Below are 72,089 nucleotides of genomic sequence, written 5' to 3'. Positions count from 1 at the left end.
AAGTTCTTGAGTTCAGCCTTATTGGGTATGCATAAACGTTTCCCAAACCACACAACTCCTTGTACATCCACTGAGAATCTTGGGGCCATATCTTCCTTGATCTTCTTCTTGATGCCTCCCATGCTCTCGTGTCCCTTGTGGGCCTCTATAATGTCGTCTACGAGAGTGGGTTTGACTTCGAGGTTAGCCAGGAATCCTGGTTCAACCAGCTCTAAGCGGAAGCTCTCGAGCTCTTCATACAGGGCGGGTAGCCTTTCCTTGATCATAGCATTCAAGGTGCAAGCCTTCCGGCTGAAGGCATCTGCCACCACATTGGACTTACCGGGGTGGTATTGAATGCTAAGGTCGTAGTCCTTAATCAATTCCAACCACCTTCGCTGCCTCATATTCAACTCCCTTTGGGTAAAAATATACTTCAGATTCTTGTGGTCGATGTATATTTTACATCGGTTCCCCAGAAGGTAATGTCGCCATGTCTTCAAGGCATGCACTACAGCTGCCAACTCGAGATCATGAGTGGCGTAGTTCTTTCCATGCGGGCGCAGTTATCGTGACAGATAAGCCACGACTCTGCCATATTGCATCAGAACGCCACCGAGCCCGATTCTTGCGGCATCACAGTATATCACAAACTCCTTGTTGATATCTTGAGTGGCCAATACCGGGGCGGTGGTGAGCCTCTTCTTCAGCTCCTGGAAGCTTTCTTCGCACTCCAGCTTCCATTCGAACTTCTTTCCCTTCTTCAAGATTTGATTCATTGGTCGGGTGATGCGGGAAAATCCTTCCACGAACTTGTGGTAGTATCCCACGAGTCCGAGGAAGCTTCTAACTATCTTCACATCGATTGGCGACTCCCAGTTGGTTACCGTAGTAATCTTGGTGGATCGACTGCCAATCCATCTGCTATCATAGTATGACCCAAGAATCCAACTTCATGCAGCCAAAATTTGCATTTTCTAAACTTGGCATAAAGTTGATGCTCTCGAAGTTTTTCGAACACCAGCCTCAAGTGTTGCTCATTCTCTTCTTCGGATTTGGAGAAGATTAATTTGTCATCGATGAAGACGACAACAAACTTATCCAGGTATTCCATGAGGCCTTTGTTCATGAGGTACATGAAGTACGATGGGGCATTGGTTAACTCAAACGACATGATCGTGCACTCGTATAGACCATACCGGGTCACGAATGCCGTCTTAGGTATGTCCTCGGGCTGAATCTTCAGTTGGTACTACCCCGATCTGAGATCGATCTTGGAGAACACCTTGGCACCATTTAACTGGTCGAATAGGTCTTCAATCTTGGGGAGTGTTCTTTATCGTGGTCTCAGTGAGAGAACGGTAATCAACGCGGAGCCTGATTAATCCGTCCTTCTTGGACACGAATAAAACAGGTGATCCCCAAGGTGAGGCACTTGGATGGATGAATCCCTTTGTGAGTTGCTCGGCCAACTGCTTCTTTAACTCTGCCAGCTCTTCGGATCCCATCCTATAAGGCTTCTTATAGATAGGACTTGACCCAGGCATGAGCCCAATAATGAACTCGATGTCTCCATCAGGAGGCATCCCACGCACCTCATAAGGAAAGACGTCCAGCTACTCACATACCACTGGAACTTGGTCCAATCTTTCTTCCAAAATGCAATTGACCAGAGGGGATTGAGTGGAGATAGGCTCAGGGACATATTTGACTTTGACCCCTTAGTCGCTTGTCATGGTAATAGACCTCTTGGCATAGTCCAGTATGCTTTGGTGTGTGGCCAACCAATCCATACCAAGGATCACGTCCAAGCCTTGCGACTTAAGGACGATGAGATCTGCTGTGAAGTCTATCCCATTAATACTGATCCCAACTCCTCTACATCTTAGATTGGACCTTAGCACTTCTCCCGGGGTTTGTAGTGTCATTTTCCCATTAAGGAGGGTAGGCTTTAAACCACACTTTGCCGCAAACTTTTGGGTGACAAAAGAATGCAAAGCACCACAATCAAACAATACTGTTGCTCGGGTGGAGTTGACGAGGAACATACCCAGAATGCAGTCCGGATCCTCGTGGGCTTCCTCAGCGGAGATATGATTCACACATCCCCTATTGTGGTACTGCTGGTTGTGTGGAGCCTGATTCCTGTTTGGTGCTCCATGGCCTTGTCCTTGATTTGGTGCATTGGGCTTCTTGTTGGGTTATTGCCTGAAATAGTGTCCAGGCTGACCACATCCAAAGCAGGTGACCTTCCGTGGGATGTTGGGCTTGGCCCCACTGTTGTTGGGTGGATTGATTGCCGTCTTGGGGTTGGCATGCTACTGAGGCTGATAGTTTGGGAGAAATGCAGGAGTCTTGTACTACTGATGCTAATAGTTAGGCCTTGCCAGGGCGGATTGCCACGGACGAGCCTTCTGGTTGCTCGAACCACCATTGCCCATCATCTTACGCTTCCGAGTATCATCCATAGCACGATGCTTGTCTTCCAGCATGAGAGCCTTGTTTACTAGATCGTAGAAGGTCCGACAGTCACACAGAACAAGCTGATATTGCAGCGACTGCTGAAGTCCTTTGATGAAGCATTCCACCTTAGCGGCTTTAGTGTTGACATCTTCTCGCGCATATCTTGACAAGAGGTTGAACTTCTGCAGGTATTCGTTGATTGTGTTGCTGCCTTGCTTTAGAGCATGAAACTCCCGCTTCTTGATATTCATCATTCCAGGGGGGATGTGAGAAGCACAGAGCCCATCTTTGAAGACAGTCCAAGTGATAGCCTACGCGTCTTGCATAATCTGGAACCCATCCCACCAAGCCCTGGCTGTGCCTCCGACACAGCGAGAAGCATAAAGGACTTTCTCACGATCGTCGGTGCACTTAACCAGCGCGAGTAGATCTGCAATAGTGCGGATCGAGTCATCGACATCTAGGGGCTCAGTTGTCTCAGTGAAAATTGGGGGCGTAGTCCTCATGAACTCCGACAGAGTGGAGCGACCATTGCCATTTCCAACCTATGGTGGGTTGTTCACTAGGGCTTGAGCTATCTGCTGGATGGCGGCGTTGTTGGCTTGGCATTCCTCTCGGAGAGCCTGGAGGAACTGGGCCACAGTCATGATCTCCGGAGGAGGTGGTGGCGGGGGAATGTTGCCTTGCTGCTACCCCGGGTGATCTCCAGCTTAGGCAGACCCACTCGCTCCTGTCTATTGGCTACAATCGCCAGTGCTAGAGATGCCGAAGATACTGGTGCGAGTTGCAGTTACCATCCTATTTGGAGCAGACAGGCCAATACTCCGAAGTGGTCGAGACGAAAGCATAAAGGTTTGACGTGCCTCTAAGGGGGCTTTGATATAGTGCATGTGTGTCAAACAAGAAGGGTCGAAGAACACTATGCAAATGCATTAATTAAGATAGGTGATGAAGTCGCTTACAAGTGGCCTAAGGCAAAAGCGCGGTTTGCATCGAGGCACAAACAGAAAGCACACACACTAAAAGCACTCATGGTTTCATATGAACCATTAAACGGACTCGACTTCGCATGGGGACTCCTAACTTGTCCTAAGACATCCATCTAGGCCGCAGATTGTTCGGTCTCTTACACCGTATCATCAGGGTCTTCCTCTTCATCCTCATCTGTGCGGGCATCTTCTTCCTTCAGGGGTTTGGGGGAAGGAAGAGGTCCATCACGACGACATTTCGTTGGTGAAGTGGTTAGCAGTTTAGTGTATTCCTCGGCGGTCAGACGATGACTCTGTATAGGAGTGGCCTTAAGTCGTAGTATTCGTCCTCAAAATGTGATGGCGGACTGCCCTTCGGGTGCTCCTTCATTCTTAACTTTGCGTGTCTTCATCTTCTCTAGGAGGAGTACATCCTTGACTTGAAGTTCTTGGCGGAGCGTCACGGATTCCTTGATCAGAAGGTGAGCTAGAGTGTCAGCAGAGAGGTTGTAGTGGGTCTAAAACCTGAGTGGCATTCCATACTCCAGGGATGGGTTGAGTGTCCATCTCCCGTCAAGTCCATCCTTAACAGAAGGCAGGTGATGATTAGCCTGCTCGTTGGCCATCTCGGGAAGGAGGTCACGGAGATGCACTAGCGCCTCTCATGCTGCTCTTCTCCACTACCAATACTAAAGTCTGCATCTATGGTCCTTCAAAGAACCAACGAGCTGGGGAGTCATTTGCCTTCACGATCACATCCACGTGATATTCCTTTGTGTTGGCATTGACCGAGTGCTCGTGGTAGAGGAAAATCGACGTGCGACGTACTTGACACTTCTGCAAGCTGTCTCCCAAGAGTAGGGGAAAGCCAGTTTCCAGAAGCGTGTCACGTACGACGGCCATCTACAAGGTTTAAAGGAGAGAGTTAGAATTTTGTGGGTGGTATGAAAAGGTAGTAGTGCGTAGGAAATCTCAAGTATAAACATGAGAGGTTATTCGCCTCGGCTATCGTCCATGCTACCTAAGGCTTCCTACAGTCAGGATGGCTCTCATACCACCTCTATGGGGACCTCGACTTATGTGTCGAGATCGCCGATTGCACGTCTACAATCATCCCAGAGATCAATGCTCACTCAACACACAAATACTGAATAACAAGAGTCTTACATCCGAAATTAACGTCTGATACAATAAAGGACCATCATGGTCAAGTCTTACATAGATAGGGCCAAGAAGGCCAAACACACCAACACAACTACTAGAGGACTACTGGGTAGTAAACAGGAACCCATGCCATCATCCTTAACCAAGAGGCATTATGACTTTGAAGCGTCCCAGTTCGCGTGTCCGTCTCCGACAACGAATTCTTCTCCATAATCTGGATCCTCCATGTCTGGCCAGTAAAATAACCTGTGGCAAGCCAATGAGTATATTGAATGTACTCACAAACAGCTCATGACATGGATGATGCAGTTGGTACTATAATAAGTAATATGCAGCCTTTGCAGACAACAAGTTTTAAATGAAACATGTGCATGGTCAATTTCTTGTATGGATATGCATCATATGCTAGATGGTAATCATGATTACGAGTCACAGATATCACCATATCCGAGGAGGGTTGAACATTACAGGTTCACCGAATATGCCAAGTCTCTAGACTTGTCATATCATCTTACTCAGGTATCAACTTAATACACACACACACTTGGTTTATGCGGAAATGACTGGACGTAGTTTAAGCAGCACCACCCAATAGTCCTTGACCGTGGACATGGCTATTCGAATAGTTTTACACTCTGTAGAGGTTGTACGCTGTACCCACAAGATACGGGAAATTTTCGTGTCATCCACGACTCGTGGTATATAACATACCCGAGGTAAGTACCCGATCAATGCCTTCCCCTGACGACACTAGACAAAGAGTCCACTCGATTGGTACCCATCCCACATGATCTACGTCTTATGAGCACCAACTCTAGACCGTATCATCCATGCGGGGACCAACGGTGAGCCTGGAACACATAAAAACGACATAGTCGACCTACCTAGTACGACCCCGTAACGAGAGTGACCACATATCACTCCCGCCACTAGTAATGCGGGCTCTTTGCTAGCACCGACCAAACTAATCAACAAAGCCCCGTCCCAAAAAGGGGTATCATGGTTGCACATGTAAGGTTGGGACGGTGGACACATCATAAATCTAATCCCATTTCCGAAAACACTCACACAAAACGTTCCTTGTGCACCACTTCTTTCTCAAGAGGTCATCCAGCTCAACACCATCACCCTCGGGTATTAGTGGCACCCGATGGGGTTTTCGTAAAACCTTTGTTATCACCTTTGGTTTACCATCATCATGCATATGCTCATCCTACGCGTAGCACTACTACTACTTGTCAACTTTCATCAGCGTGACCCTCATAGGTGGTAGGGTCATATTTAATGCAAGTGCTCCGGAGGAGCCATCGGAAACACCATGCTGGGGTGCACCGATTAATCTTAACTATATGCATAAGAATAAAGTAATCAATATGTCATGCATAAAACATTTTTCTCAAACATGGTCAAAGGGCTGCTTGCCTTGATCAGCTAGGTATCCGTGGTCTTCGAGGTCTTCGGGTCCAAGTCCTTCGTCAAACGCGTGATTTGTCGACATAATAATAATAATAAGAAGCACACTCAAAAATAGAGCACAAAATCATATGAAAAATGTTACCCTATTCTGAAAAATTATATCTTCAATTTTCAAATTGTTCGTTTCTGTTTTTGAGGTAAAATGAATATTCAAGGCTTCATTAACATAAGCTAAAAATACCTAATTAAGCTTTTTAATTAATGTTGTGCATAAAATCCATTGCAAAAATTCATACAACGGAACTAATAAATTCTACATATTTTTAGGGAAATTATGGTGGAAAAATATTTCAATTTAACTAAATATTTAATCCAGTGAAAATTATTTAAAAACCCAGTTTAAATAAAAATAGGAAAGGGCTGCAGCCCCTGGCCTGGCTCGGCCAGCAGTTGTGCCGGCCCAACTAGCCAACCGACCAGCTAGCCAACCACCAGCCCAGACACACGCATGCTGTCAGGTTTAAACCTAACGCGCAGGCCCCTAGGGTCAGCAGCATAGAGGGGAGACAAGACGCCAATATGTGGGGCCTGCCTATCGGGGTCGTCTTCCACCTCTGGGAAGAGGGGAGGGGAGGCACGCGAGTGGCAGCTCCGATGGCCTCGTTGCCAGGTGAATGCAGAACGACACCACGACATCACCACCTACCTGCTGGGGGTCGAAGGACCTGAGTCACCAGCGACGACGTGACTGCGGCGGAGACGTTTCGGGTGGTGGTGGAGATGGGTGCTATGGGTAGGGAAAAGCTTGGGGGAGAGGTGGAGAAGCTTCCTGAGAACACTACGGTCACGGAGGAGGTGAGAGCAGCGCGAGAGGTGGCTTGTAGCCCGAGATCGACGGAGCTCCGGAGCGGCGGCGCCTCGATCGATCTCGAGCACCGGGGCTCTCCGTGCTCAAGTGAAGTGGCTAGGGGCTCGAATAAGGGTCTGGAGGAGAGGGGTGAGGTGTTGGAGTGAAGGGGGAGGGTCTATTTATAGGCCAGCAACGGTGCACCGAGCGGGGGAGCTCCGGTGGTTTCACCACGGCTGCAGGAGAGGGAGAGAGAGCTCGGGGCTGAAACCACGGTTTCTCGGACGTGGTTTGAGACTCTAGAGACTCAACGGGAGGAGTGAGGCCTCTGTGCGCGCATGCTGTGGGGCCACGCCCTACTGACCCAATCTGGCGCATGCGGGCACGCGTCGCCTGGGTCAGAAGAGAGGGGGAGAAGGCGGCCCTGAAGCTGCCCTGAGTCGGAGGGTTGTCAGGGACGTGGTGAGACATCTAGGGGAGGTGAAAACCGGTTTGGGTTAGCCTCCCTTGCCTCGGGTGCGCCCAGTAGCGCGTTCAGAGCATAGTGTTGGCATGCCACGGCATGCTGGCGCGCTCTGGCGTGCTTTGTCCCCGTCTGGTGTGTCAGGGGGGTGGTTTAGATGCCCTTCGGTTACTACGAACCGAGAAGAGCAAGGCTGGTCAAAGGAGGGTGCTTTAAGAGATGTTGTCAGCTTTGAACCAGAAACTAAATTGGTGACTTTGGCTTACTCACATCGAACTAAGGAGGGGCCACTCGTCTGCAGTTGAGGAGTGGTGCTGGCCACTTGTGCTGGGAGTTTGGAGTGAAGAGAGTGGGTGTAGTGAGTGCTAGATGCCGTTTGACCAATTTGGCTGAACGTGTTTGATCTATGTTGGGGTAGCTAAACCTTCCCAATGAGACTGACGGTTAACAAGATTGGATTTTAGGCAATATTAGGATGCTCTACCAAATTTGAGCTCCATTGGACAAGTTTAGCAATGTAAACTTGAAAACACCCCCAAATGGACAGATTTCCCTTCTTAAATGAAATGTGAGCAATTGAATCCCCACAAATCCAATTCTTTGCATGAACTCGTTATTTTGGGTAGTGAACATTCCTGCAAAGTTTTAGGCCATTTGGACAAACTTTGCAATGTAGAGTTGCTCCAACTTGGATTTGGCCATGGAGGGTTTTAGGATTTCTTGGTGAACCAAACCACCTTCGAATGAGGTGAAACTTTGTATGTTCCCCAAATATAGTTTGGGAAACATGCTAGAATTTTCTCAGAATTTATTGATAATGTTTTCTTTGGAAATATTTCAAAAGGTCAAAACAGATAGAATAGGTTTTCAAAGGTTTCCTTAAATATTTTGAACATAAATAGGGTTTGAAAATCTTATGTTCGGAAAATATATGTCCTCCGAGTATTTCCATATTTTCTCCGATTTTTCTAATGTAGAAAAATAATTTTCCACCTAGAAATATCATTTCTGGCCTCAGAAAAGGACATGCAATTAAAATAGAAAAATATTTTATAAAACAATTATTTCATGATTTTGAAAAGTTATAATAATGCTAAAATCAGAATACAATCTTTGGATGAAGGTACTCCCTTGATATCAGGGACTTGCAGTGCAAACCCCAAAGCAAGGTTTTGAATTAACAAAATGAGAAAAGGATTTTTATGAAAATATTATGTTATAAAAATTATTTTTATATCCACACACTCAAAGATACATACAATCAATGATAATCATTGCGCTCGTAGCATCTGCTTAAAAGTTTTTATTAAATTCCAAATTTGAAAAGACTTCATTTGAGGCAAAGTGAAAACATGGTGTGACAGTGTAGCGGCAACCGACTTGCGAGAGAACCGTGCCGCGGAAGAAGAATGAGGATCTACCAAGGAGAAGGAGGTCGAGGAGCTCCCATCTCCTTTTGCTCTGAGGAAGATGTCGCACGGCCTCCAAAGGGCGTCCATGAGAGAGTTAGTTTGCCCCTCGCCGCCAACCGGCGAAGAGGAGGAGGAGGATCCTGCCGCAGAAGTCTTCTGCCCACAGTGGACGCGGCGTACTATAGCGAAGCATCCAACAATGGCATGTGCCAAGGCGATAGGGTCTTCTAGAACTGCCACGTCTTCGACACGTGCTAGAACACCTACTCCACCACCCACTCTTACTACCGTCTGGGAGGGCTTCTGGGACCTGTCGGGTCACAACAACTCGCAGGACAAGGAAGAGTAAGTGTTCGCACCTGTTTGTCAATTATTCTTGAATTCTTGAACTGTATTTTTGTTGACCTTGCTGTTGATACCTTACAGGAATGAGGAAATATTGGCGCAATATGTGTCCAAGATGTTATATTTGTGTCGAATATTATGTACGTAAGGGGTTACGTGGACTTGGAGTTGTAATTGGTGTGGATAGGTACGAGTCATGTAGGAGTCGGACACGTTGTATCCTAGGCCTCTTATATATCGAGGGGCACCACACGTTGTAACCTATGACGATCGGATGGCAATAGGTACGCGGGGAAGCCGGCGACTTGTGCCTGCGCCCGGGCGGCCGGTGTTGCGGTATCTTGGGGAGGAGCGCCCGTAGTCATGCCCCGGGGATGTAGCCATATCGGTGAACCTCGTTAACAAATATCGTGCCTCGGTGTGTCGTCTATGATCTTGCATTAGCGTTTTATTCTAACAAGTGGTATCAGAGCAAGGTTGTGAGAAGGCTATGCAGAAGATCATCTGGAGGTACGAGGATCATGCTTGACGGGTGCCAGGGAACGTCCGATTGGTGCAAGGTGGAGCATGGCGGCGAACGCGGATGCGGTCGGTGGTGTCGGACACTTCGGGCAGGAGGCCTGGACCGTTCGATGGGCTGCGGTCGGTAACGATTAGCTAGACGTGGCGATCGGACCGGCGTAGTGGCTGGTGAAGACGTTGCGGAGGCGACGGATTCTGCTCGCGATCAGACCGGCGACCAGACGTGGGGGACCGGCGATAGATCGGAGTGTGAGAGCATCAAGATGATGCACTCGGTGTTGTACAAAGGCGGCGGTGCGGCACTGCGGACGGATTATGTCGGCAATGTGGGTGGCCTGGGTACGACACGGTTCGTGCACGGATGTTGCGCGAGGTGGCGACTGTTGCGGCAGGTTGACGTGCGGCGAGTACGTGAAACAGTGTTGTTACAGATGGCTCGCGAAAACCCAAGATGAGAGACGAAAGTTGTCGTCGGATACATCGGTTATTTTTCGAAGGCGATCAGAATCGAGAAAAGGAAAGTCAGGATTCTGTTGCTGGCGTATGCAAGACGGCCGCGGAGGCGTGTCGCAATCGGTCTCGGCAGCAGCACTATGCAAAGGAAGGTCAAGGCAGCAGGTTTCTTTAGACAGGGTGCAGCGCAAGGAACAAAATCATAGTGACGAAGGAGTCCAATGGATTATCATACACGCGGCCAGCCAATACAAGATGCTAGTGCATGCGTGTTCATGTTGGATGGGACAGCCTACCGCTGGTTATGATTGAAAAAGGAAAAGACGTGTGCATATGTCCATGGGAGACTTGGCTTGGCAAAGGCCTGGCAACCATGACAAAGTCTAATCAGACTTGAGTCAGGAGACTGCAGGCCATGTCCGTGAGGTTTTGGGTCTCGTTTCCGTGTCAGTCAAGGGAAGGAAAGAGCCGATTATATCCAGCGTAATAAAAGGCAGGGGACGACGAGGTTAACAAGCACAACGAAACATTGTCGACAAGTTCAGATTCAGAAGAAAAAAAGGGTGGAGCGATTCGGCTACGGCAACAGGCTTCACACAATTTTTTTGAAGGACTATTTCTTGGTAGATTGTGTATTGCAGCATGGCTTCAGACGAAGAATTTAGAATCGGAGATCTTTTTCGTGAGGAAGTCGCAGAGGCAAGTAAGGACGGTCAAACCGGCGGCAACAGGTCGGTTAGATCGCGGCTCGGCATGGCGCCGGGGTTCACCAGATTTGAGGTGGAGAAATTCGGTGGCACGGGTAACTTCGGTCTATGGCAGACAAGAGTCAAGGACCTTCTGGCGCAGCAGGGAATCTTGAAGGGTTTGCAGGAGACGAAGCCGACCAAGGTTGACGACGATACGTGGGAGGATATGCAAGTGCGGGCAGCCGCCAACATACGGTTGTGCCTTGCAGACCAGGTCATGTATCATGTCATGGATGAAGATTCTCCTAAGGGAATTTGGGACAAGTTGGCAAGTCGTTATATGTCCAAGTCAGCGACCAATAACCTGTATTTGAAGCAAAAATTCTATGGGCTGAAGATGCAGGAGGGGTCGGATCTTGTGGAGCATGTGAACGCCTTTAATCAGTTGGTCATGGATCTAGCACGGCTGGATGAGAAGATTGAGGACGAGGATAAGGCACTACTTCTTCTTGTTGTGTTGCCACCGTCCTATGAACATTTGGTTATTACTTTGACACATGGAAAGACAACCGTCAATAATGAGGAAATCACGGCAGCATTGCTTGGACATGAGTTGAGGAAGCAAAAGAATGCTGCTGAAAGGGATAGTACTCAAGGTTTGGGGTTGGCAGTTAAAGCTAATCATCTCAGAAAGGGACAAGAGGCGGAGAAGAGAAAGAAGAAAAAAGTGCAGTGCTACAAGTGCAAGGAATGGGGACATATAAAGAGGGAATGCCCAGAACTGAAGGGTGAGGCTAGTGCTAACCTGTCTACTAATGGTGGTGACTCAGACAACAGTAGAGATGCTCTCGTAGTATCAGACAGACGGTCAACTAAAACTTAAGCGTGGATGTTGGATTCAGCTTGCTCTTTTCATGCGACGCCCAACAGGGAGTGGTTCTCTTCGTACAAGTCTGGTGAGTTTGGTTTCGCCTATGTGGGCGATAACGCTGGTTATCGTGTTGCTGGAATAGGTGACATCAAAATCAAGATGTTTGACGGAGTTGAGCGGATGCTTCGGCGAGTAAGGTATGTGCCAGGGCTAAGGAGGAATCTAGTTTCGCTTGGTGTTCTTCATGATGGTGGTATGGAATTCCGTTGTGATCGGGAGAAGAAGACCATGGAAATCATAGAAGATGGGATGACCGTGATGATAGGAGAGAGGACGGCTTCGCATCTTTACAAGTTGCAAGGGAGCACTATTGCAGGTGGAGTCATGAAGAGTGGAGCTGCAGGAGTAGCAGCGGAGTCTCAGTGTGGCGGCGGGTTAGACCCGTCGGGTAGCTCTAAGTAAGCTACAAAGAAGACAACTCAAGTCCGGAGTACATGGAGGCTCGATGCATGGACGACTTCTAGGTGGTGGAGAATATTCGCCAAGGTGGAGTTTGTTATATTTGTGTCGAATATTATGTACGCAAGGGGTTACGTGGACTTGGAGTTGTAATTGGTGTGGATAGGTACGAGTCGTGTAGGAGTCGGACACGTTGTATCCTAGGCCTCTTATATATCGAGGGGCACCACACGTTGTAACCTATGACGATCGGATAGCAATAGGTACGCGGGGAAGCCGGCGACTTGTGCCTGCGCCCGGGCGGCCGGTGTTGCGGTATCTTGGGGAGGAGCGCCCGTAGTCATGCCCCGGGGATGTAGCCATATCGGTGAACCTCGTTAACAAATATCGTGCCTCGGTGTGTCGTCTATGATCTTGCATTAGCGTTTTATTCTAACACAAGAAGGCAAGCCTATGCCTATCGTGGATGGGATGACGAACTCTGCACCGGAGGTGGAGGATTTCGTTGATAACCCCGAGCTGAGCGTGCACTGCAGTCTCGAGTAGGAAACTATTTTCGAGTAACCGATGGAGAGCGTTGGAGGAGCTGCCACTACTTGTGTTCCTATGTATCCGGAGGTGGAGCGCCAAGAGGTGGAGCTCCTTATGGTGAAACTCCCCAAATCAACTCACACGCACTTCACTCTGGCGTGGAGCTCTCCGACAAGAACCTCCGTCAGTGAGCCGGTGCGCATGGAGGTCACACTGAAAAGAGACGTTGTCGGTAGCCATGCAATTGCAACAGATGTGGCTAGCGGAGAGGTCCCCTGTACTCAACGAGTGCCCACAGTTGAGTCTTTTTTCCATTGAGATTTTTCTTCATGTTTGATCTGGTGGCCAGCATCGGGGATATTGCCAAGGAAACGGTTACTGAAGCTAGTCGGACTACACCCAACGAGGAAGCCATCAATAAGGTCGTGGAATAGGGCGGAAAGAAGGCTGCCGAGGAGATGGTTCCGGCAGCGGCCAAAGATACTTAAGACACCTATGTCTCAACAGGACCCAGCAAGGGAATGCTCATCAAGGCGGGGACAACCGGCAAGGCTGCCGCCAATCTATCGACATCCAAGGGCTCTCCACCCAGCAGGTACTTCAAAGTTAGCAACTTGTAGTTTGTCAGTGACCTTGGTAAGGCGGTTTTTGAGGCCTTCATCCAGGGGTAACATCTTGAAGGTGTTGTTGCCACGACCGAATGTGAGGTCACTGGTGATTCCTTCAGCGGCGGCGATGAAGCCAAAGATAAAAACATCCTCCTTTCCATGAAGAAGAACTTCAAGCACCTCCAAACTCACTACGACAATCACTCTGAGAGACTGGATCGCCGGGAGGCCTCTCTTGGTGAAATGGAGGCTGATTTTCGAAGACACCTTGGCAAGATGTGGACCTGGTTCATAGAGTGCCGCCAAGATCTCAGCATGAGGCAAGCTCAGCTCACCAAAGTTGTGGAAGGATTCGTCATGGAGAGAGATGAGGCGGTGGTAGTGTGGGAGGAGGCCGACCGAAGTATCGCTGCCGCTGATGCACACCACATCAAGCGCAAGGACGAGCTCAACTCGCATGAAGACGATCTTTCCGCTAGAGAGGCAGTTATTGCCTCTGAGCTTGAACCTCAGTTGGCACGGTAGATCTAGGAGTTGGAGAAGAAGCACAAAGACATCATCGAGTCGCAAGCCACGTCACATGACATCAAGCTCTAGGAGGTTGTCAAGGCTTCTAAAACTGCTGACGCCGCCAAGCCCGAGCTTGATAGTAAGATGCGAGAACTGGATTTGGACCTTGACACTTCTGGCAAGGAAATCTTGGAATTGAAGAACACATATAAGGCTTCTCGTACCTTAGGGGATCTACATGTGATGATATCTTACAAGACCAAAGAGCTCTCCATTGCAAACAAAATCGTTGTCACACTGAAGCCGAAGTTGACCACCTTGGAGGAGCATCTTGAGGTCCCTAATACCAATGAGAGGGCCCTACTTGAAGAGTTTCGGAAGGAGAAATAATTTCTTGCCTCTGCCGCCCACGCTTCCAACGAGCTGCAGAAGAACTTGGGGTTCTGGATAGTGCAGCTTGTGGACATTGATGGAAGGCTCCCTACTCATCTGGTTGCCATGGGCTTGGAGAAATGGAGGTTCCCGAGTGACGGCAGAGAAGTAGAGAGTGGTAGTTTGTGAGTCTTCTTTAATGAGAACATCGGGGTGCTGGAGAAGTACAAGGAGGACCGAGCCGACAAATTAGTCAAGCGATCCCATGAGCTTTGCTATGACGTTGTCCACATGATACTGCTGAAGATCGTCTTCCACAACCCCGAAATCGACTTGTCCAAGGCCCTGCCCAAGCTGTTTAAGCACGCCGACACCAGTGATGCCGAAGCTCTTGTCTCTCCTATCTCCGAGAGGGTTGGTTCTATGAAATTGAAGAAGTGAACCCCTCTCGCTTCATACTTGCCGCTAGTGTCATGCATGTATTAAGGAAAAATACTTTAAATTGGCACCACACTTTTGTTTACGGATTTAGTATATTATGTTTGATTGAACGAATGGTTGGTTTTCCTTATACTTGATTCCGCACTTGTATACTTCTGAACCATACGCTTCCCAAAAAAAAAATTTGTCGGCGCGCGCATTCTTGTCGTCAATGCTTTAGGAACATGTCCTTAGCTGCCTGCCAGAAATGTGGCTACCGGTAAGATCACCTTGTCTATCTCAGTGCAACTACCTTAGTTGTTGCGCGGACTCGAAGCAAATTAGGAGCGCAACAGATTCTCCCAATGGTCCTTCGCATGCAGGTTTTCTCATACAAATATTGAAATCGTTCAAGGAAAGTAGCTTCAACAAAGAACATAAAGTTTTACAACTTAGCTTTTCTTTGTTATACTTGTTGTCGTAAAATGGTTGACTTTACCATCATTTGGGAATCCAGACCATCACTCCCTCCCTCCCAAGAAAACTTGCACGTGAGGGCCTCTTCTATTCTTTGAGAAAAATAAAGAAGAGAAAAGAGGAGGCTTGTAACTTTGTTGTTTCGTCAACCATCTCACACAAGTTAATATGAACACAACATTTCATACGACATACATAATTTAAATATGTACTTTGTCAAAAAGTTGTTAAACACTTAGCTTTATTGATTATGCACATGGTCTTCGCTTGGCTTTGTACATAGGTTTACATGTGTTGTCGGCAGACTCGTACAAAAGTCGTTGCCGTGGGGCCCGACAACCCCGCTTTATGGGTAGAACTTGCGAAGATCCTTGATATTCCACGAGTTTTGGAGTGAACTGCCATCATGGATCACCAGATGGACTGCACTAGTCCCGGTGACACGTACCACCCGGTAAGGTCCTTCCACTTTAGTGTCAACTATTTTTATCCCTTCACGGACTGGATTCGTCAAACAACGAGGTTGCCTTCCTCAACACTCCTAGCATGCACCATGTGTCTATGATAGCGGCACAACGCTTGTTGGTACCAGGTGGTACACAGAGCATCCCACATACGATATTCCTCGACGAGCATGACATCATCTTGTCGTAGTTGCTCTTTACCATCTTCACCAAAGGCTTGGACTCGAGGTGACCCGTATTTGAGTTCTGTGCGAGCATCACTTTTGCACCGTAAAGTAGGGAGAAGAGTGTCTCGCCGGTAGCTTGATTTGGTGTCATCCCGAGTGACCAAAGAACTGCCGTTAAATCATCAATCCAGCATCCTCTGCACTTGTGAAGCTTGTCAAAAGTCCTTGACTTCAGACTACACAACACTTCAACATTCCCCCTCTCTAATTGGCCATTGCTTATTGGGTGCGCAACAGAAGCAATACAAATCTTATCACCAAGATCTTGGCAATAGTCTATAAAGGTGCGACTCATGAACTATGTGGAGTTGTCGGTGATGATCCTATTGGGGACACCAAAATGACAAACTATTCCTTTGAAGAACATGACGGCTGATTGAGCCCTCACTTTCTTCAATGGCTCCACCTCAGTTCACTTCATGAACTTGTCGATTGCAATGAAAAAGAACTCGTAGTCGTCGGTATCATGAGGGAGAGGGTCGAAAATGTCGATCCCCCAGACCGAGCAGTGTCGGGAGAGCGATATGGTTGGAAGGGCTTGTGTCGCGTGATGAATTTGTTTGGCATGGAATTGGCATGCTTCAGACGTGGTTACCACCGCATCTTGAAGGGATGTAGACGAGTAGAATCCTTGTTAGAACGCCTTGCCGACATGCGCGCAGGACCCGATGTGGGATCCACACATCCCTTTGTGTATTTCCGCCAACAACTTTTGTCCGTCTTCCCGATAGATGCACTTAAATTTCACCCCATTTGGCATACTCTTATATAGAATGTTGTCCATGAATTGGTGCATGCTTGATTGCTAGGCTACTCTTTCGGCTTCTTCGTCCTCTTCTGAAAGTTCTCATGTCTAGAGATATTAGACTATCTGCTGCGACCATGCTGGAGCTTGTGGCTCGACGACAAGGACTAAATGCATCTCCTCCATTGTGGGAGCGCTAGCTTCGACGGATAACTTGAGATCCTACCAGAGCTTAGTACTCATCGACGAGCGATGTGTTCTTTTTGGCAACTTGGTGGTGGCCAGTAGATCTGTCGAAAAGTAGTGTTAGAACTAATCTTTCTCTTCTTTTATTGCCGTATTGATGGTGTGATAGATTGATGAGTCAGATAGAGTATAAAAGTCCCTAGTTCCACAGGTAGCTTTTGAGCAACACATTTTGACAGGTCATCAGCTCAGCCGTTTTCCACACGAGGAACATACTCTCTTTGCATATCGTCAAAGTCCTCTTCCAACTTCCTTACTTCATCAACATATGTTTCCATAAAAGGGCTATGATAATCCTTGTTCACTTGATGCCCAACAAGCTGAGTCTCCTTGGATGATTAGGCTCCTGATGCCGTGATCTACAACAATCTACGTGCCGACAAGTAGTCCTTAATATTCAGCAGTGTTTTTGTCGATACCTCCTTGGCAAAATGCATCTATATCACATATCTCAGGTGCTCTCCGGTGGGTCCGATAAGAAGCATGAAGGCACCGACACCTTGTAGTCGAATGGCCCATCAAAGCATATCATCCATTTTGTCTTGCGTTGGGATCCATCCTACATGGAACTCCACCAATGAACTACTTTGAATGGCTGATGTGATTTCAAAACTCAAATCAAAACTGGCCAGCTCCAACACCCACTCCACTATCCTGCCGGTGGCTTTTGGATTTCTCAAGATGCGTTGCAAAGGAAAGTAAGTGACTACAATGATGTGGTGTCCTTGGAAGTAGTGGCGCAATTTTAGCGAGGCCATGAGAAGGCCAACGAGCATTTTTTGCACCCCAGAATATCTTGACCTAGCCCACTGCAAAAAAGAGCTAACAAAATATACTGGGTGTTGCACCATTTTCTTCTTCTACACAACTTGCTAGTTTGCTTCTTGCGTTGTATTTATGTATGAGACACCTTGACTTGCCGAATGAATCTGGATTTCTGGCTACGAGCTCTAGGGTTGCTGCCTCTTCATTGTAATCTTCCCTCTCTGCACTAATGGAAAACTAACCACTTCATTCGTTGCCGCCAAATATAGCAACAACAGCTCTTACATCTTAGGTGCAACTAGTATTGCCATTGAGAACATCTACGTTTTCAAATCTTGCAGTGGTGCCTCCTCTTTTGGAGTCCGTTTGATTGAACATTCCTTTTTAAAAATGTTGAAGAATGATAGGGCACACTCATCACACTTAGAAATAAACCTTCTTAGAGTGGCAAAACAACTCGCCAAGCGACGCACAACCTTGATGCGCTTCGGTGCATCCAACTCCTCAATTGCTTCAAAATTGGCGGGATAGGCTTCGATTCCACATTGTGACATGAAGAATCCAAGAAGCTTTTCGTATGGAATGCCAAACACACACTTCTTAGAATTGAGCTTCAAGTTAATCTTGTGCAAGTTTAAAAATGTCTCTTCTAAATCTTGAATTAATGTTATCTTGTCCTTGGTCTTGACCACTAATCATACATATATGCTTCCACATTTCTTTGCAACTGGGGCTCAAAACCAACTTGGACGGATCTTGCAAATGCTGAACCAACACTTTATAATCCAATAGGCATACACTTGAAGCAGTATGTGCCATATGGAGTAATAAAGGATGTATTCTCTTCAGTTTCCTTGGCCATAAATATCTAATTAACATCAAGGAAGGAGACAAGGTCGCAGCCGGCTGTGGAGTCCACTGTTTCATCAACGCACAAAAAGGAAAAGGGATCTTTTGGACAGGAATTATTTATATCAATAAATCAATACAAAGCCTCCACTTTCCATTTGCCTTCTGCACTAAAACTGGATTTGCTAACCAAGTTGGATGGATTACACTCTCATCAGGCCTGTTGCTTCCAGATTATTGATTTCCTCGGCAATGAACTTTTACTACTCCTGAGATTGTTTCCTGGCCTTTTGCTTGATGGGGTGTGCATGGGGACAGACGACAAGGTGGTGCTCAATCACCTCCCTTGGAACACTGGGGATGTCAGATGGTTGCTAGTAAAACATGTCCACATTCGCCCGTAAGAAGGAGACGAGCATGCTTTCCTATTTGTCCTTAAGGGTGGCACTTATGGTAAAAGTGCCGCGAGAGCCATCTTCCTTCATATAAACTTTTCTTGTCTTGGAGGTCACCACCTTGGATTTCTTGATCCTGGCGGTAGAGCTCTCCCACACATCCCCAATGAGTGTTCTATAGTCTATGTGCGCTTCTAGGAGTCCATGCTAGAGGCCTTGCTGGTACTCTTGTCTTTCTTCCCCGGGAACTTTGTAGGTAGGAGCAAGTACCTTGTCTACAGATGCTGCAACTGCTACCTGGTAGAGCTGGTTTGCGCATAGGCCTACTCTTTTCTTGTAAGAGTGGACGTTGATGACGCTCATTGGTCGTGGCATGTTCAGGGTGTTGTAGGCATATTGAGAGGCCGACATGATTTTTTGTTGAGATGGGCCACCGAGGATTCCATTGTATGGCAGCGGTATCTTGGCAACACCAAAGACGATCTTCTCTATCCTGAAGTTGAGATCGCTGCCAAACTTGACCAGCAAGGTGATTTTTCCCTTTGGCTGGCTCCTTCCTGGGTTAACCTATTAGAATGTCCCCATCAACTTGATGTCCATTTGAGGGATCTGTAATCACTTGATCGCGTGAGGTGACTTGGACCACTGGAGGGGCTTTTGTGCCTCTGCTACCGGTTTGGCTGGATGGATCTCACGGCCCATTTGATTGAGTTCCAAGTGAGAGGAGTGCACGGATGCACCTCCGTCCATGCACATGCCATTTGTTGCCTTCTAAAATTCCCCGTCATCAGACTCATCCTCGTCCTCATCATCGTCCTCTTCTCCTTCTTTCTTCTGACGACCTCTAGCAGGTTCCCTTTTTAATGCTTGGCCTTAACGCGACGCCCTCCACTACCGCCACGGTTCTTCTTGCTGGATCCATAGGCACCATCGTGGCCCTTCTCCTTGTCGTGCTTCTCATATTCTTGCAACTACTTCTCAACAAACTTCTCAGCTTGTCAGCACTCCTAGGGATCATGGCCCTTAGTGGGGTGGATCTTGTAGTACGGTGTGTTAGTCTTGTCTTCTTCTCGTCAGTCCTGGCCTCATCATCACATGAGCACGTGACACCTTCCTTGCCGGAGCCTTCCTACTTGGCTTTCTTGCCGGTGTTGGAGTAGCCGGAGCCCTCGACGACCGTCACTGCCTTGCCATTGCGCTTGTGATTATGCTTCCCGCCCTTCTGCTTCGAGATGGATGCATCTTCATCGTCGGAGTCGACCTCCACGCCGGAATCTTCCCCGGGAAGTATTCTCCCTATTCTTTGCGTGCGCACTTGTCAGCCAGAGTGTAGTGCTCGACGATGTTGCGCACCTTGTTGATTCTCATCTCCTCGTGCATCTTACTTATGTGCACGTTCATGTGGAACACGAGAATGACTACAGAAGGATGGATTTTGTGGATGTTGTGTTGCACGTGGGAGAAGCGATGTATAAACTTGCGGAGAGACTCATCGTCCCTCTAGGGAAGCACATGGAGGTCGCCGAACTAACTAGGGAGCTTGTGCCCGCCATTGTACGTGCCAACGAACTGGTAGCATAAGTCCATGAAGAAGAGATAGAGTTTTGTGGCAAGTTCATGAGACAAACCCTCAGATGGGGCTTGAGCGCCAACTAGAAGTAGTTGGTGAATACATTCTTGTCGCATCCCTTGGCAGCTTGCACCGCAGCGGTGTAGATACCAAGGTACTGTGATGGGATAATCTTATCATTGTATTTGTCTGACAGATCAGGCTTGAACGTTTTCGTGGAGAGCCAATAGACTTACAGGAGCTCACGAGTAAATATCTGGGGATCCCAACTAATAAGGCAGGCTGTCGGGCAACACTAGCGCAAGCTCCTCAACGTCTAGCCCGACACAGTTGTTGGATTGACGACATGCCTCCCAACACAGCTCGATCGTCCGGCGGCATCCTCCTTTTGCCGGTCCTGAAGGACTTGGTGTTGATCTTGTTCCTGTCGTGGACCTAACGACACCATGGACATCTCATCTTGCGTGTCGGCCCGACGAGTTTGCACCTACTACTCTGGAGGCGATTACATCGTGGGTACTCTGCCATCATTGCGCGTGCAGACAAGATTTTTGGTGTCATGTGGCGCGCTGGTGAGGGCACCACCTCGCCCGGGAAGTCGTGGCTTGTAAAGATTAGGGGGCTTTGGATAGTGGCTCTCTAGTCCTCCATCTTATCCGGTGCAAGTGGGACGTCCAACAACAGTTGTGCTTGCTCTAAGGTTTCCTATGATGTTTTTTCATGGCATGGCGCGAAGTGTGAGTGTCACTCTTACTACTAACTAAGTCATAAGGTGCCCAATCACGCTCGTACGTCTGTAGCCTGTTTTCACCGCCAGGTTGGTGGTGATATTTGCCGAGATCATTCTGGCAATGATGCACAGGGTTCTTGTTTGCACGCTCTAGGGGTCGTTGATGTACCACAGATGCTTGTCGTGGCCGTCCTACGATGGACGCGACATGTGCTTCTCCACAATCATCATCGCCACTGGTCCGAAATTTTCCTTGGACTTTCTCTGGGCGTACTTGGATGTCATGGCAGCGGGCTCGGGGTCGAGCTCGTGGAGCTCCGGACGGTGTTGGTGTGGTGGCTGCACTCCCCAAGAAATTGGGAGTGGTGTTCGCCTCCACCTCTGTCGATCGTAGCCGCAGGTGCGGGTAGCTTGGTCAAGGACAGGGAGGTAATCGATGTACCCTTGGCCTTCTTGGGTGCAATTAGTGACAATCAAGATTATGATGCAGACGTGCAGAAAGATGGTATAGGTTCATGCACGCTATCCCGCTACCTGGCGCGCCAACGATGTCGAGGTACGACAATGTATGGGACAGGCAACAGGCCCCTTTGCGGTTCAACTGCGGAGATCAACGTGCAAACAGACCAGAACAATCTTACAACACACAAGGGATTTAAATAGGTTCGGTCCACCACAAGGTGTAAAACCCTACGTCGTTTGTTTTTCTGGACTATTTGTGTTGTCAAGATTATAGAGAGCGCAGCTTTCCCACAAGAGTGCACGGGAGCGCAGATACTGCATATAAAAGGACACAAAGTGGATCCTTGTAAAGGTTCCCATGGGCCTCCTTTTATGGGGGGAGGGGTTACCAAAGTGGCGAAATAGTAAACCCTAATGACTTAGGACAAACACATTGAATGTGATGTGAGGTGTCACACGGGCACCATCTCTAGACAAGGATGGCCACTCCTTCTGTGTTGTTCTCCCCTCTACCTCTAATTGTCTCGCCACGCTCTCAAGACGGGTGTCATTAAAGGTGGAATAATCCTCCGGAGCTTCCACTTGCCCCGACATGCCCTACCTAACTGCCTGCCCGCTCGACACCTTAATGACAAGCAATAATTAGCCTACTGAGGTGGAGAGGTGGCTCCGTTGTGGGGGCCTACCGACATGGATCTTGCTGAGACTTCACTTGTCAGCAAGGTGGCTTGTCGGTGGCTTGATCTTGTATCTTGAGTGTAGTAGTCCTCCGGCAAGGCTTGTCGATAAAGATGTTGTTCTCGTGTGTGCACAAGTCAGGCTACTAAAGGACCCTCCAACCAGACGTAGTCCTTTTGTAGAAGGGTGAACTGGTCTACCAAATCCCATGTCATCAACGAGCATGTCTGGTTACATATATCCCTCCTATTTACATTCAGTTATGTTATCCCATTCGATGCCCAACTTACTACTTGCTCGTTAGCTATTATTCCCTCAATGTATTAAATTTACATTCAATCAACATCTGGGATTCGAGAGATTAGAAGTTTTCAAAAGAAATTTTAAGTCTCACATTCACCCCCCTGGTCGAACTGTAGACATACTTCTTTCCTACACAATGAACTCTTTAGAGACTTATTTGATGTAATCTTTGCGGTGTGTTTGTTTGGATCCAACAAATTGTGGGTTTATGATTAGATTATTCATTTAAAATAATTGGATCCTCTCTGATATTTATTATGTGTGATTACTATAGCGATGTATGTTTTCCGATTTATGAGTTTTCTTTGGCCAAGTTGATGACTAGATCTTCAGAAGAAGTGGTGCATAGTAGTAGTTTGAATCTTACGGTGTCCTCACTCCGTAAAACGAGGAGTAACGGGTCACACATTTGTATTGTGGTAACTAACTATCAATGGGGTTCGAACATACTATTTGGTCTTACTTTGTCTACATTATGTCATCATGCTACAAGAATTACTTTGCATGTTATAAACTTAGTACCATAGATATACGGGATGAGGGTCAATTGGTGGAGTAATAGTACTGGATGCAGAATCATTTCCATCTACTTGTCATGGATGTAATGCCTATATATATGATCATGAAATAAATAAAATCATAATTATTTTATTTTCTAACAATTGCCCAACAGTAATTTTGTCACCCAGCGTTGCTATGTTCATGAGACAGATGCCTCTAGTGAAACCTATCACCGCGGGTCCATTCACTATATATATTTACTATAACCCTAAAAATATCCTTGCCGCAATTTATTTACATTTATTTAGTTTTTCAATATATATTTATCCATCCTTCACTATCAGAATTAATCCTCGCAACTAACGAGTACAAGGGGATTAACAACCCTCTTGCCCGTGTTGGCTGCAAGTATTTATTTGTGTGCATGTAGGTATTATCAACCGTTCGTTTGTGTGATGACCTATTGCTTTGATAGACCTTGGTTCTTTACTGAGGGAAATACTTTTCTTGCTATAATACATCACCCTTCCTCTTTATTGAAAAAGCCAACGCTATCATAATCAGCATGATCCCGCACAAATGAGCATCCCGCACTGCCGGAGCTCACATGCTAGAAGGAAGTGTGCCACCACCGCCGATACAAAGGGAGGAGCTGCACTGGAGGTGGCTAGGCTTTGCCCCTTGGCTTCCTACGGGAGCAACGTGAGGAGCTCCTATTTAGAGGGAAGTCCACCTCTTCGATTTCAATGTGCGAAGATGTTTAAAAAATCATATTAAATTATATTAATCATATTTTCCCGCAGAGACACACAAATGTTTCTTATGTATCGGATTTTATTAGCATTGTACCCACTTTATTCATGGAATTTGTGATATATATGTCATAGACCGAGTAATGGGCCACACTCAAAGACCAGCAAAATAACTAGTAACATATGCGGTTACTTGATACTATCTATCTATTATCATCAACAAATGTTGTCACTTTGAACACCTTCCTACTACCAAAATCTCTCGAAATAGGCTTTGGACCTACTTTACAAATAAAGCAAACATCCATTAACCCGATTCACAGTGAAAGTGAAGTTAATACAGCTGGGCATCATCATAATCACGCCCAAATAAAACACAAAATAAATAAGAAAAAGCCACCTAGTGGTAGTAGGCACAAGGCACTGATCACCCATAAGTGTAGGGGATCACAACAGACTTTCAGGTTAATATTTCACCAAAATTTATCGATTCGACACAAGGGGAGTGAGATTTCTAACCTTAGCAATTGACTTTTTAATTCAACCACACATGAGAATCACTTCCTTACAATAATTTATTAGAAGGACCATAATATGATAGGGCAATAGTAACGATAACAGTAGTATCAGCTTTGATAACAACAAGAGAAAAAATAGGAATAGTAACTTGAGCAAAGATAATAGTAATAAAGCGTAGGAAATGGATAAGAGATGGATATTTATATGAGATTCAGTATGCAATAGTCACAAACTAGAGTGATCGACGATAGCTCCAATTCATGAATAATATGTAGACATGTATTTCGTATATAGTCATATGTGCTTGTGATAAGAACTTACATAACATCTTTTATCCTAACCTCCCTTGGTAGTGGAGTCCATAGGGAAACTAAGGCTATTTAAGGTGCTCCTTTTAAAAGACAACTGGAATAAGACATTGATGCACAGTGAATACATGAACTCCTCAAATCGAGGTCATCCCCATGGATATCCTAATTATTATCACATTGCCGGTCTATGGTTTAGAGCAATGATATGTACATACAACCTGTAGGTAAGATTAATGTCTGAAAATATAAATCACGAAAAACATAAGTGTTGAATTCTTAAATCATGGCACTCCGGACCTAGTGACAAGCATTAAGCATAAAAAAGTCACACTAACATCAACCTTAGAACATGGTGGATACTAAGACCAAGCCCAAACAAATTGAGTCAATTACATCAGAAATATCATCCATCTCCATCACCATCTAACAAGCCTACAATTAAATTACTCACTCGTGATGGTCAGCATCACGGAATTGTTGGTGGAGAGAGGTTGGTCATGACGAGCGATGAATCCCTCCCTCCAAAGCCTCGAACAGACTGCATCTTAGGGCTCTGGATGAATAATAGTAGGTGGTGGTGGCTTCATATCATAAAAGGCGATTGAAAATTCTCTTAGTTTTTTTTCAGGAGGACTATATATAGACTTGGAATTATGTAAGCGGGAGGCTCATGGTTCCCACAAGCCACATACGTGTGCCTTGGGGGTAGGCTTGCTGCCTATAATGTGGTCCCATGGTAGCCCCCCTCCGATACTTATTTGCTCCAGTATTTTTTATTTGTTTCATAAAAATTCACTGCAAAGTTTTGTCCAATTCTTAGAACTTTTATTTCTACACAAAAATATCGCCAAGCTAGTTGTGCTGAAAGCAACGTCTGTCCGGGTCAGTATCAAATCATGAAAATTAGAGTCGAAACGAAGAGTATAAGTGTTTGGAAAAGTAGGTACGATGTAGATGTATTAACTCCACCATGCTTAACTCATTTCTTCTCCTCAAACAATTTAGGTTACAAACTCAAAGTAATAAAGAAAATGTTTATAAACTCATTTTCTTTTGTTGATGTATATAAGCTAAAATAGTAATCAAGTTGTCAACACTAACCGCATATATGAAAAGACTCTGAATTCATATTTACTCATGTCAATGACATAATCGACTAGCAAGAAATAATACTATAGCTGAAATACCAACACTATCCAAAAACAACCATGATACAGTATGATAGTGTGGTATCTCGCTAGCCCTTTCTCAGACTATAAAGTATAACTTCAAAGAACTTCCAAAGAACATTGTAATTTAGGGTAGCATACATATATTCATGACCACACCTAACATTAACTACAGCAAATGCATTTTGCACTAAAAATGACAATAACGCTCTCAAACTTGGCGCTTAAATGAGAAGGTGATGACTCAACTAAAAGTCCTCGGGGAGCATTTTTATGAACTAATGCAGGACTGGTCATCCCTCTTGCCAACCCACCTCAAGATTTATGAGAGAATAAATGCTCATCGCGAGGTAAACATACTAGCATGGAATATATTAACAACCAAATCGTTCCATGTGCTTTGGGGCACACAAAACAGATATTTATTTAAACATTTAGAGATGGCACATGCAAATTTACTTGGATGACACGGTAATATCGTATATAGGTAGATATAGTGGACTCTTATGGCATAACTTTGTTCCTAGATTTTGGATGCTCAAGTAGTGTTTCTGCTTAGTGCATATGGAAGCAAAAGACTGGGAAGCGATCGACTAGAGACTGACAACAGTCATCATCATGCATTTTGAATAATTAAAATTGAAGATAGGGAGGAGGAGGATATAAACACTTCGAACATAAATGTCAAAGAGGCAATATTGGGTTTGAATCAATTACATGCATGAACATGTGCCATGTCAAGCCACTTGAATTCTTCACAGGAGAATACCATCCTAACATATTACATCACGACCATTTTAAATGATGTTGATACGTGAGATAACATATTATCATCATACACAACTTATTTACAACTCATAATAACTCAAATAATCATGACACAACCAAGTACAGACTCAAATAATCATCATACACAACTCGTAATAAGCTAAATTAGGACTACTGAGCTAAACTTATTTACAGAAACAAAATCAAGTAGAGTTCGTGCCATCTTTTCTTCACCGCGACCACTTCATCAAATCATCATCATTTTTGCCTTTCACTAACACAAACGAATGACGTGGAAAATATAACACTGCATGTGTGCCTTGGACTAAGCTAAAATCTGCAAGAACAATATACACATGAGAAGTATTTGGTCAGTTCAAATTATTTATGAAGTTTTTGCCTTTTTAAAGCATGACTTGGCGTAAGATAATTCGAAGAAACAACAAGGAGGAAAATTGCAAAAATAAAAAACAAATAAAATTACGAAATTTAAGTAAACACAAATAGTAAAAAGAAACAAACAGAAATATTCTTAGAGTTTTTATGTTTTCTGAAGAAAGCATAAGAAGAAATAAAAAATAGCAAGAAAATATTTATATCTAAGAACCCCCACAAAAAACGAAGAATAGATGATAAATATTATTGGATTTTCTTTTAATAAACCAATATGACAACAGAAGGAAGAAAACCAAGGATAAACGAGGAATATTTATGGGTTTTAAATATTTATAAACATGCAAAACAAACAATAAAAGTGAACATGGATGTACGAAGAAAACATGAAAGTAAATTTTGGTGAGAATACATACGCCCCCAAGATTAGGCTTTAGACCAAACTTGGTTACTTCCGCTCGAGGTATCCTTCAGGTATAGATACAAACTCAGTCGATGGTGGCACCTGATGGGGTTGTCCATTAGGGGTAGGGCCATGGAGCTGCATTCCAGGGCCCACCTAGGGCCCCACATAATTATTAAAGTCCCAAGGACATCGGTGCAGTCTTAGTCAAACTCGGACATACAGAGTCGCACTCAAACGCAAAGGGTCACCTGAACCATCTTCGGTCTGTCGTACGTGCACCAACCCTCGGACTATAGCAAGGCGTGGACAAGGAAGATATTGTCACGACAAGATACTTAATATACCACATTAAGCACACTGTATACCGACATTACGAGTAACAACAGAGTAAGAGATGATGTTACTAGTAACTCACGTAGTTGTTAGCATTAACTCGCCCTTGTTATGACGCTCAATGGGACCACGTGCACTCTATATAAGCCTGCCTTGAGCTCTGTGGCAAGCGTTAACCATTATGTGTACTCACATCCCCATAAAAAACACTAAGCCTCCGGACTCGAGACGCAGGATCTTTACCAATCCCTAGTGGTGCCTGAACTCATACATCCAAGTGTTACCACTCCGTCGTAGCTAGGATCCACCCTTTGTTCGTACCCCTTGTACTATTGTCAGGTTCATTCCCACGATAGTTGGCGCCCACCTTGGGGCGGCGCGTCTAGCTAATTCCAGCGCATTTGGAGTTTCCATCTTTTCCGTCATCATGATGACACTCGGCCGCGAGATACTTTTCGTTTCCCTCAGCTTCATTGTCGGCAACTCGGCGTGGTTGCAGGACGCGCCATTGGACACCGATGCTCTCCCTCCTCAAGGTGCTTCGCACTTCAGAACGGTGTCCATGGGGTCCAGATGTGAGAGTCGTTAGTGCCGTACCACTCGGCACACCCAGGTCATGTTGCGGTTCATCACAAGCGCTCCGGGAACTCACGACTGCAACGTTGGATCAAACATTCGGTGCCTCTTCAAGCCACGTCAGGGCAAGTGTCCATGCTCGACTTAGACGAGCCCACTTTCAACATTTTCCCTTCATCAGGCTATGCTCGTTTGACGAGTCCGATTGCGAGAGCAGCAGACATGCTGCGGAGGTCTTGATGGCCGACATGGTCGGGGGAGTAGCTCCTGGTTTTTCCGTGGGAAATTACCGCAGACATGATGGAGGCTGTCGTCGCCATGCCAACTCCGACCTCTACATTCCCTAGCCGCTCAATGAGCAGCAATGAGAGGAACTCAGGCGGAGGAATGAGCATGCTCTTCATACCCCCATCACCGGGAACACCCCAGAGGACATAGCTATGGAGAATGCACACCAAGCCCCTCTGGCTGAACGCGAGCGACTCGAGCGGCTCCAATGCTCACTAGATGCCCGAGCCGCAAGAAATCATCGCAACTCCAGTCGCAACCGCCGGAAGTTGTTCCTGAACGACCAGCGGCGCAACATTCATGTGATTCGAACAACTTTGCAGAACTTGGTTGTGGGCACTCAAATCGCTGATTCCGTTTAGCCGAGTGATTTCGTAGCTCAGGAGCGCATTCGGCAGATCCAAACTCTATTGAAGACCGCCTTGCAAAAATAATTTTGCGGTATCCCAATCATAGTATCACATGCACAACAAGTTCGTCCGGGCGGACATGTTGTAGTCGGCTCACAACCCTCATGTACCCGGAAGACACCGGAGATCCCGTCCTCTTCTGAGAGGCCCATATGGGGATCGAAGGCGTGACAATTGGTTTCTCAGTCGGACACCTCCTCCGAGGAGTGGTTCAGTCGGACATCGACCCCATGACCACAGGGCAAGCCCCAATCGGCATTGGGGTTATGGCAACAACAGATATCGCACTCCCCAGTTCAACGTGAGATGTATCATGACGCAAAATGCAAATGACCGATCACGAGCAAGACCAGGTTCCGTTCTTGAGTGTTTTGGCAGATACATTCAAGAAGTAGAAATCTCGTCCAACTACCGGTTGGCTATGGGGATCAACAAATTTAATGTGAGTCCAAGACTAAAACTTGGCTCCAAGATTACCGAGTGGCCGTCCAGATAGACGGTGGCGACGACTCCGTTGCGATGAAGCACCTACCCCTCATGTTGTAGGAGTCACCGAAGGTGTGGCTCAATCAGCTACCCTCCTGTAATATCCACAGATGGGAAGACCCGACCCGAGTGTTTATCAAAACATTCGAGGGCACTTACAAGCACCCAGGTGGTCTAACAGAGTTGCGACATTGCATCCAGAAGTCAATGAAACTCTCCCCGAGTACGTCCAACGATGGACTATGATGCACAACACCGTCGAGAATGTCACTAAGCATCCGGCCGTGTGCACCTTCAAGGTGGGCACTCAGTACAGGGAGCTCATCCTCAACTTTGGCCAAGCGGGGTACATGTCCCTCAGTCATGCCATGGAGATTGCCAATCGGTATGCGAATAGAGAAGAATAAGACCGCCTGCATAGCGGCAAGGGCTGAGCCAATGATGCCCCTCACTCGGGGGGTAACGCCGTGAAGAAGCAGAAGCGGAAGGCTGACACATCGGGCAAGGACCAAGTTGGTGATGTCCGAGGGCAAGGCCAAAAAATACCAAGGAAAAGAAAAAGAAGGATTGTGCGGCTAAGAAGAAAACTAAGCCCAAGAGTGACCTCTTGGACCGGTCGTGCCAGATCCACACCAAGACGGACAATGATGAGTATCCCATCTACCCAAGCACTCTCCTTGAGAATGTCGCGTGCTCCGGTAGGAGATGGGTGGAGAACCCTCTATGGAAAAGGACAACGACAAAGACAGAGAAGATGCCTCCGGGTATCCGTATGTCGAGAATGTCCTCGTAATCTTCACCAACGTCGAGAGCAAGAGACGATTCAAGGTTATAAGTCGGGAAGTAAACATGGTAGTTCTGTCTATCACAAAGTATCTGGATTGGGAGAAGATGCCCGTCACATTCGATCGGTCCGACCATCCAGCCCACATTGCCACCCCTATGTGGCACGCGCTAATTGTTGACCTGGCTATCAATGGGTCCTACTGCGTAATGTCCTCATGGATGGTGGTAGCAGCCTATACATCATTTACACGAACATGCTCAGGCAAATGCACATTTTGTTGTCCCAACTGAGCAACAACAACATGCATTTCCATGGGGTCATTCCTGGGAAGAAGGCTGGGTCACTCGGCCAGATCACCCTGACCATCATATTCGGTGGCAAAAAAATTACAGGAAGGAGCGACTGGCCTTCGAGGTGGTGTTCTTCCGAAGAGCTTCTCACGCCATCCTGGAGAGTCGTGCCTACACACGTTTCATGGCTACACCATGTTACATGTATCTTAAGCTCAAGATGCCAGGACCAAGAGGCGTGATTACAGTAACTGTCAATCGGAAGATCGCCGAGGAATGTCTCTAGCAGGACTCCAAAATCGCCAACGAGTAAGTCCTTGTAGTCGAGCTCGATGGATACAAGAAGACAGTGGAGGCCACCGATTTACTTGAGTCGACGAAGCCGAGTACTAAATCTGCTTTTCAGTCGGCAGGTGAAACCAAGCAGGTGCATGTTCGCCCCCAACGACCCGAGTCCCTCAGCGAGGAACATCTCCACATCACTCGGCGACAAATAGGAATTGATCTCATCTAGTTCCTCTCTGAGAACTCAGACATCTTCGCATGGAAACCGTCTGACATGCTGGGTGTTTCGAGAGAGCTGGCTGAGCATCGCCTTCGAGTGGACTCCAAGATCAAGCCCGTCAAAGCAAACTTGCGTTGTTCCTCCGTGGAATAACGCAAGGTGATTCGCGAGGATATCGCTTGGCTCCAGTTGCTGAGTTCATTCACGTGGTTTGCCACTATGAGTGGCTCGTGGATGTGGTCATGGTGCCCAAGAAAAACAATTCATTCTGAATGTGTATTGAGTTCAAGCATCTTAATCGGTCCTGCCGAAAAGACCATTTCCCCTACCTCGCATAGACGAGATTGTAGACTCTAGTGCTAGATGTGAATGCTTGTCGTTCCTGGATGCGTATTCCGGGTACAACCAGGTCCGAATATATGGGCCTGATGAAATAAAAATAGCCTTCATTACCCCATTCGAGTGTTCCTGCTACATCACACTGTCATTCAGTCTCAAAAACACCAGCGGTACTTTCCTACGTATGATCCAGAAGTGCTTGCAAAAGAAAATCAGTCGGAACATGGAGGCTTACATGGATGGTCAAGTCTAGGAAAGATTCCCACCTCCTGATTGACCTCACCAAAACCTTTGCGAACATGCGGCGCTACGGTATCAAACTCAACCCAGCCAAGTATACGTTCGGTGTGCCAATCTTCAAGTTACTCATTTTCTTTGTTTCTGAACGAGGCATCAATGTTAACCAAGGAAAAATTGGTGGTATAGTCCAAATGAGATGACCATAGCGCATACATGATGTGCAATGGCTTACAAGTTGCCTTGCAGACATGAGACATTTCATCTCAACACTCACTGAAAATACATTGCCTCTTTACCGAGTGATGAAAAATCTAACAGGTACGTGTGGACCAATGAAGTGCAAATTGCATTCGATCAACTCAAGGATTTGCTTTCCACCCAGCCAGTGTTAGATGCTCCGGGAATCCGGCAGCCTCTACTCTTGTACATCGCAGCCACTAGCCAACTGGTTAGCACCGTTCTCACCATAGAACGCGAGGAAGCATGCAAGGCATACAAGGTTCATAGACCCATCTATCATATCTCAAAAGTCGTGAAACCCTCCAAACAAAGGTATCCGCATTACCAAAAGTTGGTCTATGGTATCTACATGACCGCGAAGAAGGTGGTTCATTACTTCCAAGACCACTCGGTCATAGTTATGAGCGATGCTCCCTTGTCAGAAATCTTGCCCAATAGAGACGCCACTAGATGAGTGGCCAAATGGGCACTTGAGCTCCTCCCGTTGGGGATCCAGTTTGAACCTCTCAAGTCTAAGGCCCTGGTACACTTCTTGGCCTAATGGAAAGAACAAAACCAGCCGCCCCAAATGTCCCCGGGCATTGGACTTTGTTCTTCGATGGATCCAAGATGCTCCATGACTCGGGGGGCTAGAGTGGTTCTCGTTTACCCAACGGGAGACCCACTGAGATATGTGCTCCACATCCACTTTGATTCATCTAGCAATGAGGCCGAGTACGAAGCCCTCCTGTACATGCTCCATATGTCCATCTCACTCGGCATCCAACTTTTGATGGTATAGGGTGAGTCGGACCTAGTAATTAATCACGTGATGAAGGAGTGGGGCATCCAGAGTCACGTCAATACTATTTACTGCAATGTAGTCAGGAAGCTGGAGAAGAATTTCGAAGGTTTAGAGTTGCACCATGTACCCCGAGCCAAGAACCATGCAACGGACAACCTGGTCAAGATCGGTTCCGCTCGACGAGCCATTCCAAAGGGCATGTTTGAACACTTGCGCGCCCCATTTTTTAAAGAGGATCCTTTCAAATAGGATCCCCCACAGACAGTCGGTCTTGCAAACCCGACTGAGGTTGACGTCCTGACTATGATTGACCTAGTCCACGAGATGTTGGTAATCACTCCTGAATGCACTCAACCTTATCTGGCCTACTTGCTCCGGCAAGAACTCCCAGATGACGAAGAGGAAGCCGCCGAATCGTCCATGGTTTAAAGCTTCGAAGTATTGGGAGACTGACTACAGAAGAGAAGTGCTACAGGAGTCACTCAGAAATGCATTTCCCCGGAGGAAGGACTGCAAATCATGCACAAGATTCACTTGGGAACCTATGGCCACGATGTGTCGTCTCGGGCACAGGTGGACAAGGCCTTGAGAGCGGGTTTTATTGGGGAACAAGGCTCGAAGAGGGGAACCGGAACCGAACAGGAGGAAGAACCGGCGGCGAAATCGACAAGAGGCAGAGGCAGCTTGCAGACGCGGGTCAGGAGGTTGTGCGTGAAGAAGATGGGTCCAGATTTAAGAGCCCTGGCCCGCAGGCATTTGGTCCCGCTGACGCTTCATGTCGCCCTCAAGGCTTCGCCGAGAAGCCAACCCACGTGTGCCTTGGGCCCAGGGGCTACTGTCGGCATTCCGGGAATGGGGGTACCGTGACCTCCCTGCCTGCGGCCCAGGGTAGGCCCACTTCATCGGCCAAAAATCAACTAGTCGGGCACCACTCAAGGCAAGGCCCTCGCGAGGGGCCAAGCCTCGCGAGGAGGACCGACATCAAGATCCGGAGGGGCCCTGCTCGGGACCCCTCCGGAGCGGCGGATATTCCGAGACGAGAGCCAGCCTCAGGATTCGAGGATGATGCGAGGGAAGGACAAGCGAGCAGCAGACAACAAAACGGTATAGTTCCCCCTTTAGTCCAAAGGGGACGAGGATGCACGCAGGTCTCCCAACCATATCCCAAAGGTTCCCATTCTGATGCAACAAGGCCACCATCGCCCGCCAGCACGACATACGTCATCCCTCGACCCGTCCCTGCTACGTTGACAGCCACATTGCAGGCGAAGACAACTTTTGGACAGGGGAAGCAAGTTCCCCTGTCCCCCTTCAAAATTGTCCATTGTGGGATCCCTTTCGGCCGAAATGATAAGGGAAGAGGACAGGGGCCGCCAAAATATATATATAAAGAGTAGGTTACTTCATAGGGGACCCGATTGATTCCATTCGCCCACCGGCACCACACAAAGGCCACCCAGCCTCCGAAGGCCCTCCAGCACAGTACTAGTTCATGCACCATCCTCCACGAGAGGAAATCCACCAAAGCAGTTGTAGCGTATTACACTTCTCAGCGGCCCAAACCTGGGTAAACTGTCATCTTAAGTGTCTTCCTCACCATTGAGTGAGTTCTCTGCCATCCCCAACGAGTAGCGAGTTAGGTGAGGCGAGCCCGCGATGGATCTTCGTACACGCCCCTGAGTTTGAATCTTTAGTGTTTTGCGGAGCCCGAAATCCGACATAGAGGACATCAAATATCACTTGGGAACCACAAAGATATTACAAGAAATTACTTGGATCTGTAGCATACCTTTGAGTTTTGCCCTCATTTCCTTGCCAAAGTCCTCAACGAACTGCTCCAACTCGGGCTTCTTGGCAATGACCTACTCAAACTTGCTCTCTCACTTGGCGTAATGTGTCTTTAGTTTGGCAAGTTCTCTAGCGTACTTCTTCGCGGCAACCTCCCAGAGTTGTTTCTCCTCCTTGTGATTTTTGACCGATTTAAGCTTGGCGTCAACCGCTTTGGTCTTCTGTTTGGCCTCCTTCCAAGCAGACGCTAAATCTGCATACCTCTTCTCGAGGGCCTCCTTCAGGTTAACTAAAGAAATAGAAGCCTTCAACCTCTCAGCAAGTCGATCTAGTAAAATAGCCTCGGTAGGATGGGGAGAGATATCAAGTCTTAAGATAGTCGGGTGGGAAAGATTTACCTTCGAGTGAGTGTTTCTCCTGCTCCAGGTGCCCACTCTTGGCTCTTTCAGCATCAAGTCTGAGGCGTAGGTCCTGCACCTCCCGCTCCATGGCATCATAGCGGCTCCCGATCCCATAGAAGTTCCGTCAACGACAAACACAATCCTGCAAAATTTAGCAACGGTAACTCTAAGATTTCCGCCGACTGCTTTAGTAGATGGCAGTCTCGGGGACTACACCAAGTGGGTGCGCTCAGCGCGCCCCACTAGAAGGACGAAGAGGGAGACTGTACAGCCCAAGATATGATCCTATCCTTATTCTGGCTCGAGGGCCTCTATAAGGATAGAAGTGCATCTCGTCATTTTGCAAGAATGAATATCGTTACAAGTACATGTATAGAAGAGTGGAGTATATGGAATTGACTTACAATCACCACAAGCTACAACATGGTCATCTCAATACACCAATACATTCAATCATCATGTAGAAGAGCAGGGTCCGACTATGGGCAAAATCAAATGATAAAACCATGTCCATCCTTGCTATCCTAGGGTGTCGGCCTGAAACCCATCCTATGATCGATCAAGAAGAAGAAGAAGAAACTTCAAATAGAACAATCATCGCGCTCACAACAAAGTATCGCTTTACTAGTACTTGCAGCTGTTGTTGTAGTAATCTGTGAGCCACATGGACTCATCAATATCATTTCCAAAGTTATCAAGACTAGTAGAGCATAATGGGTGAGATATAGTTAAGTGGAGAGGCTCTAGCAAGCACTAAGCGTTTATTTGAGTGGCTAACTTACGATTACGAGAATAAGAGGGGTGATCTACAGATAAACAGACATGAACTAATAATGATAAAGAAATGATCCAAAACACCTACTTACGAGTCAAGCATAACCCCAGCGTGACCTCTCTCAGATACACACCTCACGAGAAGAGATAGTCAAAGTTATGCACACAGTTTTCATATTTTAATTAAATGAACTTCAAGTTTTGTATGACCGGGTGTTAAACAAAGTTTCCAAATTGCCACATAGCGGCGGGCAAGCTCTCAGAAAGATTTAACCCTGTAGGGGTGCGCCAACTAGTCCATCAGAAAATACAACGAGCTGCATGGAATAACCTCAACCACGAAAAACCCGTAGTCTCCTCAAAAATTCCGATGGAAAACCTCCGCCTTGAGATAGCCCAAAGTATCCTCGGAATCCCACGCACAATACATTCGAGAAAGGTAAAATAAATCCAGCAAAGCCACTCAGTCATCCAGATCCGCACCTCGAGCCGCTCGCTCTCTATCTATGGGTGTCATCCGTCTATGCAAAGTGGACGATAGCCAGAAAGTGCCTCAATTTGCCCCGAGGTGGCACCGCCAACTTCTAGGTAGATGGACCAACAATCATGAGCAGCAATCACCCAGGGGGGTTGATTACTTATCCACAGTGGGCGACACAACCCTATGCAAGTTAATTAGTTATTACGCAAATGTAGTACCAATGTTGGGCCTTGCCAGAAGATTTTTATCCCAAAACAAAAATCAACGGGGTCCCCATAACAACCCCAAGCATGTTAGGAGCGCTGCATATGGAACATAACACTGCTACACAAGTAACTAGGGCGACAAAGGTGCAACAAAACACCGAGCTAGAAGGCCAAGCCTTTCACCTCTTACCAAGTATATATGTGCATTAAATTAAATAGCAATAATATGGTGATATAACAAGGAATCCATGTTTTCACATGGAAGCAGCTTGCACCTACAACTAGCAACGCTATAAGAAGGGCTGAGCAAGCGGTAACATAGCCAAATAAATGTTTGCTGGAGGTGTAGGGGGTTAGAGGCTTTTAATGGCAATCACTACAAGAAATAAGGTCAATTATGACTCCCTATATTGGTCATTGATTCGTCATTGTTGTCGTTTATTGACCTTTTTTTGACCAAATTTACAACGTCAATAGTTGGCCGTCAAGAATGAACAAACTTGACCTTTCTAAAATTTTGGTCATAGGTCTCTATCGACCAAAATTTTGGTTTGGTCATTACCCATTTGTGTGAGCCACATAGGATCTGACGTGGCCAAGATGACGTGGCATTGCTAGTCACCAAATGGAATCATCATAAATTTCAGATCCCTGTCCACCAATCTAGCCTACATGGACCTGGCCCAATACCTATTTTACTATTGCAAATGTCTGATTTGTTTGGGTAGAAGCATTTTTTTGCTAGAAGCACGCATATCTCAAGATAGGCCCATTAAAAATAAGTAAAACAAAATAAAATATTGCAAATAAAATGTATATTTCCTTTCAGTAGCATATCACATCAAATACAATACATCATCCACCAACTCCATGCATTAAGGTTCAACTTCTAACAAGGGCACATCAAAATAATTTTACATGTGCACAACAGAATACTTCTACAAGTGCAAGCGCACGAAAAAAGGACCCAACAAGTGCACAATCGCACATAAAGAGAGTTCCATGAAGATTGGATGAGAACCACAAGTTTCTTCTCATCCTCTTCCTCTGCACAATATGCTCTTGCCATTACCTGATTACATTAATATTCCTGCAAACTGAGAATCCATGCATTAACATATCTCCATTATCATCTCTCATGTATAATCAGGAATATCTAATTCCTACTATAGCAGTTATACTATAGCAGGAATATCTTATACTGTTTGCAGGAAACCAAATGAAGTGGTCTGGTTTCATCTCTCATGTATATATACTATAGCAGTTAGCAGCCGGGTGGTCTCGTTTACATCACCATCTAGTACTCCTACTCCTACTATGTAAGTATTATTTCTTCTATATACCAACAGTTCCAGAATCCAGAGAATGGAAAAATAGGCAACTAATGTAAGGACTCATTTGTACACTCAAGTCATGGCCGGCCGGCCGACTGCTATACCGACAATGTAGGATAATCCAAGTTTCCAACAGTTCCAGACAATGACTGAAATGAATAAATAGGCAAGTCATGGGCTGCTGCTATATATCCAGCTAGACCACAAGCCACCATTTATGCATCTTGTAGATGCTTTTACAGTTGCACATTTGTCAGCTAGATAAACATAAGCTTCCTAATTCCTACTATAATCAGGAATATCTAATTCCTACTATAGCAGTTAGCAGAAATCTTCCTGTGATATATAAGCTGAAACATATGCTATAGTATATATACAGCTAATTCCTGCAAACAGTACACAATCCATTTGGTTTGCCTGTCTATCCACCTGATCGTGAATGAGGCCACTAAGGGATACATGCTTGAAAAACAAAGGTAAACAATGCACGCAAACTCATTTCCTTCATTTTCTTACCTATTTTTGTACTCCAACTGATTGTGTCGCTGCCGCTGATGGTCGACTTCCCTAGAAAGAGGTTGGGGGAGGGGTCGTTCTGGTGCTGCTCCGTTTGTCGTTGCCGCCTATATACGTAGTTGGAGAAGAGGGCACCATCTACAAATTTTGGAGCATCAAAATTAAAGTGGTTTGAAAAACAGGAATCAACTAGCAGCACTATTAAGTAATGGTACATCTATATTCAAATAAGCCTGGGTAGTAGAGTAGCTAAACCCACTAGCAGCACTGCAGCAGCTAACTAAGTTATATACTACTAGTGGCAGGGACGCGCCCTTAAGAATCTGTAAGGCAAATTTCAGATAGCATCAGAAATTCGGCCTCCCAAAGTTAACGAATGTTACACTTATAAGCACTGCTAATATCCCAGAAACCCCAAATTCTAGAATTCAGGATTAATGTCAATGAAAACAAGAAGCCTAAGAAATGCACTTTGAGTAACTGAATATGGACACCATTACTAAGCCCTGTAGCATGCAATACAAAAAAGGGCAGCCCTGTAGCCTATCACAGAATTACAAGAGATCGATTTCATCGACAAGAACAAAATATATTAACATGATCTTGTTGTGTACATAGATCTCATTTTTTTGGTTCTGGTTGTATGCATAACATTTTAGTTTAACTTAGCACTAATTTGTACTGATGTATCCATTCTAGAGGCAATAGCTAATATGCAGTAAAGTAGGTAATGATTGATTTCAAATAGAACAGAAAACAGACTGAAAATTGAAACTGAAATGGGAGAAAGGCACTAGTTGTAGAAAAGTTAGCATTTTTTACCTTAGTGTAAAACCATGGTTCACGATAATGTGTCGGATTCACTTTCCTTTCTGAGTCTCCAGATTGATGGAAGCATGATTCTGTAAAGAAGATATGGCCATCAACTTTGAGCCATTTAACCATTCTTTCTACAAGCTTCTCAACCTACAGCAAGGGATAAAGCTTAGAAACAGTCACAGGAAATCAAATAGAATACCAGTTAACACATGCCCACAAAAATTCAGCTTAGATGTTATCAGTTCAGGCTTTCCAGAACCGGGGTTAACTATTGATTTGGACAATAAAGGATTAGTACTCCTTAATTATTCTAGTATTCTGCATATAGCATGGTAAGTCTTCTTATATGATACCTGATGTAATATGCCATATTGATGTTGAATGTAAAATACAGGAAGATGGATTATTATATTATTACTAAGTACAATATGAATGGCAAACTTCTATAAAACCAAAAAACAAGTACAAACTTCATATTGAAGTTGAGGTTTTTGGCATCATCTCAAGTAGACGCTATAATAGATCCAAGGAACACTAAAAATTACTCCCTCCGTACCTAAATATAAGTCTTTTAAGATATTTCAATAGGTGTCTACATGCGGAGCAAAATGAGTGAATCTATACTCTAAAGTATGTCTATATACATCCGTATGTAGTCCATTAGTGAAACCTCTAGAAAGACTTATATTTAGAAACAGAGAGAGTACGTGTCAGCATCATCAATGAGCACAACACAGTTTATACACTAAAAAATACTTGTAGCGATGGTACTCTCACCTACCATCATGGAACATCCCAAACAAAGAAGCTCTTATATCTTTGGTATGAGAACCTTTAAGGCATGCCTCAAACATATGACAGCAAAGTGGTTGTCCTGTTTATGACGGACAAATACCACAGAAACAATCCGCTGAAAATCCCGTAAAACTAAAATCATGTGGAATAGATCAGTAGTTAGTTAAGAGTTTGATCCCACTAATACAAACATTTCAACCCAACAACATAAGGACCGGATGAAGCACATGAATTTATTTCCCGTGTTTGAAAGTAAACATGAATTCTGAATGTCTCTCTTGGTATTATCCTTTGATTCAAGTCCTTTTTCACTGCACACGGATTGAAGATCGAATTTCATCTAGGCATGACAAAACAAAAACATGACAAATTATGCATCTACCCTGTGGTAGGCCCACACTCTTGCCCGCTATCCCACACGGTTTCTAGTGATTTATATTGGATGCCTCTCTTTTTTTTGCTGTTGTACAAGCGCTGTCTTTCAGGCTTTTGTTTTGTTTTACATCCTGAATCGAAGAATTTCGAGAAATAATCTTGTACGTAAATGAATAACACTATTAACTCTTTTGGCACCGAAAACATACTATTTATTCAATGCCGCTGCTTATGAAATTGATTTCATACATACCACTGACAAGCCTACACATCTTCACCCCAACCATTAATAAGTGCATAAAAAGGCGTTTTTGCCACTGATTTTTGGATCAAGCAATGCGAATATGCAATATGTACTTATCTGTACTGTTCCCTTTGCCATCTACTCCGGAAAAAGAATTCCAGACAATTTCGAATGGAATGAGATGTACCATCCAGATACTAGGCAAAGAGAGTCTTACTCTACTCTAATTTCCACCGTCGGTACCACCACATCGACTAGACAGGCAACTGACTGCATCGTACGGCTAGGGTTCCCCGTACCTGCTTAGAGGGCCTGGTAGCCCTGAGCGAAGGAGGGCGCGGAGGCCGAATACGCCCGCTGAGGAGGGTGGCGGCCGCGGGTAGTGCTAGGCACTCGAATCCCGCGTGGTGGCGACGCCGGCTCGAGGAACCAGCTGGACCGCCGGCCGAGAGGACGAGGACCAAAACTTGCCGCGCTAGTGATGGTGCGGCTGGAAGGATGGGCCTCTCTGTCCGCGGCGACGAGGAGCGGGGCGGCGGATCGGGTGACGCGGTGGAGGGGACGGGGGTGGGCTCCATGACAGCGGCGGCGGCGGCGGGAGGGAGGGTGGGGGGAGAGGAGTTGGTGATCCCAGGGATGGGTGGACGTCCGGGATGGGGAGAGGGCTGTGGCGATGATGCCACCGATTTTTTTGAACAAATGATGCCACCAATTAGGGCTTCCTCTCCATGTGAATAAAGAGAGCCTGTCACATGCGAGCACACGGATCCCTCCCCAAAAACAGATCCTAGCCATCCACTCCTCCTACATCCAACGCTCCAAAACCTCCCCTCATACAACACACCTCTATTACTTTTTCTATTTTTCTTTTTTCAATCGGTAGCACTTAATGACCAATTTGTGCAATAGTATCATGACCTAATGGACGCAAAAGGTCATAACGTTATGGGCTTTGGACCCTCTTAGACTTGTCATGACTAATTTCAGAATTTTGGTCATGGATCAATGACCAATTAAACCACCGTCATTTTTTGGGGTCATAATTGAGCATTTTTCTTGTAGTGAATGTTTGGAGGTTTGACATTTAGGTGGCAGGTAACGAGACATAATGATAGAAGCGAGATAACTAGCATAGCAATGATGGTAGTGGTATCTAGGGAAATGGTCATCTTGCATGAGATCCCACTTCGAAGAAGAACGAATGCATGAAGTAGATGAACCAGCGCAATTGAACGAATCCTCACTCTCCGAAGTGGTTTCAAAACTCTATCAAGAAGAAATAATCCAGAAACAACAATCAACACAAGATAACACCACAACATCTTCATGACATGATGAACAGTCAAATATGATACATGTCCATTTAATTATGCATGACACGGTAAAGCACAACAATCATCTTCTACACATTAAGTGAAGCATAATATGCAACGAGTTGAATATTGTCGACACTCTATGTTCAAATTGTTTAGTTCAGTCTCGAGTATTTACACGACAATTTTAAATATTGTTAAACATGGCAAGAGGTGAAGCATAAATAAACTACCTATCTAGGCATCTTAAATGAGGTCGGAAACAACTTATAGTTTTTTCGAAACGACCCCATATGTTAATTTCGAAAATGGTCCAGACCTGAATTAAACATGTTTTATATTTGTTAGACCACAAAATAAAATGGACCATGTGATTGTACACATTTTTCTAGTCAACTTGCATATGTGGATCATTTCAAATGGAGTTACGGTTATTTAGTTCTGAAATATATCATTTTAACATGGCATCTATGCAAATTGAATGCAAACAGAAGGTTAAACATTTTTTTATCATGGATGAAAGTTTGTTATTGTTAATCTACACAAAATTCTAAGCATTTTTTATGTAAAAATCATTTTAATTCGATGCATGGTTTGTGTGATATTAAATGCAAGAAAATGAGGTACTTTTCTGTAAAACTGCAGCCCCTAGAAAATGAATAAATTCGCTAGACGGAAGAAACAAAAGATGGGACAAATCTGAAACAGAATGAGTGCAGGATACAATGCTTCGCCTAGTGAAAGAATAGGGCAAACAGGAGCCAGGCTTGGTTGGGCTGGATGCGGTCTCACCATGGGCCTCGTGGCCATCACTGCACGAGCTGGACGGGTGGGATGGGCTTGGTGGAAGCCAGCCCAGGTTGGCACACGGTGCTAGAGGCAGCCAGCCCACCTGGCCTGAACGTTGATGGTCCCTGCGGAGGCGCTGGCGCACGCGAGCGAATCCCTCACTGGATCGATGGCTCATCTTTGTGCTCATTCGCGAGCTTGAGGCAGACGGCGGCGGCGGCTTGCAACGATGATACGGAGGCGGAATAAGGAGTCTCGAAGCGGGGATGGTCAGATCCGAGCCGGGGGTTATCAAGGAAACTGAATATTGGCATCCATGGTGGCAGTTTGTTGCATATCTGAGGTAAAGAGAGAAGTTAGAGCGGGGTGAGAGAGAATATAGAGGGAAAGAGGGGCTGCGCAAGTGACCTTTGGGTCACCAGCAACGCGGGTCTCCAATGGCTCCTGGCCTACGATGGCTGGGTGCAGTCCGGCAAGGATGCGGGGATCCGATGAGGCGGAGTCCGGCTAGGGGAGCTCGGACACGGGGCTCCATGGGAGCTCCACTCCATGCGCTGCGAGGCGGCCGCATGGTTCGGGCCTAGGCGGGCCCTACGGTTGGGAGGTGGGAGAAGGGAGGCGACAAGTGGCGGCGTGGTTGTGAAGGGACACGGAAATTGAGGGAGATGGGCTAGGGTTTCCCAAATTGGATGTCTAGGCCATCTTTTTATAGTAGGGGGACTAGGTTTGGGGGATTTTGCACTGATTCGAGCCCTGTGATCGCCATTGGATGGCTCCAGTGATGGCTAGGGGCTAGTTGGCCTAGTGGGCTATGTAGAGTATCTTAGGCTAAGAAGAGGGGGAGGTTTCCGGCGTGGCAACAAAGTTTTTAAAACCGAAAACATCCACTAATTTAACTAGCTACAGTGTCACTATAGGTTTAATGATGACGATTAAATTTCGCATGCGGCCTCCATACCCTATATTCAGGACACACACCAACTTTCAACTCAATCCAAGAATTATTGTTTCCACACTTTTGAAAACAATAATTTAACGGTGTCGCGGGCACTTGCGTGTGTGGTTGGTCTCGAAATGGATGACGACAAGAACGGGAAGAATCAGCAACTAATAATGGATGGAGGTTTTTGAAAAATGATGATAATGGAGTGTCGATGCAATGTGAATGATGCCATGATGAATGCGACAACCAAATAAATCACACGGCGATAACGAAAAAAGGGAATCTTCTGGAGTGTCAGTCCCAGGCTTCTACAACTCTCCTCCACTAACAAGAGATCTCAACCTGAGATCTTACAATGGAAGGGGGAAGAGGAAGTGAAAAGAAGAGGTAAAACTTAGTTGCTTCTTTGACAAATGAGTGAAACCAAGGATGCTTGAAGGTTGAAGTGAGATGAAGAATGACACAAGGAACAAGCAAGAATTGAAAAGAAATTTGGCCAGCACTTCGATAGGAAAAAGAGGCAAAATTTGATAGGATGAAAGAACTTGAAAAAAGGCACAACACTCTGATTAAATGGACAAGCAAGGGAAAGAACATGAACTTAAAAAAAGGAGATGACGAATCGAAGAGAACAACATCACAACGCCTCTGGAACAACAGAATAGAGGCTACATTTTTGTAAAGACAACAATTGGGAAGAAATGACAACTTCTACCACAATTGAATTTGAGAAGCATCATTACAAGGAAGATCAAACAAAGTTGTTGGAAAATCAAGAACGAAAGAATAAGCTTGTGGTGGTCTTATGGAAAAACATCTCAAAATTATGAGGTGACAACCAGCCACTAACGGAAACAGTTGATTACTTGGGAGCAACAAGATATGCCAAACTTATTTCACCAATAGGATACATTGAGAACTTGAATCATTGGTAACCACCTTGATAGCAACAATCCTTTGGAAATACATTAGGTGAAATCCAATGCAAGATAACTCTGAGAAAGGAAGGATGAGTTTAATTATCTTACTCCTGATATATTCCTTCAAGAATCCTCATGACTCAAGAATGCTATAACACCATCTCATAATTAAAGGAGAATGATTGAACTCTGAAATGCAAGAAAAGAATACTTGAACTCCTCCAACAAGAATCTTGAAGAATGCTTAGAGAGTGAACAAATTCCTTGAGGAACCACTATGAAGAACCGTTTGAAGAACTCCGAAATGAAAGGATGATAGAAAAGAATTGAAGGTTGAAAGAATAACATTATGACCTTGCCAAGATTTATATGAAGCTTCACGAAGAGATACTTGAGAAAACCTTGAACTCCGGAAAGTAAAAGATAATGCACTGAGAATTGAGAATTTGATCTCACGAACAACCTCCGAAAGGGGGAATTAAATCACCTTGATGAAAAGAGAACAAGAATTATGTTATGCTTATCCTTCATCAAGTTAAATAGAGGACAAACAATGGACTTAGCATACCACTTATTCCTCTTGAAGAAGACTGAATAGAGATGAAACAAGCTTGAAGACATCTTGAACAAAACAACGGTAAAAATTAGAAATGAATGGGGATATTTTGAATGAATGGAGATACATGAGAAGTAAGAGATCGTGATCCCCCTAGCAGAAACTTGGATGAGGCACCGGAATAATTGAGGTATGCATGATGAGACATCAATTTAGAAGAATTTGAAAATGAAAGCTGAAAGCTGAGAACTAAGAAATATTCTGAAATGATGCCCTTCGGAGGATCGAGAAATTACAACAACTCATAAGTGCTCCGGATAGATATGGAAGGAATTTCTCGTGATCAAAAGCAATTTAAGAGGATCACAAAAAGCATAGATGATGACTCTTGAGAAGAACAAACAAATATTTAAGAGGAACTATCATTTGGTCTTCCAAGCTAAGAATGATGGTAAGAAACACCACCAAGAATTACTGATATCTCTGAAACAATGAAGAATGAATGGTTGAGACAATGTTGAAATAATTTGAAAACGATCTTGAGAAGTAATATGACTGATGGGATTCATTCTTACGTCATATTTGCAAAGAACTTGAGATCTCCAAAAAAGATTAGAAGAGACAAGTAAGATACTGGGGAGAACCTGTGGGTTATGGGCCCACTCAAAAAAACATCATTGAATTGATTGATTAGAGGGAGGGATTGCACCGGTATAAACTAGAAACTTGATGAAGTGAGACCATCGAAATAATTGGAAGGATTCGAATGAAAACACGAAACTTCTAAGGTTTCTTCAGCAATTTGGGTAGAATAGACTGGCAATGATGAACGAGATAGTCTTGGCTAAGAATTTCCAACGTGGGAAAGCATTTAGCAAATTAAAAGGATATGATGAACACAAAAATCTTGAATTGAATCCACCAGAGAATAACATGGAGACGAAGAAATGATGAACTTAGCACTGAGCATCTTCACAATGAATCACGAGATACAATATGGTAGAGAAGATGGCGGAAGCATCAATGAAAAAGAAAAAAACTTGGATGATTATTTAATCATTGAACAAAATGGCGAGGGAAGAAGAAAACTTGAGACAGATGAGACGAAGTCCGGAAATAAGTATGAGGATTGATCTTGCAAAATAATGGAGAAGATTGAATTACTTGATGAGAAGCACACCAGTTGGAAAGAATTTCATGACACTCTGCTTAGTCCAACGGATTAGCATTCCCACAAAAATATGAGAACACCACTTAGGAAAGATATGAAATTCTCACTTGACATCGCAGCAACTCAAATTACCATACTCCAAGAAAACAAAGGATGAGACTTGCAAATTATGCGAGAAACAAATTCACGATAGGGATTCCATCCGATATTTTCGTGGTAAGGCTTGCATGGGCTCCATCATACATTGAATTGCCATATTGAAATTACGCTCGAACATGCTCCCTAGGCGTAGCGTAATACAAAGATTGATGACGCATATTTGACGAAGAATATCATGACTGTCATGTGTAAGGAAGACCGTGAACAAAGAAACCACTAGATTTCGAACCCCGACCTCACATCATGTATCTGTTGGAAGATAATCCTAGGTAACTCCTTTAATTTCGACCAAAGAACCTCCGAAATCTTTCTTGGTTATGCTATCAAGTTGCGGGTCCACTAACCTACTCAATGTAACCAGCTGCATGACCTTTCCCGCAACTGCCAACACATATCTCAGAAGTTCCGCAAACTCATCTACCTTAGACCTTCGGAAAACAACGATACCAGACCTGGTAGATTATCCGAGCTATCTCCACCAGTACTAAGGAAAAGTCACTGCACGATTTGCCACCAAGCAAAGTATTGAAGCGTTTCGATGTCTGTGTCATGAGATACTAAGGAAGCTGAACGATAACGATATGTCAAAAACCCTTGGAGCTCTACTCCTCGATAACATGAGGCACGAAGTTAGAATCCATCACATCATCATCATATAGATTCTAAAATACCGACGTGATCCTAAAATAATTTGAGCAAGAAGAGGTGTAGAAATAAAATTACTACGTTAAAATTGCTCACTAGAGCATAGAAGAGGAGTAAAAAGAATCCTACTCTCTAATATACAACTAGACTCAAAGTAGTTTTTCACAGGAGTCGACAAGGCCAAGTTCGATCAATCAAGGGGGATCCTAGGTCAGTACTGCTCTCATAACAACTTGTAACACCCAAGATGCGATCCTATCCTTATTTTGGCTTGAGGGCCTTGATAAGGATATAAGCGCATCTCTTCGTTTCGCAAGAATACATATCGTTACAAGTACATGTATACAAGAGAGTAGTATATGGAATTGGCTTACACAAGCCACAAGTTACAACATGATCATCTCAATACAGCAATGCATTCAATCATCATGTAGAAGAGTAGGGTCCGACTACAAACAAAATCAGATGATGAAACGACGTCCATCCTTGCTGTCCGAGGCTATCGGCCTGGAACCCATCCTATGATTGATAATGAAGAAGAATAAGAAACTCCAAATAGAACAATCATCGTGCTCACGACAAAGTGTCACTTTACATGTACCTATAACTATTGTCGTAGTAATGTGGGATCCACAGTGACTCACCAATATCATTTGCAAAGGTATCAAGACTAGCAAAGCTTAATGGGTGGGGTATGGTTTAGTGGTGAGGTTGCAGAAAGCAGTAAACATTTATTTGAGTGGCCAACCTACGAGTACGAGAAAAAGAGGGGGTGATCTATGCATAAACGGACGTGAACTAATAATGATCAGGAAATAATCATGGATCGTTTGAGAATATATGCCTAGCGGCCAGGGCTTCGACAGAACGCTCATGAGGCAGTTCACCACAGGAGGAATCTGTCCCGGTTGCCACAAAACCTAACGCTGACTCGCTTGTTCACGAGTCCACAGAGACCTGGCACACCTGGTATTGTGCAAAATGCACTGCCTGGAGAGGTAGATGTGGCTTAACCACTATTGGCCCAGCCTTCTCTGGCTCAGACGTCACCACAACATTTTCACACACCGCAGGGTCATTTTTCCAACCTCGTTGACAATATGCTGGATGCAACGCGCAACTTGGAGGTGCTCCCCATACATGAAAACACCCCGACTGAGATTGAAGCTAGAAACATCATTGAGATGATGAAGACAACAGTGGCCCAACAAGCATAGTTCTCATATAGTCTATATCGGATGCACTCCAACTGTCATGAGGAATCGCCGACTGTTTCCAGTAACACGCAGCGACAGCAGCCCCAGGTTTCCCCAACCCAGCCAGGAGTACAAAATGCCCAAGAGTTGGTCGATGCAGCAAGAGCCGCCCGGCAGACGGGGGCAGAATCCGTCGGAAAAAAGGCGGCTAAACCATATGTAATGGGAGCCCAATCACCAACACAGGGAGCCAGAAATAGCACCAGAACGATTGGCGTTCCTTGTTTATCTCTGGCTCTTCGCAGAGAGCACATGCCTAAATATTTCAAGGGACCTCGTACAGTACCAAATTACACAGCAGATCTTGAGGCGGTAGCATGGATTGAAAGTTATGAGCTAGCCATGGACATGCTTGACGTCAGCAACGCGGTATGTGCAAAGTATCTGACCATGACTTTAGAAGGACCGGCTCAAACTTGGCTGAAAAATCTTCCTTCCAATTCCATTAACACTTGGGCAGAGCTGAAGGAGCGATTCATCAAAAAAAATCGAGGAACATGCAAACATCTGATGACAATTGTGGATCTCCAACACTGTGTTCAGCGCACGGGCGATTCAGCCCATCATTGGGCTCACAAGGTTGCAAAAATCATCCACTCATGGGATAGTATTACTACCTCACAAGCCGTCTTAATCTTGGAGAAAACTTGTCACTTCCAGTCACTAGTCCTTAAATTGGGTCACCTAAAGCGGAAGATTCAAGATATGGGCGACTCGATGGATGTTCTGACAAGGTATGCAGAGTTAGATGGCATGAAGGACCCTAGATAAGACGAGGAAACGGCTGGAAAAAACAAGAAAGGTGAAGGTGGTAAGGGCCACTAGCAAAATGGAAGCCAGGGAAACTAAAATAATAAACGGAAAAAAACCTGAGGGTGGATCAGAATTTGTGGCTAATACCAATATCGGGTTCAAGAATCAGCACCTTTCTAGAGGACCTTATAACGTGAATAAGCCACACAATTATGAGGAAGCACTCAAAGCGCCCTAACCAAAGCATAGTACACAGGACAAGCGATCTACTCACTCATGGGAGAATTTCTATATCATGTAGAAATTTAGGAATCAAGCTTTCCAGGGCCACCAAGGGGTTAATGGTGGATATACGAGTCAGTACGGTCAACTCAGTTCACTAGGCAGGTCGTGTGGATGCTTCCCAGGATCAGGATTTAATGAGTGAAGCGGCTCGAGGCCAGACTATCAGCGTCAAAGGAACACTGGAAATAGGCAGCATTCTGATCAAGGCAATCACCAAAATAGCAATCAATCTGGATTTTAGAGCAATCCTAAGCAGCTTGATAATGGTCAGTACCATATTTTCACCACTAACGATTACAAAGAGGACAGGAAGCGGAAGCATAAATCCATAAGCATGATTGAGTCGTTAGTCCCAAGATATCTCAATTGGTGTGAAGAACCATTTATCTGGAGCAGAGAGGATCACCCCCTAGGTTGATAATTGGGAGATCTAGCATTTGTGGTAGCACCTTAGATTAGTGGTTATACCCTCACAAAGGTTCTTATAGATGGAGGGAGTAGCATCAACATTCTATCTATGACACTTTCCGGCGGATGAACCTGCGCGACCACAGTTTGCAAACTTCGTCCACGGTTTTTAATGGAATCGCTCGTGGAAAGTTGGCATATCGAGTAGGGCGGATTAAGCTTAATGTTGCTTTTGGGAATAAGCATAATTCCAGAAGTGATCCCTTAATGTTTGAGGTGGTGAAGATAAGAAGCCCTTATAACACTCTATATGGAAGGCCGGCTTACACTTGGTTCATGGCTCATGATTGTTATATCTACCTCAAACTCAAGATGTCGGGTCCGAAAGGCACCATAACGGTAGGAGGCAACAGAAAAATAGCCCAGGAATGCGAGGAAGGAGACAGGGCTTATGTTGACTCAGCTTGCGCTACCGAAAATTAAAGTCTCTCACAGACGATGCTGGTAAAAAGCCCCTCAAGTAAGCTGCCGGTCGAGTAAGTCAACCCGGCCAAATTGTCGACCCTATCATATTAAAAGCCGCCGGCTCGTTATCTTTGTATCAACCCCCAAATTCTGTACATACTTCAATGATATTTTGAATCTAATAAAGCTCATCTTTTAGACATAACCTCAGCATGAGTTTCTATCATTTAAATATGTTGTCTAGGGCTACAAATCCAAATAATATATCATGATCAGTAGAATTAAGAAGGCTCATGTGGGGCTACTGGTCCCCAGGTTGTTTAGCAGTTATAGCATTGTCTTACGCAATCCTATGACGGGCTCTTTTTATTGATCATTGGTTACTTGAGGGCTTCCAACTCATCGAGTTTAGCTTTCTCACCCTCTTGATCTGGCAAAGACGCCACAAAATGGTTAAACCTACTGGTATGTTTGGTGCGACTCCGATCAGGTGGCTAACTAGTAGAAAAAGGGCCTTTTGTCCCGCTTCGTAAGGGCCTTCTGTCCCGGTTTCGGAACCGGGACTAAAAGGTCGTTACTAATGCCCTTGGCCTTTAGTCCCGGTTCTTACACGAACCGAGACAGATGGGCCTCCACGTGGCCGGTGCAGCGAGCCCGGGCAGGGGGGGGCCTTTAGTCCCGGTTGGTGATACCAACCGGGACCAAAAGGCATCCACGCATCAGCATTTCACGTGATGGGTTTTTTTGGGGGGGTTAATTTAGGTGTTTCATATATTGTGTTAGCTAGCTAATGAATATAGAGAAGTTTCCTCTCTTAGCTTCGTGCCTGGTCGACGCTGCATACTATACGTATAGAGAGGACTAGACATGCTAGCTAGTAAGCAAATGGAGGAAACAGAAGATCGTCATGAACATATGCATACAAAGAGAAGTGATATCGAGCACCTCTCCTTCTCTAAGAGATTGGTCGAACAACAAGTTCTCGTATATCTATTCGACACTACTGGCTACATATATACAATATAATTATCTCTTACAATATAATCTCCTAATTAAAATTCAACTCATTAGGGTTCACATGCTATTCTCCGTCTTTAGCGATCACGTGGTCAAGAAAGAATGCCGCCAATTCCTCTTGAATTCCTCGCATACGATCTGCTGGTAGGAGTTCATTCTGCATCCGATATATCTAATTTGAAGAAGGGGGTCAATACATATATATGAATAAATGAAACTGAACACAAATGATGGTAATAAAATAAAATTGTGAATATTATTATTTACGCACGTCATATTGTTTGTGAGAGTAGCCCCGCTCAAAGGTCACGTGGCGGATGGACTCGCAAATGTAGTATCCAGAGTAATCATTCCCTGGTTCCTGCCACAACCACTTTACAAGAAATAGAGTTCAATCAAACTGATAGTTAGCAAGCATGCTAAATGCTATTGATGAAACTAGATCTTGAATCACTAGGAGATGCGTGGAACAAGCTACTATAGTACTTACTTCCGGGTGTCTAAATTGCAGCTTCGTCGACAGTCCCGGAGTTTTTGCGGTGAATTTTTCCAAACCCTGTCAGACCAAGAAAACAATTACTTGATATTAGGAAATGAACAAAGTTGCCGATATGGTGCGATAATGATCGATTTAACTTACTTCTCTAGAATTTCAGTCATGTCCGCATACTCGTTGGGATCTTTTCGTCTCGAGTCTAAGACGGTTACTAGTCCCTTCTCAAGCTTAATCTCTAGGAGAATATAGTGGAAGCTGCGCACGCATGCATAACTCATCAATTACATTACTATAACCTTGACTAATAAAGGAAACCGAATATGCACAAGACAGTAACACTCACTGGAATTCGTAAGGGAAGAGTATTATAGCTTTGTTTTGATTCAATACAAACGATTGTAGCTGGTTGGCCTCGGTATCTTTGGCCTGAGATTTAATCATAAATGCATCTACGAGATTTCTGTTAATGAACCCAATATCACCGATTTTTCTTTTCTTCAATTCGACGATCTTCAATCTGCATATAATATAGTGAGATAATTAAAAATACATGCAATGAAAGAACTGGCCTATATATAAAGACTTAATGACAGAAGTAGTACTACTTACAGGCAGTAGCAAGTGATCATTAATTTATCGAGGGCCTTTAGATTGAAAAACGGGAAGAACTCCTCAAATGGAACCATCAACAGTTCAAGTCCAACGAGGTCAAGCTCCTTTCTAACTCCCAGCGTCAAAATATTACTCCCCCCAGACTCTTTGCAAGTTTTCATGTACCAATCATGAAATCTTCGCATCATCGTTGTTAGAGATCTTTCATCTTTGACGAGAGGCTTCCCGTACACTTATTTGTATTCGTCCACCTCCAATAAATCAAAATGTGCATCATCGGGCAGGTAATCTGCAGGATTGGTACCGGGCAACAAGATCCCCGGATGATTAGCGACGATATCGCTAGACACCTTGAGCGGGGGGAACGATTGGTTCGCTTGTTCGCCGAGCTGGGCAACTTCTTTCCCAGCTCGTCGTTCTGCTAACCTTTGATCACTGACAGTACTTCCCGACCGGTGCGCTTCGGTAAATAACTTTGTAATAATGCGCTCATAGTTGCCTTTCGTCGGAGACTTTGGTGGTTTCTTCAGGGCTGCCAGAGTACGCTTTGCTTTTACCGGATCTATCTTCTCCTCCGGAGGTGGATGTTTTTTTGCTTTCACCCCTTCAAAGAAGTTCTTCACTTCGGCTTCCACGATCTTCATGATTTCCTCCTGGATCCTCTCGTATGGTAACTTTTCTAGAGTCTTCAGGGAAGGACCGTATCTGTATTGCCTGCCTCTGGCTGTAGTGCTAGACGCCGGAGCAGACGGAGCGGCTGCGACTGTCTTTCCTTTCTTACAAGGCGGAGGAGAAGGACTACGCGCCGGAGGAGCCGGAGCGGCGGCGGGTCTCTGCAGCCCTTGTTGACGAGGCGGAGAAGGAGGAGGCAGCTGGCTGCTCGGGTGCGCCGGCGCAGGCGGAGAAGGAGGCGGAGTGCCGTCACGCGCCGAAGAAGGAGGCTGAGTGCCCTGATCACTCGCCGGAGGAGGAGGCGGAGGAGGAGGCAGGCCCTGACTCGCCGGAGGAGGAGGAGGAGGCGGAGGTGTCTAGTTCGGAAGGTGGATGAGCTCCTTCCGCCATAGGCATGGAGTCTTCAGAGAAGAACCCAGCCGAATCTCCCCTTCACCCGTACAGTGGTCAAGCTCAAGGTCCTCAAATCCTTGCGTTATTTGATCCACCATTACCCTAGCATATCCTTGTGGAATCGGCTGGCCATGGTAGGTTGAGCCAGGTTCATTAGGTATAACAGAGCCAACAGCCGCCTTGACTTTGGATGTCATCCATTGCGTCATAAGGTAGCAATGTTGCGACTCTGTGATAGCATCCACAGGGTAGCACGTGAAGACAGGCTCCAGCTGCTGAGTCTGCTCGGTGGAAGCCATGCTGCTTCTCCGCTGAGATGGCAGGGTAGCTTCAGGTGATGCTTCGGTAGGTCGTTTACTGCGATCTGCTTCTCGTTCCTCTAGCCCTTGTACCCTTTCGTGCAGCGCCTGCACTTGGATATGCTCCGCTTTCTTCCTCCTCTCCTGGGTTTTGTAACCCCCTGGGTCCGGAAACCCAGCCTTCCACGGAAGGGAGCCTGGCGTGCCTCGTGTCCGTCCAGGGTGCTCAGGATTCCTGAGGGCCATTGTGAGCTCGTCATTCTCTCTGGCTAGAATGAACGCCCCTTCCTGTGTTGCGGCGATATAGTGCTGAAGCTTCCTGACGGGTATTCACAGTTGCTCTTCCGTCCAAACGCACTCCCCTGATACAGGGTCCAAGGTTCCACCAACCCCGAAGAACCAAGTCCGGCAACGGTGTGGCCATCTCAATGTCTCTGGCTCGACCCCTTTAGCAATCAGGTCATTCTCAGCCTTGTCCCACAAAGGTTGGGCTTTGAGGTAATCACCTGACCCCGTGCGATGGTGATGCTTCTTCTTCGCAGCATTTTTCTTGTTTCTCGCTGACATCTTCTTAATCTTTTTCGATGTCTTGTGGGCCACAAATGCGGGCCATTGATCTCTGATCTTCTCAAACCGGTCGGTGAATTCTGGTGTCTCTTCTTTGTCGAAACGTTTGCAGCTCATTCTTCCACCTCCTGAATGGTTCTGCCTTCTTCTTAAGAGCATGAGACTTGATCAATTCCTCTTAAACTGGCTTCTCTGGATCCTCCTCTGGCGGTAGGGTGAAATGTTCCTTAAGCGTTGTCCAAAGGGCTTCTGTTTATCGGCACCTCAGGGTCTACCTTCTTTGGCTTTAACCATTGCTGGATACTGATCGGGATCTTGTCCCTAACAATAACCCCGCACTGAGCACGAAATGCATCCCTTGTCCGGATGGGTTCAATCGGCTTGCCATCGCGCGCGATTGCTGTGATCTCAAACCTTTCATCCGAGCGCAACTTTTTCTTCGGGCCTCGTTTCTTTACCGAAGTTGAGGTCGATCCGGAGGGCTAGATAAAAAAGAAGAAAGACGAGAGTTAATTAATATGTGTACATATGAAAACAATGAATGCATCAGTTAACTAGTCAGCACGGGCTTAACTAATATATATATACCTGGCCGGACTCGGTTCGGTCAACGGAGCCGTCATGAACGCCCTCTTCTTCACCCGGTCCTTCCAGATCATCATGAACGCCCTCTTCTTCACCCGGTCCTTCCAGATCATCATGAACATAGCCCTCTTCTTCACCCGGTCCTTCCAGAGCATCGGTGTCTCTGAGAAACGACGCAATGACATCACTTCCTTGTGCGATTATCTCCCCCAACATCGCTTCTTCCTCTTCGTCTCGGGAGTGATCCATAGTTTCTGCAAATATGTACAACATGTCAATTATTATTCAAACATGGTACAAATGGATATATATTAGTGGCAAACGTAGAACTAGCTAGCTAATCACAATAAGGAATCATGTTAGTGGCCTCGACGCTGCTTCTCTAGGGTTTGGGGTGGCCTAGACAACGCTTTAAGGGTTTGGGGTGGTGTGGACACAACGCTTCAAGGGTTTGGGGTGGCCTGGACACAACGCTTCAAGGGTTTGGGGTGCCTCGACGACAACGCTCTTTTAACTTGGTAAATTTGGGAGTGGGTATATATCAACAACGACATACCTGATAAAAAATAAGAAGACAAAACAAGAAATAAAAAGAGGAGAAGAAGAAAGGAATAGAAGAGAAGCAATCGAAGAAAAAAAGAAGAAGAAAAGGAGAAGAAGAAAGGAATAGAGGAGAAAGAAGAAAAAAATAGAAATTTTCTATTTTTTTCTTCTTTCTTCTCTATTCCTTTCTTCTTCTCCTCTTCTTATTTATTTCTCCTCTTCTTGCTCTCCTCTTCTTCTCCTTTCTTCCTCTTCTTATTTTCCTTCCTCTCATTCATTTTCTTCTTCTTCCTTATCTTCCTAGCTAGATATATAATACTTTTCTAAAAATGTAACTTTTGCATATATAAAACTTTTTCTTCTTCTTCCTTCTTCCTTCTTCCTAAATATATATAGATAAAACTAACCTAAAATGTACTAACACAGAGAACATATATAGATAAAACTAACCTAAAATGTACCCAAATGTACTAAAAATCTAACTTTTATATGCACAGAGAACATATACATATATCAATTTTTATAAAAATGCAAAAAACAAATCATCATATATATGAACAAAAAATCTAATAATGAAAAGAATATATACATACATATACTCACTCATATACACATAATGTGGAAAAAATATCATATAATGAAAAAAACAGAGGAGAGGACAGGGGGGCGGCGCCGCCGGCCTGACCAAGGAGGGAGAGGTTGGTCGGGGCAGGGGCAGAGGCACGGCGTCGGCGTCGGTGTAGAGGACGGCGACGACGGCGTGGTCGGGGCAGGGCGACGGTGGCGTGGTCGGGGCAGAGGGCGGCGACGGCATCGACGGGGCAGAGGGCGGCGACGGGGCGGGTCGGGGCGCGACAGAAGCACGACAACGGCGGCGTGGTCGAGGGGCAGAGGCACGACAACGGCGGCTTGGTCGGGGGGCAGAGGCACGGCGATGGCGGCGTGGTCGGGGAGGGGGCAACGATGGCGTGGTCGGGGGGCAGAGGCGTGTTCGGGATCTCGGGCATCCTGCCAGCATCGTCGGAGGGATCGAAGAAACTGACAAAAATTTCAGAAGCGCGGGCTTATATACCAAAGCCATTGGTACCGGTTCGTGGCACCAACCGGTACAAATGCCCCCCTTTAGTCCCAGTTGGTTCCACCAACCGGGACCAAAGGTCACTTTTCAGCAGCCCAAAGGGCGGGAATCGGCGGCCTTTGGTCCCGGTTTGTGGCACCAACCGGGACTAAAGGGTGGCCATTGGTACCGGTTGGTGCCACGAACCGGGACCAAAGGCCCCTGTGCTGCCCGCGTCGCGGCCAAAGTTTAGTCCCACCTCGCTAGTTGAGAGGGGCACGCAGTGGTTTGTAAGCCCCACTGCTGCACCCCTCTCGAGCTCCTCTCCACTGTAGGCTTACGGGCCTACTTGCTAATGCTTTGGGTGATGGGCCTTCTGGGCCTACTACGGGCCTGAATCCTGGCCCATGGATGGGTTTCTAGTCGTATTAAGGCCGTGGTGGCCCAGTTGGCGGCAAATTTTTTATTTTTTCTCAGTTTTTTTTTGTTTTCTTTTTTGCTTTATTTATTTTATTTGTTTTTTGCATTGGTACCGGTTGCCTGCCACAGTCGTGGTGCGGTTGAATGCTTAGTCCCACCTCGCCAAGCGAAGGGCTTCCGAGCCTGTTTATAAGCTCCGCCGTGGCTGCAACGTGGAGAGGAACGACTTTATAGAGAAAATTCAACCTAAATTCAAAGTATTAGTTAGCGCTAAATAATACTTTGAATTTAGGTTGAATTTTCTCTATAAATTCGCATCTATTTTTTAAAAAATTTCCATTATTTTTGTTTTGTTTTTTGCTTTATTTTTGCTTTGTTTATTTTTTTAGTTAGCTTATTTTGTTTTGTTTCTCCTTACAACAAAGTACTTATTATTTTTTTTGTTTCTAATTACTTATTTATTTATTTTATGATAATTCTATTTGCCGTTAAAGTTTCCAACAAAAAAAGTTCTTTATGAAAATTCTTTTTGGTTTTAATGATTTTTAACAAAAAATACTTTGATAATTTTAGTTGCATTTAGTGATTATTTTTTCTTTTATTTATTTTGTTTTGTTTCTACTTAAATTCAAAGTGCTAGTTAGCTTATTTTGTTTTGTTTCTTCTTACGACAAAATACTTATTTATTTTATTTATAATTACTTATTAATTTTATTTTATGATAATTCTTTTTGCTATTAAAGTTTCTCTCATATATGGTGGACACTCCCTCACCTGATTTTTCGACCGTCGATGATGGCAGCTATTCCTTCTTCCCCTAATGCATAACAAATATCTAGCACAAGGAGAAGAAGGAGGAGCGACCCCCATAACAACAGCCGGCATTCTTCTTCTCTTATATGAATGAGCTAGAGTGGCAAGAGCATGGCATGCATGCTCACACCTCAACGCCCAAAAACACAGGAGAGGGGTGGGAGGGGGAGGGTTTATATAGGCAATCCTTTAGTCCCGGTTCGTATCTAAAACCAGGACTAATAACATATGCGGCATGCCACGTGTTTGAGCGGCACGCTACGTGGTTTCGCTGGATCTTTAATTAGTCCCGGTTTTTGTCCTAAACGAGGACTAATAACATATGCGGCACACCACGTGTTTGCGCGTCACGCCACGAGTCCTGGAAACTCGGCTGTTACAAAGGGATTTCATTTTTTGAACTTATTTGAACTCCATAGTTTTTTTGTGTTCAAAATGCACCATTCAAAGCCACATAATCAATTTACAACCCTTTCTGACTTCATTTGTTATTTTTCATGCATTTAATGATTATTTTGAGCTATAAGACCATGAAATTGAAAAGCATTTGAAATGAACTCTGAAAAGGTTCCAAGTTGGCATGGTATCATCATTTCACCCACATAGCATGTGCGAGAAAGTTGAGTGGGTTATGTCAAAAACTGGATGCACTTCGTGTACAATACAGACAATCTCTTTCGAAGTATCAGGGTTTCATACGGAAACTCGTCTGTTACAAAGGGATTTCATTTTTTCGAACTTATTTGAACTCCATAGTTTTTCTGTGTTCAAAATGCACCATTCAAAGCCACATCATCAATTTACAACCCTTTCTGACTTCATTTGTTATTTTTCATGCATTTACTGATTATTTTGAGCTATAAGACCATGAAATTGAAAAGCATTTCAAATGAACTCTGAAAAGGTTCCAAGTTGGCATGGTATCATTATTTCACCCACATAGCATGTGAGAGAAAGTTGAGAGGGTTACGGCAAAAACTGGATGCACTTCGTGTACAAAACGGACAATCTCTTTCGAAGTATCAGGGTTTCATAGAGAAACTCGTCTGTTACATAGGGATTTCATTTTTTTGAACTTATTTGAACTCCATAGTTTTTCTGTGTTCAAAATGCACCATTCAAAGCCACATCATCAATTTACAATCCTTTCTGACTTCATTTGTTATTTTTCATGCATTTACTGATTATTATGAGCTATAAGACCATTAAATTGAAAAGCATTTGAAATGAACTCTGAAAAGGTTCCAAGTTGGCATGGTATCATCATTTCACCCACATAGCATGTGCGAGAAAGTTGAGAGGGTTACGGCAAAAACTGGATGCACATCGTGTACAAAACGGACAATCTCTTTAAAAGTATGAGGGTTTCATACGGAAACTCGTTTGTTACAAAGGGATTTCATTTGTTTGAACTTATTTGAACTCCATAGTTTTTCTGTGTTCAAAATGCACCATTCAAAGCCACATCATCAATTTACAACCCTTTTCGACTCGGGCATTAGTCCCGGTTCATAATGTACTCCAAAGTGCGTCGGTCACCGTACATCCATTGGCGGTTCATCTCTATTATGAAATTAAGTATATATCAAAAAACCATTGCAGAACAAAATGAATAGAGAAATGACCAAATTAATACAAGTTCATCATCACATTAAAACCAAAGCACAATAGTGATCAAATGTTATTATTGAAAAATAAATACATAAAGTTCTCTCATAAAACAACATACAACTATGTAAAACATTTAAATGCAACAACGAACGCGATCAAAATCGCAAGTAAGGTAACAATTGACCCAACAGCATAATGATACCAAGCCTCTTTATCAATGGCATATTTTCTAATATTCCTAATCTTCAAGCGCATTTCATCCATCTTCAAGCGCATTGCATCCATCTTCAACCGCATCGCATCGATCTTCATCTTGCGATCGTCAATGACCTTGGCAACATGCAACTCCATTTCCATATTCTTATCCTCAATTATTTTCAATTTTTCCTTCAAGTATTTGTTTTCTTTTTCAACCAAAGTTAACTTCTCGAGAAGCATTTCTAGGTGGGTTGGAATTTCCGGTTCACATACCTCCTAGATTAAAAATATATGTCACGTTGGTCATCATAATTGTCATAAACAATAAATGAACCAAATAGTTATGAAAAGATAATATATACCACATCTGAATCATAAACAGGACGAGGGCCGAGAGGGGCGGATACCAAAACCATCGCACTATATAATAACAAGGAATAATAAAAGTAAGAAAATTAGACAAGTATCTATCTGAAGTTAGAATTTTTTTCTTTCAGAAAGAAGATAAGAACAAGAGGCTCACCGCGGTGGTGCCGGCGACGAGATCGGCGCGGGCGATCGACGACGGTGAAGACGGGGCGGGGACGGGGCGTGAAGGACCGCTAAATCTAGACAAGTCTCGTTGAAAATGGAGCTCGGAGGTCGAGTTTCGAGAGGAGAAAGCTTAACTAGTGTGGCTCGTGCATTTCATCGAACACCTCAGGTGCATAGGAGGTGAACTAGAGCACCCAAATTCCCTCGCCTTGCCGGCTCGACATAAACAGAGCATTGTGGAGTGCTCTGCCGCGGTGGTGGGTATATATGTAGGCAAGTTATTTGTCCCGGTTCGTGGCATGAACCGGGACTAAATGTTGTGGGCCAGCAGCGAGGACCATTGGTCCCGGTTCGTGGCTCGAACCGGGACAAATGGTTCCACACGAACCGGGACTAATGCCCACGAGGCCCCGGCCGCCCCCCTAGGCTCACGAACCGGGTCTAATACCCCCCATTGGTCCCGGTTCTTGAAGAACCGGGACTAATGGGCTGGCCAGGGCCGAACGGTAGCCCTGTTTTCTACTAGTGACTCCATGTACTCTTGACTATTCAATCCATTGTGGACCCTGAATTAGCAAGGTTAAAACATTGATTTGTCATGTGAGATCCAGCATATTAAAAGTGAGGATAAAGCATAGGTTATCATACCTGCTTCATTGAAAAAAGGCTTGAACCTTGAAAGTCGGTCTCCCTTTTTACCACGTCTCACTCAGCCGGCCTATGAATCATGTTTAATCTCCTGTGTATTTTTATGTCTAAACTTTTTTCAGGAAGGAATAATATCTATAGGTTATCATGAGTAGCCGGGTTATGGCAATTATAAGCATATTATGATATGTTCAGAATTGCTCCTCTCCTACATCAATGTAGTGATAAATTTTTAAAAAGGGGGCCGAGCTGTGCGAATAAAGCTCATTGCTGTTTAAAAAGTCCTACCTCTTTACCGTGTCTCGTTGAGCCGGCTTACGAAAGATACCTGATTCTTTCCAAAGCGTTACAAACTTTTTCAAGAACAAAGCCATATTTGTCGGCTCATCGTGGAAAACCAGGATAAAGGAATATCATAACAAGGTCTTCTGCAGCAAGCAAAAAGAGCATGCTTGATGGCATGACCAAAAGCATTCCAGAGTTTTCACTATCCCTATTATAAAATCATATCACCATTCGTTAAAAATTCAAAGAGGTTTTGATACAATGTTAGCATCACCTGGATGGCGCTCCCACCACCACGACCGTCCCCTGCCGACAATCTGCTGATCTGACCAGCAACTAAGGTCGCCTCTTCGATCATCCTCTCGGGAGTCTTCTTGGGATTATGGCTATACCCATCTTCAATTGGTTCCCTTTGTGGATCTACCCTTGGCTTAGATTTCTCCAAGGGGCTGGTTTTTGCTGAGGAGATCTATCAAACTACTCGGTTTCCTGTTCATCCTATGGAGGGTTTTGGATCTTTCACTTTGATTGTTTACTTCAGCATACACACTTTTAGATAAAAAGAACATGAAGTGGCGGCTGCCTTTGAATCTGCCATTGGAGGTTTGGCCATTGATCTCGGTATGTTACACGTGCACACGTGCAAGATAAAGTCTTCTCCTTTAATGGTTCCTCCAAGCAGGTTGGAATTCTGATTGTTAAGCTTCGATCTTATTCTTGTTTGGAGTTCAAATGTTTCTTTCATCTATGGGGGAATGGAGGTCCTAATTGGGTCAGAGAATTCCGCACTTGTAAAAAGGAATGTGATGACGAATGGATCTTGATTAGTCCTTCTAAGCGGCATGTTTCTTTGGGTTTATTAGTTATGCATAAACCTCCTGTTCATTCACCTTTTAAAAAGGTGGACTCTGTGAAGAAGCACTTATCGTTTGCTACCATTCACAATTATCCTAACTGTCATGGTTTTACATATGTGGCGACTCAGAGTGATATTGATGTTTTATCAAAAGATGTTGGGTATTCTTTCTCTGAGCACGAACGGGTGATCATTCGTCCTCCTTCAGCTCCAGAACTTAATTGGGCATTCTCTTGACCTCATATTGTGTTTGCATCGGTCTCTTCTCCAGTGATGACTCCTCCTGCACTGATGTCTTCGTCGGCACCGCAGACTTCTTGAGTGAGTATCTCGGAGACGATGCCCTACACATATTTGAATTTGGTAGGCGCAGATTTGGTGGCACCTGCCACCCCTGATATCCTAGGAGGCAATGAGGTTTTTTCAAATGTGTAGACGGTATCTGGTCTTCGTGATGGGTCGGGGATTTTGGAATCGGCGCAACCACCTCTTACAAATGATGTTATTATCCCGTCCACCTAGGAAGCTGAGAATTCTTTTAATAATAAGATTTCTAAAATGGTTTTCAAAGTTCTAACGTGTCGGATTTTCTCATAGGAAGGACACTTTGCGAGTAATTGCCCTTTGGTTATGGTTTGCATGGCATGCTCAAAGGAAGGCCACCATAGGCGGGATTGTGTGGCGCGGGCTAGGGACTTGGGTCTTGTTTGGAGGGAGAAACCATCCGAGCCGGATTTTGCTGGACCCACTACTTTAAATCCAACTAGGCAACTACGCGACGCTTCGTTCTTCTGTTGTGCTACTTCTCCATCCAGTCCCATCATAGACCAGCCAAATCCTCCATCCTACCCTCGACTGGAAATCCCCCACCTCCATCGCCAGAAAAACCTACACAGTTAATGGCAACCTCCAGGCTCAACCGCCAGCGCTTTCTTCCGGTGGATCTTTAGATTATTGATGCTGGAGACCTCCGTCTTCCTCGGACTTCCTTGATGCTTTCATCTAGCGTCCAGCGGCGTCATGAGAAATTTATCATTGCAGAGGTAATGCTGCTTCCAGCACCTAACGAGATAGGTTTTTTGAGGAAGCTGTTGTGGACTTGCTAGAGCAGAGGGGTGTTCACGTGATGTCAGCCCATCCATGGATTTCAGGAGTGGGACTGTTTAGATTGCGGGATGCTGGAGTTCATTTTCATTTGCTTCAACTCTCGCCTGTAGCTATGGGGGATGACATATTTGTTCGGTTTATGAAGCATGATGAGGGAATGCGATTCAGAGGGGCTCGGGGTTATCGTGATGGTTGCTTAATGTTCTTAGGAGTACCATTGGATTTGCGCACGACTTAACATCTGTGTGTTGTGGTTAATACTTTTGGCAAGTTTCACTATTGGGTTAATGATGATCCATACCTGGCCAGGAGTATTGTTTTTGCATCATTCCCTAAGGATATCCTCGTTCCTAGGGATGTAGTTTTCAGTGATTATGCTAATAGAGGAGGGGCAAGGGTTTCCTGTACTGTTTCCTATTATATCTTGGGGGCAAACTTTGCAGATCTGATGCCTGAGGATGACGAACCAATGCCAATCAATGGCAATCCGCACCCTTTGCCAAATGAGCCATTTCCTGAGCATCGCAATTTTGTGCGCTCTCCTTACCCCGCTTTGGGCTGGAATGATCTGCCTCCAGTTCCACCCCACATGGATCATGAGGTTGATCCTGATAACTTGGGCCATGGTCATTGGGGTGAAGATGAACCACAACATCAACAGGAAGAAGATCAACCTATCCAAGATCAAGAATGTATGGTGATTGATCAACCCTCTAGATGAGTCTCTGTCAATGACAACAATGATCAGTATCCGCATGTTGTCCAGGAAGTTATACCTCAACAAGTTCACCATGAGCAAGTGTAACCGGAGCAAAAGTTGGTTGTAGTTCCGTACCAGCCACTAGTGATCAATGAACAACAATTTTTTTGTGGGAGCAATCAGGTTGGTTTATGGCCCCCTCTGCCACCTAAGCTTGCTTGGAAGATGATTTTCCACACATTGCTAGAGGGAGAGATGTTTTTTGAAGTTTGCAAGCCCCTGTCAGTTAAACCCTTGCTGCATGTCATTCTTTCCAAAAAGGACCTAGGCTATTGCATTTGATGATGTACAGGCTCTCTCTCAGATCCAATGGAGAGAGGCCTCTTCAAGCAGGCCTGCTCGGCCCATTGCGAAGACTATGTTGCCTCAATTGGAGGGTTCTACTATTGCATGTTCCCAGCCCATGGAGGATACACCGATAGAAAGCAATCTTGTGGAGGATGTCACTCGCAAGGTCATAACATGTTTTGTGGCCTCTCCCACTAAGCAGCGCAGCTCCAAGGCTCCAACCCCAATGGTTGAATCTCAAGTCCGTAGATGCACTAGGGGTTCATTCGGAGGGATGGCTTTAAACCTGTGTTTTTTGAGCTAGTCTCGGAACCAAAGAAGAAGAAGTCGCGTTATAAGCCTATCACTCATCCTAGCACACAAAAAATGGATCAGGAGGAAGCAGATGTCCCATCGCCCACACCAATCAAGACGATTCAAGTGATTGGTGAGGAGCTTGGAATTCAGGCTGACAAGATTTCGATGGAGGAGCTTATGGCTGGCCATACGCCGAAGCAGGTTGCGGTTTCTGACGATTAGTCTCATCTCCCCTTTTTGGGTTTGGCGCGCCCATAAGTTTTCCGTTATCTATATTCTTTGTTTCTGTTGCCAAGACTTATGTTTTATTTTGGTGTGATGTAAGTTTGTGTGTCGGTACTGTGACAAGACATGTTATCTTTTGATGTGTTTGTGTTTGGCTAGTTGCTATGTAACCTGCCAATGGATGTTACTATCTCTGGTTATTATTAGGTAGTACCTATCATAAAATTGGAAAGTTCTCTGCAGGAATGTTAGAGGTTTGAATTCACCAGCTAGGCAGGGAGCGGTACAAAAGATATTGGAGGAGAGTCAATGTTCGGTGGCTTGTTCCTAGGAAACAAAATGTCCATCTTATACGCTTAAGGAGATTCGGTCTTTCTGCCCAAAGTAGTTTGATAATTTTGCTTTTGCCCCTTCACAAGGTGCCTCTGGTGGTCTTTTGGTGGTTTGGAATTCTTCAGTTCTTCATGGTGATTTAATTGAGGTAAAATCATTTGGGATGGTCGTTAAATTCTCTTCCAAAATGAGTGCATATGTTTGGATTGTAGTTAATGTCTATGGACCTTGTCAAGGGGAATTAAGAGACAGATTTGTTGATTGGTTGTTTAATTTGCAAATTGCTTTTGAGGAGAATTGCCTATTGTTGGGGGACTTTAATTTCATCAGATCTCATGATAACAGAGATCTTCCAGGTGGGGACATGAATGATATGTTCATTTTTAATGAAATCATTGGGCACCTTGGTTTAGTTGAACTACCAATTAAAGGCGGGTCATGTACTATGACAGCCCGACACCGACATTCCAGAAGATTCCCCTTTATTTCCGTTTCCGTCATGTGGTTATATTATTTTGTGGCCTCATCATGTAGTTTGCATCGTCGCATCATGCACGGCATCATGTCATCTGTGTGCTTGTCTTGTGTGGCTAGTTGCACCTTGTTGTTTGTGTGTGAGCGCATGTGTGTATGTGCCTTAGGGCCTTGCAACGAGAGTGGGTGCGCGAGAGCCACCTCAAACCCTCTTGCACCGTGGACCTAAAACCTTCTCTCCCCTCTCTTTTCATTTTTGCGGTTTTGCTAATTTTCCGTTTTAACCCCTTTTGAAAAAAAGTGTCTTCTTTTAAAAAACCCTTTTATTAAATGTGTGGGAAACCCTTGAGTTTTTATTTTATTTCTCCTCTTGTTTTATTTTACAAAATAAAGTCTCATTTCCTTTTCTCCTTTAAAAGGGGGTTTATTTTTTATTTTCTTGTTAAAAGGGTTTTATTTAATTCTTAAGAAAAAGGTTTCATTTTTATTTCTTTAAAAATGCCCAAAACTATTTTTTATAGTGGGGTTTGTTTTAAAGGAGTTAAAAAGTATTTTTTTTATCTTTGTTATAAAAAAAATCCTTTCCTTTTGGTGTTGCTGTTTTTAAAAAAAAATAAGAGGAGAAAGGCAAAGGAAGAGAGGAGGACCCCAAGCCAAGGCCCAGCCGGCCAAGGCTCAAGGCCTCTCCTCCCGTGCCCCAGCGATCCCTCGTCACCCCGAGCGCCGTCTCTCCCTTTGTTCCTCTCTCCCGATCCCCTTCTTCCCCCTGCAGCGCTCCTCCCCCTCTCGACCACCAGCTGCTGCAGCTTCCCTCTCCCCGTCGGATTGGCCGCAGTCTCCCGAGCCGCGCCGCCCCGCCTTGTCCTGCGGCGCCCGCCGCCAAGTTTCCGCGCTCCGCCCTCTCTCCCGCCGGTGCCGCCATGCCTTGCCATGGCCTCGGCCTCATCCGTTCCCCGCCGTTTTCCCTTGCGTGGCCCCAGGCCCGAGGTTCGCCCGCCGGTGCCCGAGCCGCCCTGGCCTCGCTTCTCCGCTCCCTCGCCGCCGGTTACCAGCCTCTTCTGCCGCGCCTGCCTCGTCCAACCTCCTGCTCACACGCGCACAGAGCCGCCGACTCGCAGCTGCAAGTGCCCCAGGCCGTGCCGTTTTTCCCTATCCATGAGCTAAGCCGATGCCCTGCTGATGCATGTTGCTGCCGCGGCGCGCCTGTGCAGCCATGCCTTGCTGCCGCTGCTGCGTCAGCTGTTGCTACTGTAGATGCTGGCTGCTGATGCATGCCGTTGCTGCTAGGTGTAGCTGCCCGATGTAGCTCCTGCCTGATGTGTCCCATTGTCGTTGCTGCTGATGCCCTATTGCCTTTGCCGTTTGCTGCCGTTTTGCTTGCCTGTTGTTGCTGCATGTGTCATGCTTGCCTGCTAGCTGCTGCAGTTTGTTGCTTGCTGACGCTAGTTAGATGCTAGGATGCCGATTGCTGCATGCTAGTTTGCCATGTTGTTGGGTGCCTGCTGCCGCTTTGCTGCTTGCTTACGTGTTGCTGTAGTTAGTTACTGCTACTAGCCTAGGTTGTTGTGCTTGCTGCTGCCAGATGATAGTTGCTGCTTAGTTGTTGTTGCTCTTGCGGTAGGTAGCTATCTTCTATAGCTAGTGCTAGTAGTTTTGCTATTAGATGCTAGGTTGCTAGCTGCTGTGTTGGTGTTGCTGCTAGTGCTAGATGCCTTAGCTTGCTGTTAGTTGCTGCCGCCGGTGTTGTTGTGGTGTCGCTGGTTTCCGTCGCCGAAGTTCGCATGTACTCTCCCCGCCACCGTGGGTCCTCGACGAGTTCACGAGTACCACGTCGTCGACGACGACCCCTGACCATCTTCGAAACGAGTTCGACTACCGACGGCGAAGACCGTGTACCGACGACAAGAGAACGACTACCGTCGACGAGACCGAGTACCACGACTTCCACTACGGCCTCGACTTCCACGACGACCTATGTTTTCACCGCTCCGGACCCAACCGCAACGATGTGCACGCTTCGAAGGTATACCGATGGGACGTGTCGTGTACCGTAATGTTGTGATGTATGAGATGAACCGTATGTTTGCGCCTGTATATGTTGCCCATTGCACGTGTACCTCTTTCGTTGAGCCCCGACACATGGGAACCCGGTAACGGGATCACCCCATCTTTATCTAGCGTTCCCGCACGCGCTTCAATTCGTTGGCACGATATCTCGACGAGTTATCAGGATAGGAACGTTGCCGTGGCTTCGTTTCCGTCTTGTCGCCATGGTTCCCTCTCGCTCACCATGGTTACACTTGTTTCTTTCTCTCCTTGCCCGTGTTGTTGTGACTTGCATGCATGACGCATTCATGGCATATAATCTTGTGTTGCATGTCTCTTGTGTCGTAGCGTCCGTTCTAATTCCCTCGTGTTAACCGACTAGGATGACATGTAGGATCACCGCTTCACCCCTTTCCATGTTAACAACAATTTAATATTGTCGTGTAAATAATCGGGAGTGAACTAAGTAATTAATCATGGAGTTTCGACGATATGTAACCCTTTGCATATCGAGCTTCACTTAATGTGTAGTGCTTGCGTGAGGTGAATTGCCATGCCATGCCTTGCATCAGTGAACTGATCATGCATCATATTAGGTTGTGCATCATGTTGTGCATCGTGTGGTGAATATTTGTGTTGATGTTTGTTTCCGGTTTGCTCCTTCTCGATAGAGTTCCGCAACGTGTCGGAATGTGAGGACCCGTTCGACTACGTTGGTTCGCCGACTTCTTGGAGTTGTTCTTCTTCCAAGCGGAATCTCATGCAAGATGACAATTTCCCCAGATACCATTACTATCATTGCCATGCTAGTTTTATCACTTCTATCGTTTATGTGTCGTTGCCTACCACATGTTATATATGAGCCTCTCAACAATGCCATGATAAGCTTCATCCTGTTCGACCTAGCAAACCACTGATTGGCTATGTTACCGCTTGCTTAACCCTGTTGTTAGCGTTGCTAGTTGCAGGTGTAGTTTCTTCCATGTGATAACATGGGTTCCTTGTCATATCACCATATTTAAATGCTATTTAATTTAAAGCACCTATATACTTGGTAAAAGGTGGAAGGCTCGACCTTTCTAGCCTGGTGTTTTGTTCCACCTTTGCCCCCTTAGTTTCGGCTACCGGTGTTATGTTCCATAAACGAGCGCTCCTAACACGATCGGGGTTGTTATGGGGACCCCCTTGATAATTTGTTTTAGATTAAAGCTGGTCTGGCAAGGCCCAACTTTGGTACTACATTTTCCTAACAACTAATGAACCGCATAGGGAGTAATTAACCCGAGGAAATGTAATCAACCCCCGGGCCAGTGCTCCTCATGAGTGTTGGTCCACCCACCTAGCAGTCGGCGGTGCCACCATCGGGCAACTCGAGGTTAGGTTCCCGTCCACTTTGCATAGACGGTGTGTCCTGAGAACGAGATACGCGGCTCCTATCGGGATCGTCGACACACCGGGTGGCCTTGCTGGATTTGTTTTACCTTTGACGGAATATCTTGTGCATCGGGATTCTGATGATGCTTTGGGTAATCTCAGAGTTGAGGTTTTCCACTAGGGAATCCGACGAGATCGCGAGCTTCGTGATTGAGGTTTCTGTGCGGCTTGTGGTAATTTGTGATGGACTAGTTGGAGCACCCCTGCAGGGTTAAATCTTTTCGGGAAGCCGTGCCAGCAGTTATGTGGCAACGTGGAAACTTTGTTTAACACTGGTTCTAGATAACTTGAAGTTAACTTAATTAAAACTTGCCAACTGTGTGCGTAACCGTGACTGTCTCTTTCGTGAGTTCCTTCTCCGATCGAGGACACGGTGGGGTTATGTCTGACGTAGGTAGGTGTTCAGGATCATTATTTGATCAACCATAGTTCACGTCCGCTATGCGTAGATCTTCCCCCCTCTTATTTCTTGTACTCGTAAGTTTAGCCACCAAATATATGCTTAGCTGCTGCTGCAACCTCACCACTTAACCATACCTCACCCATTAAGCTTTTCTAGTCTTGATACCTTCGGAAATGAGATTACTGAGTCCCCTGTGGCTCACAGATTACTACAACACCAGTTGTAGGTACAGGTAAAGGTTACTCGATGTGAGCACGTTGATTGTTCATTTGGATTTTCTTCTTCTTCTTCTTCTTCATCGATCTAGGATGGGTTCCAGTCCGGCACCCTGGGATAGCAAGGATGGACGTCGTTCTTATTTTCTCGTTTGTTTTCGTCCGTAGTCAGACCCTGCTCTTCTTCATGATGATTATGTATTGTACTGATGTGACTCTGATGTAGCTTGTGGCGTGTGTAAGCCAATTCTATTATATATCTGTTCTTTTCAGTACATGTACTTGTAACGATATCCATTCTTGTGACACAACGAGATGCGCTTCTATCCCGGACGAGGCCCTCGTGCCAAATTGAGGATAGGGTCACATCTTGGGCGTGACATGTACCTGGTCCAATATGCAAGACAATCCTTTGTTAGAAAAGCTAGACTGGTTTTTTACATCCACGAATTGGGTCACATGTTATTCCCTCATAGAAGTTTTGCCTTTGGCAAGAACAGCCTCTCATCATGTACCATGTGTGGTTGTGATAACCACCTCTATTCCGAAAACTAACATCTTCAGGTTTGAAAACTATTGGACTAAGGTGGAGGGCTTCTTGGACTGTGTAGCCAAATCTTGGAGTAAGCCTTCTCACAAGGCCCAACCTACAGCAGTACTAGCACATAAACTTAAAAAACTGAGATATGATCTGAAGAGACGGAAGTTGGGAATTTCCAATATAAAAATTGCTATTGATAAGTGTAATAAGGTGATTGAATGGTTTGAAAGGATGGAGGAATTTAGACCCCTCTTCAGGCAGGAATTTAACTTCAGAAAGATTGTCAAGTCATATCTGGAGCAACTACTACATCTACAGTTCTTATACTGGACAAACAGGTGTACTGTCAGATCCATTAAAGTGTGGGAAGAAAATACTAAGTTCTTTCATGCCATGGTTTGTAAAATACATAGAAGGAATTCAATTGCAAACTTGACCTAGGATGATGCCACAATAATCTCTCACCATAGCCAAATGGAAGGAATATTGTGGTCTTCTTACAAAGGTCGCATGGGCACTGCCAAAGGAATTATCATGGGCCCTGATCTGCGTAATCTAATTAAGCCTGTGGAGGGGTTGGATGTTCTGACGGAGCCTTTTTCCGAGGAGGAAATGGCTCAGGTGGTAAAATGTATGCCAATTGACAAAGCACCAGGCCTCGATGGTTTCAATGGACTGTTTCTCAAGAAATGTTGGCACATAGTAAGACAGGAATTCTATGCCCTTGCCAAACATTTTTTGAAGGAAAGGCAAATCTAGAAAGTATTAATGCTTCTTTCATCTCTTTGGTTCCTAAGAAATCCTGACCAGAGCATGTTGGGGACTATAGGCCAATTTCTTTGACATGATTGGGTATTAAGTTCCTCACCAAAATGGCTGCTAATAGATTCCAAAAGGTAATTCTTGAGTTTGTTCATAAAAACCAGTATGGATTTATCAAGACTAGAACCATTCAAAATCGCATTGGATGGACTCTGGAGTACTTACATCAATGCCATTAGTCTAAAAGACCCATTCTCGTACTCAAATTGGACTTTGAAAATGCTTTTGATTCTATACAACATGAAGTCATCTTGGAGAGGATGGATTCAGTAGTTCCTCACTTCTGGGTCTTCTTCCATTCTTCTCAATGGAGTTCCCCGTAAGCAATTTCATTGTAAGGATGGTGTGAGACAAGGAGACTCCATCTCCTTGTTGCTTTTTTTCTTAGCTGCTGATTGACTACAGTCAGTGGTTAATGACATGTTAGCTAAGGGTCAAATATAGTTGCCAATTCCATGCGATGATAAGGATTTTCCTATTATCCAATATGCTAACGATACTTTGATTGCATTCCCTGCTGAGGAAGGATAGCTCAGGGCCCTAAAAGAGATGCTTTAGGTTTTTACTAGGTCAACAGGGCTGCATATTAACTTTGAGAAATCATCAATGGTGACTATCAATGTTACCACAGAAGAAAGTGTGAGGCTTGCTTAGGTTTTGGTTGTAAAGTGGGTGTTATGCCTTTCACATAACTTGGTTTACTAGTAGGCACTTCCAAGCGTAAGATGGAGCGTTTGATGCCATTGGTTACATGTATGGAAAGAGGATGTCATCTAGTTCATCTTTTTTGGACCAAGGGGGTAGACTCGAATACCTAAATTTTGCTTTATCCTCCCTATCAATCTTTTTCCTCTGCAGTTTATCTATCCCACAAGGAATTCTCAAACAGTTGGAAAGGATTCAGAGGCAATGTTTTTGAGAATGAATAGGCAGGAACATTCACCATCTCTTGCTGCTTGGGATTTGATCTGTAGGCCCAAGAAAAAGGGTGGATTGGGCATTCTAATTCAGGGGTTAGAAAATGTAGCTCTTTTATTGAAACATGCCAACAAGTTCCTGAACAGACTGGATCTTCCATGGGTAGACCTAATCTTGAATAATTACTATCATGATAGAGTACGACACGATACTAAGCTATGTGGATCATATTGGTGGAGGAATATTCTGAAGCTTATGGACAATTTTAGAGAGGTCACTTGGGTCCAAGTGAAGCAAGGGGATACTGTCCTTTTCTGACAGGATAAATGGAACATTGGTAACTCAGTTATCCCTCTTAAAGACATATTCCCCAGACTATTCTCATATGTAGAAGACCCGTGGACACTGGTCAAGGAAGGATTAAGCTCATATGATATGTAACTCTGGTTTAATCTGCCTCTTTCTGAGTAGGCCTTTGTGGACTTGTCTTCACTCCAAGTCCTTATAGGGGATTTCGAACCCATCCCCAACCAGCATGATGTTTGGTCTTGGATGGGAACAAATAAGCCTTATACACCAAAGTCCTTTTATTGATATGTGCACAGAGAACTTTTGTTTAATCCTTTGCTAAACTGCATTTGGGCTAGTTGTTGTACCCTCAAGATCAAGGTTTTTGCTTGGATGCTCATCATGGACAGATTGAACACCAAGGACATGGTAGAAA

General features: G+C 45.1%; 1 protein-coding gene across 1 annotated transcript; it reads right to left on the bottom strand.

Annotated features, from left to right (window-relative positions):
- Window positions 1-36,948: 36,948 nt before the first annotated feature.
- Window positions 36,949-40,811, bottom strand: LOC123426685. The gene is made up of 4 exons (XM_045110551.1): window positions 40,533-40,811; window positions 38,823-38,966; window positions 38,001-38,138; window positions 36,949-37,247 (listed from the first exon to the last, which is right to left on the bottom strand). The coding sequence occupies exons 1-3, from the start codon at window positions 40,809-40,811 to the stop codon at window positions 38,052-38,054; spliced, it is 510 nt and encodes a 169-aa protein (XP_044966486.1). The 3' UTR covers window positions 36,949-37,247; window positions 38,001-38,051.
- Window positions 40,812-72,089: the final 31,278 nt, after the last annotated feature.

The sequence above is a fragment of the Hordeum vulgare genome, chromosome 2H (genome assembly GCF_904849725.1).
Source record: "Hordeum vulgare subsp. vulgare chromosome 2H, MorexV3_pseudomolecules_assembly, whole genome shotgun sequence".
Classification (NCBI taxonomy): Eukaryota; Viridiplantae; Streptophyta; class Magnoliopsida; order Poales; family Poaceae; genus Hordeum; species Hordeum vulgare.
Note: the sequence above shows the minus strand (reverse complement) of the source record. Positions and strands in the feature narration are given on the sequence as shown.

What these genes read in the sequence shown, in the direction of transcription:
- LOC123426685 (XM_045110551.1), bottom strand. Translation starts at nt 40,811, where the DNA reads ATGGAGCCCACCCCCGTCCCCTCCACCGCGTCACCCGATCCGCCGCCC. An exon ending in CTACCAGGCCCTCTAAGCAG is followed by an intron (nt 38,967 to 40,532) that starts GTACGGGGAACC and finishes CCCTTGCTGTAG; the next exon opens with GTTGAGAAGCTTGTAGAAAG. An exon ending in AACCATGGTTTTACACTAAG is followed by an intron (nt 38,139 to 38,822) that starts GTAAAAAATGCT and finishes CAAAATTTGTAG; the next exon opens with ATGGTGCCCTCTTCTCCAAC.